Genomic DNA, 72,089 nt, shown 5'->3' with positions numbered 1-72,089 from the left:
TCCAATGTGCATCTGTGCATTGTGAAGCTTAAAAGAGTGTCAAATCCAGCGAGAATTTAATTGAGACATTTATACAGACTAATTTGAATCTACATGATCATTTCAACTCAAATTTTTCTTTTTTCTTTATTTTCAAAAATGTCAATTACTTCTATACACAAGGTATTAAACATATGCTTCGTCTCCGACAAGTTCCAAGTTATACTATCATTGCTTAGCAAAAATACAAAACCAAAAATGTCTAAATGCAAAACCAAAAATGTCCTATTGCACCCCCAAACTTGAATGTCACATTGTCCTCAATGTGTGAAGACAAGTTAAACAAAATAAGAGCAAAGAAGGTAAAAGAACAATATTACCAAGTGGAGTGACGAATGCAAAAATATCCATCGATGTGAATGCGCAAACGCGTCCCCCAAACTTGGACAGGAAGACCTGTCAAAACAGCACTAATAGACACAGGTAAAAGCATAGGACTCTTAAGAAAAATCAAAACAGAAATGAAAACACTAAGACGAATGTTATTGCAAGGTAAAAATCCGTACAAAATACAAATTGGCACACATGAGTCATAAGTTTAAAATGGAAAACAAAAAAAGTGCCAAAAGCCGTGCATTTAGAGAGATGAAGTTGGCTTAGGCAATTCGTCAAACACGTGGTGTGCAAGACAAAAAGGAAGAGGGCCAAAGGTTGATTAGAGATGAGAAAATCCAAAAATTTGGCCCTGCAAATGCAATACACAACTCCCAAACAATCACAAATCCGTCACACAAACAATCCCATCCTCCATTGATCAAAAATGTGAAAGAGAAAAAGAAGGAGAAACTTACCCCACAATGGAGAACCAAAGGCCCTGTGTGCGTGGGATAAATGGTGGGGATGGGTGGGAGGTTGAGGATGGTGCTTGGGTTAGAGGAGAGTGGGGAAAAAGGTGGAGGAGGTGAAGGTAGGTTTGCATGGGGTGGTGAGGTTGAGGGTGGTTGGGTTGTGGAGTTGGTGGAGGAGAGGGGTTGGCAGCCGAGGAGAGGAGATGAGGTTGAGTGAGAGTGGTGGGCTATGGTTTTAGAAGGGAGAGAGAGAGAGAGGCTTGGTTCGAGCACTCGAAGGGTGCTTTCGAGTGCTCGAAATGGGGGCAGTGGCCTCGGTTGGTTTGCATGAGAGAGCCCGGGCAATGGCGAGCACTCGAAACTTGGGTTCGAGTGCTCTAGAAATCGGCAGAGAGGGGTGGGTTTGGGTTGGTGTGGTGGGTTTGTTGTGGAGATGGTTGGCATGGTGTGGGGGGGGGGGCATGGTTGTGACATGCATGGCTGCATGGTGGCTGAGAGTGGAGGTGGCTTGAGGGGGTGAGGTTGGGAGGTTGGTTAGTTGGTTTGTGGGTGGTGTGCATGCATGGTGTGGGTTGAGGAGAGAAAGAGAGAAGGTGGTGGTTGGGTGAAGGGGTGGGAATGGGTGAAGCCAAGATGGTGGGGGTGTGTGGGGTTGGTGGGTGGCATGGTGAGGTGGTTGGAGGTTGAGGAGATGGGTTGTAAGAAATTCGAGCACTCGAAATGGGTTCTTCGAGTGCTCGAAGGACATGCAGTGAGTGAGGGAGGGAAGCTGCATGGTGGAAACTTGGTTTGAGAGAGAGAGAAGGTTTAAGGTTGAGGGGTGGTGGTTTGGTGGAGGGATGCCGAGAGAGAGAAGTGTTCAGTGGTGAGGTTGGAGTTGGGTGGTGTGTTACATGGGGCTGATGGTGGAGGGTGAAGATGGAGGCGTGGTGGTTGCTGGGTTGCCGAGAATGGGAGAGGTGGTGAGGTGAAGGGGTTGTGGGTTGGTTGGAGGTTGGTGGAGAGGATGGGGTGAAGAGGTTGGTTGATGATTGGAAGGTTGCTTGGTTTGTTGCATGGTGGGCATGTTGGCTAGGCTCGAGCACTCCAAATGGGAGCTAGAGTGCTCGAGCTTGGGGCAGAGAGATTGGCAAGATGTGGAGGAGGTTCGAGCACTCAAAATTGGGATTCGAGGGCTCGAAATAGAGGCAGTAGCTGCGAATGATGGGCTGAAATTGGTGTGCAGCTGCGAGCACTCTAACTTGGATCTTGAATGCTCGAAATTAGGACAGTGGTGCATGCAAGATTGGAGGCAGCAACGAACACTTGACAGGGAAGGTAGATTGCTCGAAATTGGATCAGTAGGCTCGAAAATGAATTCATTACAATGGAATGTGCAATGTGAGCAACATGGAAATGAATTTTTCAGCCAACATGAATGCATGGATGAATGTAGAAAAATTTTTAAAACTTGCAATGTCAATCCAATGCATGGATTAATTTTTGAAAATTCTTCAAACTTTGCAATTGTACGCCAATGCTTGGATGAATTTAGAAAATTTTTAAACTTGGCAACTTTTCTCTAATGCATGGATAATTTTTCAAACTTGCAAATTCAGTCCGTTCCAATGCATGGGTGGAAAATTTTTGGAAAAATTGTCAAATTGCTCAACATTTCTAATGCCTGGATGAAAAATTTTCAAACTTTGCATTTCATCTCCAATGCATGGAAAATTTTGAGAAAATTTTCAAACCTTGCAGCTTCTCTCTAATGCATGGAGAATTTTGAGAAAATTTCCAACTTGTGCATTAAAAATGAGAAAATATGCACATGAGAAGCATTCTCAAGATCTGATGAAATTGCTAGGAAGCGATGGAAATTTTCGGGAATGAAAATTAGGGCTGAGAAGGTCTAAGAAGCCGGTCTAAAATTGCGGAACACAACTGAAGACCATTTCAGAAAAATCAAATTTTTGGCTTTTCGAAACCATTTCCCAGAAAATTTCAAGGCACGAGCAATTTGAGAAGGTAGGGAAGCTTGGAACATCGAAAGAATTTATTCCCTTGCTTTGCTAAATTTAATGTCGATAGCTAGACGAAGTTAGAGCAGGCACTAATCCTCAAAAATCTCGATAGCTAGACACACCGAGATCAAGTTAGTCCTCTTTACCCTATACCATGTCTCTCTAGAGATTCAAGCTTCCCTAAGTAAGAAAGTTCTTTTGGAAGCGGAAGGAAAAGAGCTTGAAGACAAAAGTTGGAAAGAGGTAATGGAAAAACCTCAATCCACTCTTCATCTTCAATGAAGAACTTTGGATTATTTAGGGGCTGATTTGGATAAGGGAAAGGTGGATCAAGTGAGGGCACACCTAGCAAAGGTTTTTGAAAAATCATATTTAGCACGGGAATGCCCGGAGAATTGTCCTTCAAACTTTCAACATCCTCCCCACACTTATCCGGTGGTTCGGGCTCAACAGCTTGAGATAACTCAGGAGAAGGAATGAGATGAGATGCAAGCTCCCAAGAAAGAGATACATTTGATGTTGACCAAGTAAGAGAATGAATAGGTGGATGAATATTAAGCAAAGAATTCACCTCTGAAATGGAATTGTCAACATTAAAATCCTCACAATTGAAATGAGCCAAACAAGCTTTTAGAGGATCCTCCATTGAAGGAGGTGCATCAAGCAAAGGATTATTTAGGGGTTGTTCTAGAGTTTTAAAGGATGCAATCTCATCATCTTTTTCCTCATTTTTAACCACAAATTCTTTCATTTTATGAGTGGCAACAATTTGATCTTCAACCACTATTTCATCATTTTCATATGTGATAACCACTTGATCATTCTCATGATGAAAGTTACTAGGAGTAATCTCATCATTCATAGAATTTTCTTTTGGATTGGCCATAAATTCAAATGAAAATGTTTCCTCCTCTTCATGATTTTTAGCATTAATCCTTTGTTGAATTTGAGATATTTGGTCATCTATCATTGCACTAACTTGGGACTGGTGATATGGTACCACTTGATTGATAGACTCTACTGTAGATTGCATGCTAGTAAGGGAAGCCAATAGTTGATTGTTGGAGTCCATCATTTGCGTGTGCATAGACTCCATCATTTGTTTGTTAGCAACAATTAGCTCATCCAATGGAGACGGTGGAAAAGGAGAAGAGGGCGGGAAAGAATGATCATTGGGTTGAAAAGGTTGCATATGAGATTGTGGGGTTGAATTTCCTATGTCATGCCACAAGAAGTTTTGTTGGTCTCCCCAACCCGAGTTGTAACCATTGAAGTATGGATTACTACCCGGTTCAAAGAAATTTTCATTTGGTTGCTCTAGATAAAAATCCGAGAATTGTCTCGTTGGAAGACAATCTCTTGTATGATGTGAATTACTAGAGCAAAAAGCACAAAACGCATGTGGTGTGTAGAATTGAGTTGGAAGATAACTACCCTCCATCTAGGACTTAAACATCAACAACACACAACATAATCAACACAACAATTCTTTATCATCAACTCCACATACAATGATCCCTTTCTCCTCAATTATCAACAAGATAGGAAATAAATGGCCATGACAAGGACCGATGCTTTGCAATATAGTAAAACAAAAATAGCCTCGACAAGGGCTTCACAAGCTAAATTAAACACATACACAATATTCACAATGCGAAACTAGAAGTCACGAGACTTACCTGGGGGCCTCTAGACTTACAATTTGCTAGCGTTCCCCACGGCGAGCTTCGAGTTCCTAGAATCTCACTTACAACACAAAAATGGTTAAACCACACAAGAAATATTCACAAAACACAGTATTCACAATCAAACTAAATTTAACCCTAGAACTTTGGTTGCTAAACCGTTTGCAGTCCCCGGCAACGGCGCCAAAAATTGATCGGTTGATCAACTATACATCAACCTTCGCAATAGCACGAATCATTGTAAAATAGGGCTATTGGTCGGGTAAGTCGAACCACTGGGACTGCGCTAGTCTAAGGCAACCTAAGTGTTTAGAGTCATTCTTAGGATGATGAAGGGGTGTTCATAGAGGTTGTATTTGTTGTCACTTAACTACAAATTCAGAATGCATACACAATAAATTGAAGGAGATTAAAAGAGAAGATTTAGAGAAGGAAGTCTAGGGAAGTGAATCCACTCCAAACCTCTACACAAGCTAATTATATGATTGATTTGGGGAATTAATGTAGAAATGACCTTGATGAATAGCAATTCATGACTACTATATCATCTTCAAGAAATTCAATTAATTAAAATGTAAGAACAACCTATCAAAGCTCCACATGCTTAAATTACCTAAACTATGGTGCAATCCTCAACATGCTCACTAAGCTAGAGATTGTCAAACAAGTAACCAATTGATGAGAGCACATGATAACAAGTCACAAGGTTAATTCATCAAAAGAAATTCTTAAGCAATGAATTAACAAGCTACTCAAAATCATGCCATTAAAACCATTCCATAGTCTTAGCTCCATTGTCACTATGAAACTACAAGCCATACAACCATGAGATTAAATCATCTAAGACAAGAGTATTTAATGCAACATGATCTTTAGAACATTAAAACATCCATTACATTATGTAACATGCTCTAGATTATGGAACTAGTCAAATACACATTTCATTCCCCAAAATAAATCAAAAACTAGACATGCTTACAAGGAGGAGTTTCATCACCTCCCTAGATGGAGGTTTAGTTATCCATGGATACAAAAATGGAAGAGGAAGAAGAAGACTCCATCTCCATTTTCGTGCTCCCTTCTTCAAGCTTGAAGAACTCTCCCTCCTTGCTCTCTTCTCTCTCCTCTAATCTTGTAGAATGAAGCTCCCTTCTTCAAGCTTGAAGAACTCTCCCTCCTTGCTCTCTTCTCTCTCCTCTAATCTTGTAGAATGAAGCTCCCTTCATTGTGTGGCTCTTATCCCTCTTATCTACCACCCAAAATGCCACCAACCAACATCTCCAACCACTTCATTAAAGAGGAAAGCAAAATGAAGAAACCAAGGTGCAAGTGGGCTGAAATGAGCCATTTTCGAAGGGCATTCTGCCCAAAATTCGAGCACTCTAAGCAAGGCCTCGAGCACTCGAATTTAGTGTAAAAATGCCCATGCTTCACTTGCTCTGCCCAGACCTACTTTGGTTAAACAGCCATAACTTTGCGCTCCAAACTCCGAATGATGAACCGTTTAAAGATTTAGAAAGATAATTCAGAGCTCTAAATATTTCATGTTTTAGTGGAGATCCAATTCTCAAGGATGGATGGTCGAAAATGAAGATCAAGGCAGAATTTCATTGCTGCCAGGCAGTTCTGCGCACCTCTGGTAACAAGGCCATAACTCTCTGCTCCGAGCTATGAATGACAAACCGTTTGAAGATTTAGAAAGCTAATTCATAGCTCTAAATCTTTCATGTTATGAGGGAAGTCCAGTTCTCGAGTTTGGAAGGTCAAAATGGCAAGCAAAGTCCAGGTTCTACTGCTGCCAGAATTCAGCATTGGCACCTTTTGTTGCTCAAGATTCCACAAGGCCTTATTCTTGTTCCATTTTGGCCAATGAACCTGAAAATGCATAAAAACATAGAAATGAAGATAATCTACATAAATTAACATACAACGGACTTTACTAATGCAATTTAGGGCGCTTGAATATATAATATTCGGCGCTTATCAACCGCCATGACACTTTTAATATATAGTTGGAGGTATATACAGGAGTGTCTCTGGTACAGAAAGGTAGCATCAATGCCTCAATGGGTAGCTGAAACTTGTCACCCCATGTAGGGTTGATGCCTCCTTGATCATCCACTCTTGTCTTGCACACGTGGCCATGCTTATCACCGTTGATGGGTCGTTGTGAAAACGGTGGGACAGTGCTCAGAGTGATGAAAGGTCGGAAACGGCTAGAGAAGAGCTTTGAGGAAGTGTTCTTGAGGCCTTCAGCTGATTTGACCGTGCTCTCCATCATCAACGGCTGGTGATTGTTCTTCAGCATGATGATCACTATGTGTCAGTCTAAGTTATGTATATAATATATTAGATATATACATAAGATATGTGTGTGTATATATTTATAGTGAAGGTATGTTTGGATTATTGGTTTGAGACAATATAAGTTAAAACTAACACAGTATTTCAATTGTAATAGACAATTTGCACTTGTAGGTATTTATTAAAAAAAAAAAAATTGACAAGTATTAATGAATTAAAAAATAAAATTTTTACAATAGTATATAACAAGATTAGAACAATAATATATGACAAGAATAAGATAATTAAAGAGACTTACAGAAAACTTTCTTTATTGAACTTCCAAACTGGTATAGAGAAATATTACAAAAGGAAGAAAAGGAAATTGAAAGATACATTGAAGGAAAACTTTGCCCTCTATTTATACATGAAATGGACTTGAAATTAACATTTTAAAGTCCGCATAGTGTATGGAATCGTGTGCTTGAATAATGCAGTTGGTCGGCCCACCACTAAGTATTGTCTTCTTATCTGATGGAAAGTAGACATCTGATTAAGGAAATACTGTAGAACCAAAGACTTTTGGGAAAAGTCCTTTGTCTTTTTCTGTCGGCAGGATAAGAGGAATCTTTACTTTTTGGGTGGATTCATCTTTTCCTTCAAGTGGCTGGTGAGAGAGTCCCAATAATCAGCTACTGTGGGTTCATCTTCAGAAATAAGATCTTCATTGGGATCTTGGGCATAACCAGCTAGACAGGAAAACTGATTACCATCTTGACTGGTCTGGCTAGAGACTGATATCATGGATGCATCATCTCTTACTGTCGATGTGGAGGAATCAAAAGTTGTAACAAATTTATTCCTCATAAAATCCATGCATTTAACCATTAAATCTGCTTCGGTAATTAATGGTTGTTGCTTTCTGATCATATCTTTAACAAGTTCAAATGGGTTAAAGATTTCTGGTTCTGGAATAGTTAACTTTGGAACTTTATCCATGTATTCCAATGTTTTCTTTCTGATAAGATGGAGGAGGGCTTGGATAGGGTCTTGAGTCATGCCTGACCACCATCGGTAATAAAAGATCCTTTGAAGGACTGGTAACTTGTCAGTGGTATAACCACATTGAAAATCCCATTTTCAAATCCAAGGGATTCCAAATTCAGTAAAGAACAATAGGGTGGATTTCCCTACAGGAATATTATCCTGTCCCCTTAATTGAAGATGAAATTGTTGCCATGGCAAGTATAACTGCCTAATTGATTCTGGCAAAATATCCAGATCAGGGCCAAATATAGCCCACCAGGGTATAACCCAATTTGGGAAATCAGCCTTAACTGATTGAGGGCATATCTTAAAGAACCAAGAATGCTTATGCTTCGGATTTTGATAAAAGAACGAATATGTCCAAGCTGAGATATAATCCCAATAATTGTAATTGTGACCATAGGATATTTTCCTTGGCAAATTAGGATTTAATCCCCAGTCACTAGGCCGTATAAGCCTCTTAAAGATAGCTTTACTATAAGTAAGAGGACTATCTTTGGAATTTGGAAATTGCTTCGTGTGGTTTATCTCCACAGAGGAAGTTTCAGTAAGAATGGCTTCATAGATATATCTATGGCGACCATCCGGTGCAGCATATTGTTGTGTTTGGAAATATCTGGATTTAACTTCCCAAGGATCTGGCATCCATTGCTCATCTTGAGAATCCAGTACCAATACTGTCTGAATATACCTTTGATTAGGTATCCATGGAGTTTCTTGTTCAAGAACCTCTTTCATGGTTAGTTTCTGTTGTTTCTGTGGTGAACTGCAGCTGCCTTTAGAAGGTGTACTGAGCAGATCAGCAACATGATCCAAATATGGAAATTGATCATCATTTAGTGGTATAACCACTTTGGCCTTAGCCTTGTTTTTGCCACGAGCCTTTGGAGTATTACCCCGGCCCTGCCCATGGGGGGTTGATTCATGAATCCTGCAAAAATTCACGAGTTAAAAAATCAGGTAAAGAATTAGAACTGCCTTTAATATATTCAATAGAAAAATCAAAAGCAGATAAATCAGCTTGCCAACCAACAAATATCTGTTTGGAAACTAAATTCTTTACATCTTTTTCCAGTACTTGTTTAGCAGCACTACAATCAATGCGTAACAAGAATTTCTGATTGATTAAATCATCTTGGAATTTATAAATGCATTTAACCAAAGAAAGAATTTCTTTTTTGATGGTTGAATAATTCAGTTGTGCATTTTTCCAAGTTCCTGAAGTGAAGCGAACAAGCTCCTCTGTTCCTGTATTTGGATTCTTCTGTTTAAGAATACCACCATATCCAATATTGGATGCATCTGTTTCCACAATTTTGAACCATGAAGAATTGGCCAGAGCTAAGCAAGGAATTTGTTTTGCTCTGAGTTTAATCTTCTGGACTGCCTTGGTGTGTTCCAAAGTCCATGGGGAAGGAGATTTCCTTAACCTGGTGTACAAAATTACTGTATCCTGTGCAAGATCTCTGTAGTGATTTCGAATATAATTCAAACTACCAAGAAATCTCTGAAGTTGAGTTTTATCCTTAATTTCATCTGGAAATTTAGAAGCAAACTCAATACTGCGATCAATAGGTCTAATTTTTCCATCACAAATTTCTTGACCAAGAAATCTGACCTGAGTTAAAAACAGTTTTAGTTTAGGAGCAGAAACTACTAAACCACTTTGGTAAATAACATCTTTGAAAATTTTCAAATGTTTATAATGTTGATCTATTGATTTTGAAAATATGAGAATATCATCAATGTAAACAATAGAATATTTAGTATAAGGATTAAATATGTCATTCAAAATATGTTGAAATTCTGAAGGGGCATTTTTTAATCCAAATGGCATTACTGTCCATTCATACTGTCCAAAAGGTACACAAAAGGCTGTTTTGTACCTGTCCTCTTCTGCAATTTGTACCTGGTAATATCCAGACTTAAGATCAAATTTAGAAAATATTACAGCAGATTGTAACCTATCTAAAAGATCTTTGATGTTGGGAATTGGATATCTGATCCAGCTCAAAGCAAGATTGAGTGGTCGATAATCAATAACCAATCGAGGAATTCCTCTTTCTTTTTCAGTATTTTTATTGACATAAAAAACTCTGCAACTCCATGAGGAGTGGCTGTCAGTGACAAGCTTCTTTGCCATTAAAGAGCTGATTTCAGTTTTGCATAATTCCAAGTAGTTAGCTTTCATGTGGCTGGGACTAGCTTTAGAAGGAATCATGAGATCGGTAAATCCCTTTTCATAGGGTAAAGAAACAATATGCTTCTTTCTGGCCCAAAAAGCATTAGGAATCTCACTACAGATTTCCTTTAGAAAGTTTTGTCGTATTGACTCAATTTTCTGTTACTCAGTGGGTTGTACCAATCTTTGATTAATTGCTAAGGAGGATACCTCCTTTTACAAATAGTTCAGTTGCTTTTCCTTAAAGATAATGTTATCTTTAAGAGCATTGATATGCTTATTTACTGGTGGGGTCAAAAACTGAAAAGTGATTGATTGACCATGTAAAATAGAGCATATTCCATGAGAATCAATTTTCGCAATTGGCATGATCAAAGCTAAAAAGGGGGTGCCCAAAATAACTTGTTGTGCCATATTCCTGATGAGTAAGAAAGTAGATGGTAAACAAATACCTTCTTTACAAATGAAAACATGATTAAGTTTATACTTAATCTGCATCTTTCCACCACTAGCACTGGTAAGACCTTAAGTGGTTTTCTCAAAATATTGAGTAGGAACCAATCCTTCCTGTATACAGTTCATATCTGCACCACTATCAACTAAGGCAATAGCATTAGTGATGGTGTACTCTTGATTAATTACCAAATTGATAGATATATACCATTTTTGGTAAGTAACTTGATTCAAGAGTTGAAGATAATTCGTGCTTTCGGATTGAGGGACTTCAGTCTGGGATGATGAAGTTTCAGTTACAGATGTTGCTTTTAAAAGAGTAATGTCCAGTTCTATCTTATTTTGGCGAGACTTTAACTGGCGAATTTCTTCTTTTAAAAGATTAATCTCCATTCTGAGATCAGGGAGATTAGTAGGACGAGAGTTTTGTCCTTGGTGTTCTAACCTGCTTAGAACTTCTTTCATGCTGGAATGATTTTCTGCTCTCCGAAAATCTGGATTATCCGTATCCTCATTTGGAGCAGGTTGTGCCAGCGCAGAACCTATTTCAAAAACTTTCATCTTGATTTGAGAATCCTGGATATGATCTATAAGATCCAATAAATATTGTTGAGTCGAGGTTAAAACATTTAAGCTTAACCCATTCATTTCAACAATTGCTTTATAATAATCATCATGAGAGGGATTACAGGAACATCTCGGATTTCCATCTTCTGCTTCAGAGGAATAAGAAGATTGTAACTCCATAACAACATCCCCATAATCAGCTGATGACTCGGATTCAGAAGAACTAGTATTAAGTAACAATTTACTTAATTGAAGTCTTAGTTCATCTTCTATGTGAAGACTACTAAGTTTCTCCTTAGTTCTGCACTTGTTTGCATAGTGGCCTATGCGTCCACATTTGAAACATTTAGCCTCAGCTTTGGGCTTTCCTTTACCCTTTGCTTTAGGAATATATTTCCTTTTAGGCTTAGTATACTGTCGAGAATTATTCTTTTCCTTTGAATAATTCTTTCTTTTGGAATACTTCCTTTTATAAGGCTTTTCAGCCTTATTTCTTTTCCTAAGTTTAGGATAAGATAAGGGAGTCTGGTAGGCAAATTGATCACAAAATTCACCTATTTCCTTTTTACCAGTTAATCTTTGTGCTTTTAACTGGGATTGTAGCTTCAGATCATTACAGAGAGCTAGACCTTCCTGGATTACAATATTAACTAATCCACCATAGGTATAGTTTCTGTTAGGGATATAGATACCATTATTCATATCTCTAAGCTTTTTCCTGATTCTTTCAGCAAAAAAGGTTGGTAAACCATCCACAAATTTTGCTTTCCAATGCTCATGATTTGCATCATTGAGTTGGAGAACCTTTGCCAAGAATACATCTTTATACTACCTAAAATGAGTTAAAGATGGACATCTTAAATTCTGTAGAAGTTCACGACTCCGTTCACTATTAGCTCCTTCTGGACCAACAAAATGTTGGATGATAGTGGTGATGAGGGTGTAAACCGCATCTGGAGCAGGTCCTGGTTGTTGAGTAGCTTCATCTTTAACGATCTTGGTAGCAGAAAAGATTTCAGCTTTCTGAATATTAGTGAGAACATTATCCCACCATCCTTTAAGGATTCCTGTAAAACCAGCAACGACAAATTTAGCAATGGTTGGGTCAGTGTTGTGGTTTAATTTACAGACTTGGCTATACATCAACATTTGATGAATAACCTCGTAAATTGATAATCAGATTTCCCATCGATGTTCCATTCATAAATGGTTTTACCATGAAAAGATTTCTGTGTATGAAAATAATCTTCTTCATACAAGATATCTTGAGGTGTGGGTCTGGGATAATAATATCTACTCGGAGCAGGTGTTGTATTGGAGTGGATATTCTTATCATAGACAATTCTGTTTAACTCAGGCATTTGAGTAAAATCAGTTTGAAACGCCTCAATATGAGGGAACACCTCATAATCAGAACCTATTTCAGATTCATCATGGGATAAAGTCTGAATTTTAAGTCCTTGAATTTTCTGAGTAAGAAGAGTAAGAAATTCTTCATTCTTCTTAGGATGTGTCAGATTGAAGCCTTTAACTTCAATTGCAGGTTTGACTAATGCTTTGGATAAGGAAGCTTATGGAGGAGAAGACTTATCAGTAATGCACTTAGTATTAATTGTATTTAATACCGTGTCTATTCCTGTTTCAATTCTCCCAAGCTGGACCCTATCGTTTGCATACAAACATTAGTATAATTGTTCTGTCTGTAAACATGAGAAATGTCCTTTTTAGTAGCATTACAGGACTGATCAATTATTTTAGGTTGGCTATAAGCCTTGGTTTCCACTTTTGCACCACTGTCAGGGTCAATTTTTTTCAGAATGAGATGTTCAGTGGGAGGATGGACAGAGTGATAAACCTTATCTTCAGATGTAGTCCATGGTTTGAGAAAATAATCCAATATGTTTATATTAACAAGAGAATGATTTGTCATAAAAAACCAAGAAACAAAAGGTATAACCATTTTGCGTTCTTGTAAAAAATCATAAAATTGAGTTTTAAAAAGCTGTAATTGATTTTGATCAAAAGCTTTAAAATACCAATTTCTGAATTCTTTATCTCTATCCTGTTGAAATTCAGTATTAATGGCAATTCTATCTGGGACAAAATCCATTAAAACTAATATTCATGAGGGTCATTTATATCTGTAGGATCATCAAATTGATCCTTGACAAATTTATTTCCGATTCCCATTTCTGATGGAGTTGGGCTGAACTCAATTCCAAATAGGCGACGAGACATACCTGTTGGTGCTTTCTCGTAGACTCCTCTTGGAATTTGATTCTGAGATTGCTGTATTCCTTTCAGCTTGAGGTGATTTGAACCGACTGCTTCAGGGAGATCGTCCTTTCTGTAATCCGACGAGATCGAATGGCGAGAAGGAGGACAAGAAACATGATAAGGAAGATGACTTCCTTTAGATGATGTAGATCTGGGTAGATCTAATGATTTTCTGAAATTCAGAAAACATCACCATCTTGGTCTTGAATAACGCAGTCCAAGCTATGATTAGCAATGGGCTTTGCCGGTACTGCATTAGAAATTGTCCAATGTTCAGGAAATGTTATTTCACTCCAAGGAATCATCCTTTTTGTGGCAACATTTGATGCGAACATATTGGTATCCCATAACGCTGTTACTCCTTTAGAGTCTTTGCGTATGGCATTTGGACACAAAGTATCAAGTACTTTGTAATGGATGCGATAAATAACACTTATCACTTCCGATCCAGGTAAATAATCATACCCATAGGTCTGAACACAAAGACTAACTGCCTCATGGATATTTTTATCTGTTAAAGATAAATTCAGACTAGGATAGACATTAAAATAAACCGGTCCATGGCATAGACTGGTTTCCAATGCACCCATTAAAGAAGGGTGAAATTTCAGACATCTAGCATCCCGAAGGGTTGCTTAGATACAAGCATCCATACCTAACAAGGTCAAATGTTTAAAAGCAATTTGAATTAAACCTATATGGATGTACTTATATTTGTGCAGGTGCCTCTGAAGGTCACGGGAAGATAATAATTTAATTATTGTGTCTTGAGTGCTTAATTGAATGGTCTGTTCCATGGTCTTGACAGCCCATAGATCAGTGACATTAAGCATTCGATTTTGTAAATGCTCTTAGCACTTACTGGAAGGATAGTCCATTTATTCAATTTATTTTGAACATTGGTCCATTCCACTAATTCAGTATTTTTTACCAATTCTCAATCCTGGTTTTCCTGTACTCTTGAAGAGGAGGAAGATGGTTTTAACAAGTCTGTTAAATATTGTTAATGCTTTGAGGTCTGCATAGTATAAATATTATAAAATTATATAATGAATAGTAAGTTACTATTCTGTCGTCATTCTGCTTAAGAGAGATTCTATTACTCGTCTGTCAACGATTTACTGGAAACAATACCCCGTGCAGCAATTTAATGCAAAAAGCGGGCTAAACATTCCAACGCGACTTTTCGACGACCCATAATTGAATCTGGTTTAAACATAAGTTAGACAGAAAATTAGTCTTATTGTTCATTACATAAGTACAATAATAATCATGTTACCAGGACCTAATAAGCATTAACAATAAAAAGTTAAGCCATCATGGCTCTGATACCAAATAGAGATAGAGAGAAAGGATCGATATATAATATAATATAATATACTAAGCAACCCCCAAGTCATAACGCAGTCCAAGGATCGATATAATATACTAAGCAACCCTTCGGGATGCTAGATGTCTGAAATTTCACCCTTCTTTAATGGGTGCATTGGAAACCAGTCTATGCCATGGACCGGTTTATTTTAATGTCTATCCTAGTCTGAATTTATCTTTAACAGATAAAAATATCCATGAGGCAGTTAGTCTTTGTGTTCAGACCTATGGGTATGATTATTTACCTGGATCGGAAGTGATAAGTGTTATTTATCGCATCCATTACAAAGTACTTGATACTTTGTGTCCAAATGCCATACGCAAAGACTCTAAAGGAGTAACAGCGTTATGGGATACCAATATGTTCGCATCAAATGTTGCCACAAAAAGGATGATTCCTTGGAGTGAAATAACATTTCCTGAACATTGGACAATTTCTAATGCAGTACCGGCAAAGCCCATTGCTAATCATAGCTTGGACTGCGTTATTCAAGACCAGGATGGTGATGTTTTTCTGAATTTCAGAAAATCATTAGATCTACCCAGATCTACATCATCTAAAGGAAGTTATCTTCCTTATCATGTTTCTTGTCCTCCTCCTTGCCATTCGATCTCGTCGGATTACAGAAAGGACGATCTCCCTGAAGCAGTCGGTTCAAATCACCTCAAGCTGAAAGGAATACAGCAATCTCAAAATCAAATTCCAAGAGGAGTCTACGAGAAAGCACCAATAGGTATGTCTCGTCGCCAATTTGGAATTGAGTTCAGCCCAACTCCATCAGAAATGGGAATCGGAAATGAATCTGTCAAGGATCAATTTGACGATCCTATAGATATAAATGACCCTCATGAATATTAGTTTTAATGGATTTTGTCCCAGATAGAATTGCCATTAATACTGAGTTTCAACAGGATAGAGATAAAGAATTCAGAAATTGGTATTTTAAAGCTTTTGATCAAAATCAATTACAGCTTTTTAAAACTCAATTTTATGATTTTTTACAAGAACGCAAAATGGTTATACCTTTTGTTTCTTGGTTTTTTATGACAAATCATTCTCTTGTTAACATAAACATATTGGATGATTTTCTCAAACCATGGACTACATCTGAAGATAATGTTTATCACTCTGTCCATCCTCCCACTGAACATCTCATTTTGAAAAAATTTGACCCTGACAGTGGTGCAAAAGTGGAAACCAAGGCTTATAGCCAACCTAAAATAATTGATCAGTCCTGTAATGCTACTAAAAAGGACATTTCTCATGTTTACAGACAGAACAATTATACTAATGTTTGTATGCAAACGATAGGGTCCAGCTTGGGAGAATTGAAACAGGAATAGACACGGTATTAAATACAATTAATACTAAGTGTATTACTGATAAGTCTTCTCCTTCAGAAGCTTCCTTATCCAAAGCATTTGTCAAACCTGCAATTGAAGTTAAAGGCTTCAATCTGACACATCCTAAGAAGAATGAATAATTTCTTACTCTTCTTATTCAGAAAATTCAAGGACTTAAAATTCAGACTTTATCCCATGATGAATCTGAAATAGGTTCTGATTCTGAGGTGTTCCCTCATATTGAGGCTTTTCAAACTGATTTTACTCAAATGCCTGAGTTAAACAGAATTGTCTATGATAAGAATATTCACTCCAATACAGCACCTGCTCCGAGTAGATTGGTGTATTTGTAAAAATAAAAATAAATAAATAAATAAATAGACCCTAAAACCTGTTCAACCAATTCAAAATATTCGGACTGGGTTTTGGACACAACTCATTTTGAGTAGAATTCAACCCAGCCAAACTCAATTCGATTTTGGATTGAGATTGGGTTGGAACTGGACTGAAATAGGCCAGGCGAACTTGCAGCCCAACGATATATTAGTGGCGTATTTTCACTCTAATTCACTTTATTTATTGATAATATAATACACTTCTACCCTCTTGCACTCTTGTTTGCTTTGCCCATTCATTCTCACGGTTAGAGTTTGCAAATGAGACCGTGGCCTATATATAGTTATTATCTTTCTAGACGGACTGCTTGGATGAACCTTTAAGATTTTATTTTATTTTTTTGAATTTTTTTTCCCCTACATATAAACTCTATATAATCACTAGAATATTCTACAATCTATAAAATTCTCACAAGCTTTATAATGTTTTAGAATGTTCCACCACTCCCAACATTTTATAATTTTTTTTACCATTAAAGACTCTAAACCGGACTCTTCTTATGCCATGCGCTCCTTAGTGCTAGCGGGTCCCGTGCAACTTCCATGCAAATTGGCAGTGACATAACATTGTTTTTGTGATATTAAGTTGAATTATACCCTGTGCAAACAATATATTACACACGCAGGCACATGAAAATTTCACCATTGTAAATAATTGAATAGTATGGTACTTTTTACATACTCCATTTTTTATTATTTTTAATTAATTTGTGAATCCAGTATTGACCTGTACTTAGATTTTAATTGTATCATCTACTAATATATATATATATATGACATCACCATCACTTCCAACTAATATGCATAATCAATTCAGTCGTGATTATTTCATATTATATTTTATTTATAATGAACACTGTATCATCACTCCGTAACAAAGATTATTTTGAGTGATTAGTCTGATTGATGAATCTAGATTAAATAGCATAATTCGATGGTACATGATCTTAGATGTTGTTTTGATACACTAGGTTTCAAGGATCTTCTGCCAAAAAACAAAAAAAACAAAAAGTAGAATGAAAATGTTAGAATGAAAATGTTCATCCGTGTCCCATCGCGATGCATGGCAACATTGGCACCTGTTACCACCCCATCACACTCTTCCTCAGCACCAGTTACCATATTAATCTTGTGTGTGTTTACTCTTCTTTTCTTTCTTGATTGAGTCTGCATGTATACATATAAATATATATCTCTATGATTGAATGGTACTTGAATATGATTGATATATATTTTTGGTAATTATCTTTTTTTACTCACTTTGCGTTTATTTTTTTACTCTACCTCAAATTCACAATGGATATGAGATTCTTCATCATTATAAATTTTTATTTGAATCTGGACTCCAACGTCCATATTTGTAAGACCATTCATGCAATATTGATCTATAAGAAAATAATGAGATAAAAGGGTAATTTGGTCTTAAAATTTAAATTTTAGAGTTCCATAAAAATAGTAAAAGATGTATTAATAATAAATTGAGAGATTAATGTTACTTGAACAAATTTTTTTATTGTTCTTTTTTATTAACTAATCAGTTAAGCTTACATATATATATATACACGGTTTGGTTTTTGTTTGTAAAATACACGGTTTGTTTGTTAACGGTAACATAATCTTTTACGTAGAATTCGGGTTGGTCCCATTTATCCCAATTTTGAGTTGAGATTGGGTTAGGATTGGGTGGACCCAATTTGCAACCCTTCAATATATTACTGGCGTAGCTTCCCTCTAGTTGACTTTATTTATTGATAATATCATACACTTTTACCCACTCTTGTTTGCTTTGCCCATTCATTCTCACGGTTAGAGTTTGCAAATGAGACCATGGCCTATATATAGTTATTATCTTTATTATCTTTCTCGATGGACTCCTTGGATAAACGATTAAGATTTTATTTTATTTTTTTGAATTTTTTCCCCTAAATATATACTCTATATAATCCCTAAAATATTCTACAATCTATAAAATTCTCATAAACTTTATAATGTTTTGGAATCTTCAACCGCTCCCTACATTTTATAATTTTTTTACTATTAAAGATTCTAAACCGCACTCTTCTTATGCCATGCACTCCTAGCGTGTTCCGTGCAACTTCCATGCAAATTCACATTGACATAATGTTGTTTTTGTGATATTAAGTTGAACTATATAAGTACATTTATGATATTTTAGATGACACTATATATATATATATACATTTATGATATTTTATGTGTATTCAAAATGAGCATTTAGGATTGCAAAAGCTGCGCATGTGCAAACAATATATTACACACGCAGGCACATGAAAATTACATCATTGTAAATAATTGAATAGTATGTTAGTTTTTACATACTCCATTCTTTATTATTTTTAATTAATTTGTGAATCCAGTATTGACTTGTACTTAGATTTTAGTTGTATTATCTACTAAATATATATATATATATATATATATATATATATATATATATATATATATATATATAACATCACCATCACTTCCAACTAATATGCGATTATTTCATATTATATTTTATTTATAATGAGCACTGTATCATCACTCCGTAACAAAGATTATTTTGAGTGATTAGTCTGATTGATGAATCTAGGTTAAATAGCATAATTCGATGGTACATGATCTTAGATGTTATTTTGATACACTAGGTTTCAAGGATCTTTTGCCAAAAAACAAAAGGTAGAATGAAAAATGGTCATCCGTGTCCCATCGCGATGCATGGCAACATTGGCACCTGTTACCACCCCCATCACACTCTTCCTCAGCACCAGTTACCATATTAATCTTGTGTATGTATTGTGGTTTGTGTCTCACTACCTACACATGTATATACATATGTAAATATCTTAAGGTGTCATGGACATTAATAATAGGCTGTTTACGTAACTAAAGCCAAATCCCTAACTTGGGCCGGCTTGGGTAACCCCAACCCTTTATAAACCTAAATTAGATTGGGCCTAAGCTGAACGTTGTCAACATGACATGGATATAGTTGGCCTGGGCAGACATGTCATGTACTGACCCAAGAGCCCCCATACATTTCGATCGGAATAGAATCAAGAGAAAAAGAAAGAACCCAAATTAATCCCATCATGATCTGAACGTCGCACATACACCCTAGCCCTGTCTTGCATTTCTAATAAGCTACTCCCTCACCCAATCCCAACCCAACCCAACCCAATATCATACGTAGTACCCTTTTGTCTTAGTTTTGGTCGATTGTTTCTGCATAATCTAAGCTGTTATGATCAAAGAGGTACGTGTATAACATGTGTCAAAAAAAGAGACATGCCATCTGACTTCTGTCTTTGGGTAAAGGGCCCGCCATCTAACCTAACAGCACATATCCAATTCAAATGTACTCTTCTATACGGAAAGGAAAGTGATTGTGTAAATGATCGGAATTTTGGAACCTTTTTTTTTTTTTTTTTTTTTTTTTTTTTTTTTTTTTTGAATTTTAAAAGGAAAAAAAGTTTTTGACTTTGATTCTTTAAACAGAGTTTATCTTTATCTTTACTTTTTTTTCCCCTATATATTGAAATTTGAAATTAACTTGTGTGGTTTGGATAGGTTAGTTTGACTGATCCAAAATGTTAACTACATTTAAACTTGATTTAATAGGTGTCATTACACACTGTAATGGGTAATAGATAATAGCTTAGGCTGATAAGTTTGAAACATAGATTTGAGCCTCAAAACACTCCTTTTGTACAATATAAAGTCAAAAGCTTAGCTTGTCTCTCATATTCATCTAGAATTTCAAAGTATTTACCGTGTCTGAAATAATGTCATATGTCACCTAATCTCCAACTTCAGTTCGCCTCATAATATTCAAACCCACGTGCATGTGTATCTCTATAAATAAAAGCTAGTTCTTGTTAATATTCATTAATACACATCAAACACAAATACTACCACAACAATGAAGACAACAATGCTATTGCTTTCTTTCCTTCTTTTTGCTCTCTCAACAAATCCATTGCTTGCTGCTGCACAAGACGCCGTGCTTGACAGCTCCGGTGAGCGGGTCCAGACAGGCGTCGACTATTACGTGTTGCCGGCTGTCAGTGGCAGTGGAGGTGGACTCACCCTAGGCCCCAATAGGAATGGCAGCAACTGCCCACTTGATGTTGTCCAAGAACAAAGCTACGGAAGCAATGGTCTCCCTTTGACATTTACATCGGTGAACCCGAATGAGGAGGTGGTTAATCTGATAACTGATCAGAACATCAAGTTCTCAGCTGCCACAACCTGTGTCCAATCAACCGTGTGGAAGCTCGCTGATTTTGATGAGTCCGTGAGACGAAGTTTCGTGACAACCGGGGGTGTTGAAGGAAACCCGGGTCGTGAAACATTGAGCAACTGGTTCAGGATTGAGAAGTATGATGATGACTACAAGCTTGTGTTTTGTCCAGGGGTGTGTGGTGTCGATGATTTTTGCAGTGTTCTTTGCGGAGACATTGGCATTTTTGTTGACAATGGAATAAGACGCTTGGCTTTGAGTGAACAACCACTCAAAGTGGTGTTTAAGAGGGCCTAAACCTTGTCTGCTCAAAACAGTTGTTACTGCTAAAATAAAGCTATATCTTTGTATTTAAACTATGTAATAAGTAACATTTAATATTTTTACACCCAATGTAACGTATATTATTGTATTTGAATTTGTAATGTTAATAAAGCAGTATTTAGATTTTATTTATTTTCTTTCTTTTGGAAGATCCATAATGCTACTATATTGAGTTTGGTTTTGATTTCTTAGCGATTCTCTCTCTTTTTTTTTTTTTCTTTTTTTTTTTTTCAAAATTGTTGACAACCACAAAATTCTTCAACAAGTTGTCAGACAAAATAAATTCTAAGTTATACAGCAAGTAATTACTTAAGCAGCTTTCATCTTCCATATACAATTTAACAAAAAAATTTTTGGAAGTTAATGAAGTAAATGTATAGACAAAAGAATTTACATACGAGGCATTGGTTAATGAACACAAAATCCAGAGAAAAATACAAACCCAATGGGGCTATATATATATACAGCTATATATACAACTATTATTAAAAAAAAACTCGGTTCATCAACCGTTGCTTGATCGGGCTAATCACTTATTAAGCTCTCATCTGTATCCAACTATCATCATCTATCTAGACTTGGAATGAATTTGCAAGGCAGTCAGTCATTTGGGACAGATTGTGAAGCCCTAGAGTCACTCACAGGGTTGTCCTAGCACAATAGGATTTGTCTAGTTTTAATTCAATTCATGAGAGCTCGATTGAAGCTTTGCCCTAATGGAGAAGATTCTCCGTTGAAGATCCTTAAATATAACATCTCATTTAGAAAATATTTAACTATTAAAAAAGAAAAAGAAAAAGGTGAGTATTGCACTTATTATTGTTTTAAATAATCAACTTAGTTTGATGAGTTGTAATACAGTTATATCATTAAAAATGGTAATATTATCGTAACATTATTATCCACTCGCATGACAAACCAACAAGAAAAAAAAAAAAGCAGTCAGATTTATCATTTTACTAATGAAAGTATTCACGGTTCAACATTGGCACCCACCACCAAAGGGTCTTTGGCTCAATGGTATGACCTGGAAGAGAGGAGGGGTTCGAACCTCGGCGTGAGCAAAAAAGTGTGTGTTTGTGTTTGCTTTACCATCAAAAAAAAAAAACATTGGCACCCACCTGTTACCAGCCCCATCGTGCTCTTCCTCAGCACTATCAAATATAGGTACACAAATACTCACACACAGAGACTAAATTGATTTGGATCATCTTCAACCTGATATCTCTCCTGAACTCCGCAAATTTCATGTAGTTTAATTTTAGACATGTCATTATTTGGTCAAAGTTTATAATTAGTAATTACAAATTCAATTGTAACACAATTTTTAATGTAGACTTTGACTAAATAATGACGTGGTGAAATATGAAGCACTGATTGAAGTATACAAAGTTCAGAAGAAACATTTATAAATATATTAATAAATCTTTAAGTGGAAGGTGACAGTGGATGGGAACATAATGACCAATTTTTTTTTTTTTTTTTTTTTTCTCCTCGCAGAATGACGATGTTAGGTAGGAAAAAGATACTGGGTGAGTCGGCACTTGACATATATATATATTTTTTCAAGTTAAATGAGATGCAAGTTGGGTGCTTATGTAATTTTTTTTTTTTTTTTTTTTTTCATGGTATATGTTGGCATGTTGCTTATCTAAAATTTATTAATGAAATTATGTTAAAAAAATATGAAACATTTTTTTGATTTGTGCGTGTCATTTTTGCGAACGTCCCCAAAGGAATTTTTTTATAATTTTTTTTTAAAGGGTTGCAACATAAGTACTATTATCGCCCAAGCATACTTAATTGCAATTCTGATAGGATCTAGTGCATATTACATTGAATTTGGAGGAATCCGCATATTACATTGTTGATATGCACGTCGACCAATCAAAATATATTATTCAATCAAATTGGTTCCACTCAAACATAAAATAAAAAAAAATAACAAATATTAGGCTGTTGATCACCAAACTAAAGCCAAACCCATAACTTGGCCGGCTTGGCTTTACCCAACATGACTTGGATATAGTTGGGCTTAGCCTGAGATGACAAGCATCTCACCCAATCCCAACATAGTATCACGTATATGTTATTATTTCTGTTTCATATTAATAATTTATTATTTTATTTTTAAATATTTCAAATTAATTCTCCACTCTGAAAAGTCAAAGCAAATAAATTTTATCGTTAAATCATTATCTTTTATATTTTTTAAAAATTTTAAATTTGGTAACTATACATATCTAAACTACAAAGGACAAGTTGATAATTTTAAAAGAAAATAATGCATTAATTGCTTGTTCCTTTAAAAACTCTAATTTATAAACACAGACATTTAATATAGGATGGAGGAAATATAATTATGACATTTTTTTGCCAAAAAAATATATATATATATATTATTATGACGTATGTATCCGTTTATGTTCTGGTTTAGTTTTGCTTGATCGCATGCATGGCTTATCCATGAATCTGACCTGATCCAAAGGCTATGAATAACATATGTGAACAATATACGCTCCAATGCGTAAAGGGCACGTCATCTGAACTTATTGTTTAATTCAAATGTACTCTCCAATGCGTAAGGGGAAGATATAGTAGAAATGATGAGAGTTTTTAACTTTGCTAGCTTTTTTGGGCAAATATGTTTTTTTGACTTTTATTCTGCATCACAAGGTTTACTTTATCTATATCTTCACAAAAAATTTCCCCAAACCCTGTGAAATTAAAGGCATGCTTCAGACACTAAACATAGCATGTCCTAACTTATCGGGTTTGGATAGGCTAATTTTAGTTTAAGCTGATCCAAAAGATATGAAGGTTAACCACATTAATTTAAACTGTTCCATTACACATTGTAATGACAAAAAAGTCGGGCTGAAGAAGTTTGGGACATAGATTTGAGTAGCAAAGCACTCTTTCTCTACAAAATTTAGTCAAAAACTTAGATCGGTCTTTCATATTCATGTTGAGTCTCAAAAAAATAAATAAATAAATAAATAAATAAATAAATAAATAAATAATTGTCAAATGATAAGGCTATCACCACCTTCCTTATGCCAACACGTCGGTTAGGCCAGACATGTACTATTCTTGACATGGTTATCCGATTCCAAGCCTATTCAGAATGGTACTCTGCCAAACAGTGTGAACCCTATGATTTAGGGCAGTCACCCCAACGTCATTTAGCTTCATAAGTTCATACTATTCAAAACCACGTGTGAATGTGTATCTCTATAAATACAAGCTAACGTTCAACATTCATGCATACAAAATTACAAATCAAACACAAACACTTATTGCAACAATCATGAAGACAACAATGTTATTGCTTTCTTTCCTTCTTTTTGCTTTCTCAACAAATCCATTGCTTGCTGCTGCACAAGAGGCCGTGCTTGACAGCTCCGGTGAGCCGCTCCAGACAGGCGTCGACTATTACGTATTGCCGGCTGTCAGTGGCAGCGGAGGTGGACTCACCCTAGGCCCCAATAGGAATGGCAGCAACTGCCCACTTGATGTTGTCCAAGAACAAAACAACGATAGCAATGGTCTCCCTTTGACATTTACTTCGGTGAACCCGAATGAGAAGGTGGTTAACCTCATAACTGATCAGAACATCAAGTTCTCAGCTGGCACAATCTGTGTCCAATCAACCGTGTGGCAGCTCGCTTCTGACGAGTCGGTAGGACGATCTTTCGTGTCAACCGGTGGTGTTGAAGGAAACCCGGGTCGTGCAACATTGAGCAACTGGTTCAGGATTGAGAAGTATGATGAAGACTACAAGCTTGTCTTTTGTCCTTCTGTGTGCGGTGTCAACGAGGGTTGCAGAGTTCTTTGTGGTGACCTTGGCATTTTTGTTGACAATGGAACAAGACGTTTGGCTGTGAACGAACAACCCCTCAAAGTGATCTTTAAGAAGGCCTAAACACTTTCTGCTCATAACAGTTACTTTTAATTATTAAAACAGAGATATATCTTTGTATTATAACTATGTATTAAGAAAGCTTGTGCTTTCAGATTATATTTATTGCAATAAAGTCAGTAATATTTAATATTCTTATAACTTATACCATTGTATTTGCATTTACAGTGTTAATGAAGCCGTATCAAGATTTATTTATTTTCTTTCTTTTGGTAAACCTTTCTTTACTACTCCGTAGTATATTAAAATTAACTAGGTTTGGTTCATGGTTCCTTTCTTGGAATTTTTTTTTTATATATAAAAAAATTTAATAAATTTTCAACTAAATATTATACAAAACAAATTTAAGTTATACTTCAAGTAATTTTACATTTTTCATATACAAATGTAACGATTTCGAGAAAATTATTATTTTTAGTTGAATGGGTAAGCTTGTATAAATAAAAGAAAAATATATAAATACAACAAAGGTTACCAGGACTATTACAAGATAGGCATGGACCATTAGTTTTTTACACCTGCAACCCTAGATCAATTTATTTTTTTCATAATATAATACACTTATCACTCACTAAGCTCTTCTTAACCATATCCATTAATTCTCATGGATAGAGGTTGCAAATGGGATCTCAGCAATTTATAGACATCTCTTCTTTAAAAGATACTGTATCCACCTAATATATCTACAACTTTATATAGTAACATTCTACACTTTCAGAACATTCTTGGTCTAATGTATAAATTCTTACAAACTTTCTAATGTTATTGAATCCTTCACCACTCTCTAGCACTCCACAATTCTTTACACAAATGCATGTTAATGACTATAGAACCAAACTCTCATATGTCATGCAGATTCCTCTTCAATACTGGCGTGTTTTTTTTTATTTTTATTTTTATTTTTTGGAAGTTAAACTTCAATATATAAGTGGAGAAAGTACACAGGCCCAGAATGAATGTTAGCCAAAAGTTAACAAATAGACCCAACATAGCAGAGGCCCAAAAAGACCAAACAAGGGCCCAAAAACCCAACAAAACATTGAAACAATGACGGTAAGCATGGAGCTCTCTGCCTCCAACTTCATTGTCATCGTGCTGTATGGTTAGGTGGTTCGGGTGGAGGACGAAAAATCGCCTCAGGCAAATCCCATTTAGCAGCAGTTCTTCGAGCATCCTTTATGTCAGAGATTTTTGTTGTGAGAAGCTTAGTTCTTACAGAGTCCAATGTGATTTTTGCCTATACGGTGCACGTAAAAAAAAAAAAAAATGATTAATAGATAAAGTGTAAAATATTTTGTTGTTTTTCTCATACAGATTCGCCAATTAGTGACTTTGCCTACTTTTTCCAATGAACAAAATCCAACCAAAAAGATAAATGGTTCCATCACAAAATAAATAAAAAAATTAAAAATTAAAAACAAAAAACTATAATCATAAAATGAAACTCAAGAAGTATATTTCTATTAAAAGTATAATCGATATTCTTGAAACATACTCCTATTAAAGAATTATTCTCTGATCTCTTAATTTCGTTACTTTAAATTTTGTTTCTCAAAACACTTCAATAAAAAAATAAAGAAAAAATAAAATCAAATTATCACTTTTCTGTATTTAAATACAATGATTATGGGAGTAAGAATCATCTCTTCTGGGAATAAAAAACTAAAATACTCCATAAACTGGAAATGGGGTTGTAATGTTGAAAATTACAAAAAGAGCTCATCAATTTCAACTTTAATGAAACATGTCAAGCACCTGACTCACACATGCTAAGATTATGACATGCCCGGCCACCCTTTATGTTCTGCTTTGTCTTAGTTTTGTTTGTTGGCATGCATGGTTTGTCCAATTATCCATGAATCAGATCTGTTCAAAAATTTTAACGAATAATATATGGGTCAAAAATAGTGGCAGCTATCTGAACATTTTTATTTTTATTTTTTTTTGGTAAAGGTGACGCCGGCGGCCATCTGACCTTATTCTTCAATATGTTAGCAGTTCATGTTCAATTCATGTGTACCCTTCCATGCGTAAATTAAGGGAAGTGATTGTGGAAGAGATGAGAGCTTTTGACTTTGCTTTTTCTTGGGTAAGTAAGTTTGACTTTTATTCTAAAATACAAGGTTTACTTTACCATTTATTCTTTTCTAGATATAAAGGTTAACTATACTCCAAATTAATGTTTTTGTATTTTATCCCTTCATGTCATAAATTCTCAAAAAAATGCATCGGGTTGGGCTGACGCGCATTCTGAAGATGGACAAATTGTTCTTGATATGAGTATCCAATTCCAAGCCCTATCCAGTATCCAGAATGGGTCTTTGTCAAACGGTGTCAACCATTTGGTTTAGGGCTGCCCACATCTCCAACATCATTAGCCTCGTTCAATTCAAACCCGCGTGCATGTGTAGCTCTATAAATACAAGCTCTCGTTAAAACATTCATGCATACAAATCGAACACAAATATTTATACTAGCTAGCTACAGTCATGAAGACAACAATGTTATTGCTTTCTTTCCTTCTTTTTGCTTTCTCTACAAATCCATTGGTTGGTGCTGCACAAGACGCGGTGCTTGACAGCTCAGGTGAGAAGCTACAGACAGGCGTCAACTATTACATATTGCCGGCCGTCAGTGGCAGCGGAGGTGGACTCACCCTAGGCCGCAATAGTAATGGCAGTAACTGCCCACTTGATGTTGTCCAAGAACAATGCAACGGTAGCAATGGTCTCCCTTTGATGTTCTCGTCGGTGAACCCGAATGAGGGCGTAATTCGTCTGCTAACTGATCAAAACGTCAAGTTCTCAGCTGCAACAACCTGTGTCCAATCAACCGTGTGGAAGCTCGCTCCTTCTGATGTGTTGGAGGGACGATTCGTGACAACCGGCGAACCGGCGGTGTTGAAGGAAACCCGGGTCGTGCAACATTGAGCAACTGGTTCAGGATTGAGAAATATGATGATGACTACAGGATGATGTTTTGTCCACATGTTTGTGGTGTCAATGAAGGTTGCAAAGTTCTTTGTGGAGACCTTGGCATTTTTGTTGACAATGATGGAACAAGACGTTTGGCTTTGAGCGAACAACCACTCAAAGTGGTTTTTAACAAGGCCTAAACCTTTTATGCTCATAACATGCAGTTGCTGCTGCTCAAACAAATATATTTCTTTGTATTATAACTAGGAGAATAAAGGCAGTAATGAATCACGATAGTAATGTTTAATATTCTTACAGGCAATGAAACTTATATCATTGTATTTGGATTTTATAATGTCAATGAAGCAATATTAATTGAATCTTATGTATTTTTATTTCTTTTTGGAAAATCCAAAAAAAAAATATAAATTACTACTATATTAAAATAAATAGGTTTGGTTCATGTTGGTTCGATTTCTTAAGAGATTTTTTCTTTCTAAATTTTAATTGTTGAAAACCACAAAATTCTTCAACAAAATGTCATCTAAAGCAAATTCTATGTTATACTTCGTGTAATAGCAATGCAACACCGCTCTGGATTAGAATTTGAGATATGTATCTTGAATGCGATGTGATGCAAATAAAAAGATAAATATGTCTTCAATTTTAATAAATAAGGTTAAATAATCTGAGACCCCTGAGGTTTCAATTTATTATCCTCATATTAAACCTAAGTCAATATTGCTCTCACACCCCCTTCCTAAAGTACAAAAAGAATAAGTTTACTAATATACCCTTGATTTTATTTAACTATCAAAATTATATATTACTAATATGGGTAAGCAAACTGTGAAATGACTATATTGCCACCCTCACGGTTCTGAAATTTCACCTTCCTCCAATTCCTTTAATTTTCCGGGCACTCTTTCTCTCTCTAAAATGGCTCCCAAGGCGGAGAAGAAGCTGCCAAATGAGGTGGACGGCGGCGGACAAATCAGCATCTGAATTTTAAACCAAGATTGAAGAAACTGCTACAATCCTAATTGAACCATGTTTTTTGGATTCTTTCTGCATCAAATGAAATGGGTATTTTAGGGAAATTCTTCCTGGCAGCAGAGGTAGTGGGGCTCTAGAATTGGGGCCATCATTGACGTACCCATTTACCCTCTTGCAATGCTTCGCGTAGAGAAGTAACAAAAACATGACTGAGAACATGGAAGTTAGAACTCCGACGATTACAGCTATGCTGGGTTTAAACAGCGAAGACGAATTCAAATGCAAAAGAGGTGGTGGTGGTATTGGTGAAGGAGGATTAGAAAACGTTTGAACATCGCCACCATAATCACCTCCATTTGTGGGAGCCATCAGAGGTATAATCGAACACGTTCTTGTTATAATGAAGAATAAAACAGAGAGCCTCTGGAGCACGAAAATGCCCATTTTCAAGCCCTAATTAGAAAGGAGTATGTATTTTCGAAGCAGAAAAAAGGATTGTGGGGGAGGATAAGAGATTCTACGAGATGGGTCTACAATAAAGATAGAATAAAAAAGATAGAAAAACAGCAACAACGACCCAAAACAAAGAGCTCCATGAACGGCTTACCACACTGGTGTTTAATCAAGCACTGTCCGGTATTTAACCAAGGATTCAACAAGAGCTCTGTAATGGAAGCTAGCTCGATCCAACAAGCTTGCTTCCACTAGATGTATAGGCACACCTTTTTCTATTGTAATAAACAGACTAATGGATTTGACGTTAAGTAACTACATCACAGCCAACGTCGCAAAGGCGGCTAAGTAACTTAAAGGTACTTTAAGATTGTGCATGTCTTTCACTCCTACACTAACCATATTGGTGACGAAAACCTTTCTGCCTTTAACAATTGCATTCACAGTCACCATAACCATGTCGCCATTACCAGAGATGGCGCAGCCGATCAACTCAAATCCGTTGCCAAAGTTGGCAAAGGTAGGAGGGTCAGTGCACGTCACAGACTTATAGAGAGCGGTCGGCTCAGTTTGACTTTAAGAAGCCAAGCAGACGAAGCTAGGTGGAGCGAAGGTCTTCGTGGAAGGAAATTTGGGTGGAAAAGAAAGAAAGCTTACTTTAAAGTTCGGAATAAAGAGGTGGCGTTTGAATAGTGCCAGAGAATTTTCGATTTTGGACAGGTCGATGGAAGGTTGTCATCGTAGAGACATTAGCATAAAGAGAAATCTCCATTACAGAATGGAGTTGTAGAGAGATTGAGATTGTAGCGAAAGGAAGTGGAATGAAGAGATGTGGTCTACTAATGTGTCTCAAGTAAGGATCGATGCACACCCAATAATTATTCGTACGGTTAAAGGTCGTGGGCTTTGCAAAGCACCCGCTGTAATAAGACATTATAGCGCACCCACTGTAATAATTCAATTCAAAGATGTAAAATATATAAGACATTATACCTGTCAAACATTAGGAGGATCAGTATTGACAACCACAGTTCCAATTTGTTTCAATCTTTGAACCTCCATATACGTGACCTTGGTTCCTTACTTCTCACATTTTTTCGACATTTTCTCATCGATCAGTTCGCCCTAAGCGAAACAGTCGTGGACAGCCACCACCGATAGTCCCATAGTTGCTATTCTGCAGTTGTAAGCTCCCACTTCCATCGCCACCATCCTAATCGATTTCCAACCTGGGATTACAGAAACCATCATCAAACCATCATACGATATAGCTTTACTAAACCCACCAGATCACTTGCCAAGATTGAAGACACACAAGATGAAATTGTAACTTCTTCACCAAATATTTTGAAATCCAAATACTCAGACAAACTCTCAATAATTTCTATCCCATAGACGTCAAATTCCAAACAGAGAATCATAAAATACAGATAATTTTTTGGTGGGTATTTTAACAGCTTATATACCAATGGATTACCTTTAACAATAACAAATTCACCCGAAATAGTTGCTTCAACGTTATAGCTGTAATATGAAACTTTAGTCTCCGAATCGATTATTAGAGGCACTAGGTCACTCCTTGGTAGTACGGCGCCGAATAACTCATTAACAGCAACACTAGCAGCAATGACCATTGCTGTTGTCGACCCCAGATCGGCTCTTGTCGGTACACCTTTTTCTATTGTAATAGAAAGACCAATGGACTTGATGTTAAGTAACTGCATCACAACCAACGCAGTAATGACGACAGAGTAACTCAAATGCCCTTTAAGTTTATGCAAGTATTTCACTCCCATACTAACCATATTGGTGACGAAAACCTTTTCGCCTTTAACAACTGGATTCACAGTCACCGTAACCATGTCGACGCTGCCAGAGATGGCGCAGCCAATCGACTTAAATTTGCTACCTAAGTTGGCAAGGGTGGGAAGGGCAGTACGCGTCACAGACTTATAGAAAGGTACATGCTCAGTTTGGTATTTAGAAGCTAAACAGACGAAGCTAGGTGGAACGAAAGTTTGCATGGAAGGAAATTTGGGAGGAGAAAAAGGAAAGTTTACTTTAAAGTTTAGAATAAAGAGGCGGCGTTTGAATTGCGCCGGAGAATTTTTTATTTTTCATGGTACAGACATTAGTATGGGAGTAAAGAAATTAGAGTAAAGATAATTCGCCATTAAAGACCGGAGGGGCAGAGAGATCGAGATTACAGTGAGAGAAAGTGGAATGAAGAGACATGGTCTGCTAATGTGTCTCTAGGAGGGATCGATGCGCACCCAATAACTGTTCGTGCAGTTGAAGGTCGCAGGCTCTGCAAACCACCCACTATAATAAGACATTACAGCAGGCCCCGCAAACCACCCGCTGTAGTAATTCAATTCAAAGATATAAGATATATAAGATATTATACCCGTCAAATGCTAGAAGGATCAGTATTGACAAGCATAGTTCCACTTTGTTTCAATCTTCGAACCTTTATAAACATGACCTTGGTTCCTTGCTTCTTACACACTTTCGACATCTTCTCACTATCAATTCGCCCTAAGCGAATCAGTTGGTGACAGCCACCACCGTAAGTCCTATAGCAGTTGTACTGCAGCCGTAAGCTCCCGCTTCCATCGCCATATTCTTAATCGATTTCCAACCCGGGATTACAGAAACCTTTATTGGACCATCATACGATATAGCTTTACCAAACCCCACAGGATCACTCGCAAAGATTAAAGACACACAAGATGAAATTGTAATTTCTTCACCAAGCATTTTGTAGTCCGAATACTCCGACAAACTCTCAGTAATTTCCGTCCCAAAGACGTCAAATTCCAAACAAGAAATCACAAAATATAGATGATTTTTCGGTGGGTATTTTAACGGCTTATATACCAACGAATTACCTCCAACAATAACAAATACAGTCATTTATGTTATAACTGTAATTTGAAACTTTGGTCTCCGAATCGATTATCAGATGCGTTAAGTCACTCCTTAGTAGTGGGGAGCCGAACAACTCATTAATAGCCATATCGACGGCAGTGGCCATGGTTGTTGTCTACCCTATATCGGCTCCTGTCGGCACACCTTTTTCTATTGTAATAAACAAACCAATGAACTTGACTTTAAGTAATTACATCACAACCAATGTCGCAAAATCAGCTGAGTAACTTAAAGGCTTTTGAGCTTATGCAGGTCTTATACTCCCATATCAGCCATATTGATGACAAAAACCTTTCCGCCTTTGACAACTAGATTCACAGTCATCGTAACCATGTCGCCACTGCCAGAGATAGCGCAGCCGATCAACTCAAATCGATAACCAAAGTTGACAAGGGTGGGAGGGGCAGTATACGTCACAGATTTATAGAGAAGTGCCGGCTTAGTTTAGTCTTTTGAAGCCAAGTAGACGAAGTTAGGTGGATCGAGGGTTTTCATGGAAGGAAATTTCGGTGGAGAATAAGGAAAGCTTACTTTAAAGTTCAGAATAAAGAAGTGGGGTTTGAATGACGCCAGAGAATTTTCAATTTTGGACAGGTCGGTAGAAGGAACTGTCATGGTAGAGACATTAGCGTAAAGAGAAATCGCCATTACAGACTAGAGTTGCAGAGAGATCGAGAATACATGGAGAGGAAGTGGAATGAAGAGACATGGTCTGCAAATGTGTCTCAAGGATGGAGCAATGCATACCCAATAACTGTTTATACGATTGAAGTTCGCAGGCTCTGCAAAGCACCCACTGTAATAAGACATTATAGCGGGCTCTGCAAAACACCCGTTGTAATAATTTAATTCAAAGATGTAAGATGTATAGGACATTATACCTGTCAAAAGATAGGAATATCAGTATTGACAACCACAGTTCCACTTTGTATTAATCTTCGAACCTCTATAAACATAACCTTGGTTCCTTGCTTCTCATACTCTTTCAACATCTTCTTACCGATCAGTTCGCTTTTAGCGAAATAGTCGATGACAACCACCACTTTAAGTCCCATAGCAGTTATACTACAGCCGTAAGCTCCCGCTTCCATCGCCACTTTCTTAATCGATTTCCAACCCGGGAATACAGAAACCTTTATCGAACCATCATACGATATAGCTTTATCAAACACCACAGGATCACTCGCCAAGATTGAAGACACACAAAATGAAATTGCAACTTCTTCACAAAGTATTTTATAGTCCGAATACTCCGACAAACTCTCAGAAATTTTCGTCCAATAGACTTCAAATTCCAAACAAAGAATCACAAAGTACAGATGATTTTCTGGTGGATATTTTAACGGCTTATATACCAATTGATTACCTCCAACAATAATAAATCTACCCAAAATGGCTGCTGCAATGTTATAACTGTAATTTAAAATTTTGGTTTCTGAATCGATTATTAGTGGCACTAGGTCACTCTTTGGTAGTGGGGCGCCGAACAACTTATTAACAGCCACACAGGCAGCAGCCATGGCTGCTGTCGACCCCAGATTGGTTCCTATCGCCACACATTTTTTCTATTGTAATAGACAGACCAATGGACTTGACGTTGAGTAACTACATCACAGCCAACACCGTAAAGGCGGTTGAGCAGCTCAAAGGCTCTTCGAGCTTGTGCAGGTCTTTCTTTCCCATACTAACCATATTAGTGATGTAAACCTTTCAGCTTTTGACAACTGGAATCACAGTCACCGTAACTATGTCACCGCTGCCAGAAATGGAGCAACTGATCAACTCAAATCAGCTACTAAAGTTAGCAAAGGTAGGAGGGGCAGTGCATGTCACAAACTTATAGAGAGGTGCCGGCTCAGTTTGGCTTTTAGAAGCCAAGCAGACAAAGCTAGGTGGAGCAAAGGTCTTCATGGAAGGAAATTTGGGTGGAAAGAAGGAAAACTTTCTTTAAAGTTCAGAATAAAAAAGTGGTGTTTGAATGCTGGAGAATTTCTGATTTTGGACAGGTCGGTAGAAGGTAGTGTCACGGTAGCGACATTAGCATAAAGAGACATCGCCATTACAGACCAGAGTTGCAGAGAGATCGAGATTGCAGCGAGAGAAAGTGGAATGATGAGACATGGTCTGCTAATGTGTCTCAAGGAGGGATCGATGTGCACCCAATAATAGTTCGTACGGTTGAAGGCCGCGAGCTCCGCATAGCACCCGCTGTAATAATTCAATTTAAAGATGTAAGATATATAAGACATTATACCTGTTAAACGCTAGGAGGATCAGTATTAACAACCACAGTTTCACTTTGTTTCAATCATCGAACCTCTATAAACGTGACCTTGGTTCCTTACTTCTCAAACTCTTTCGACATCTTCTCATCGATCAATTCGCCCTTAGCGAAACAATCAGTAACAGCCACCACCGTAAGTCCTATAGCTGTTGTACTGTAGTTGTAAGCTCCCACTTCCATCACCACCTTCTTAATCAATTTTCATCCCGGGATTACAGAAACCTTTATCGGACCATCATACGATATAACTTTACTAAACCCTACAAGATCACTAGCCAAGATTGAAGAAACACAAGATAAAATCGTAATTTCTCCACCAAGCATTTTGTAGTCCGAATACTCCGACAAACTCTCAGTAATTTCCGTCCCATAGACGTCAAATTCCAAACAGAGAATCACAAAGTATAGATGATTTTTCGGTGGGTATTTTAACAGCTTATATACCAACGGATTACCTCCAACAAAAATAAATCTAACCAAAATGACTGCTGCAACGTTATAACTGGAATTTGAAACTTTGGTCTTCGAATTGATTATCGGAGGCACTAGGTCACTAGCTTCTTAGTAGTGGGGCGCCAAACAACTCATTAATAGCCACACCTGCGGCGGCAGTCATTGCTGTTGTCGATCTCAGATTGGCTCCTGTTTGCACACCTTTTTCTATTGTAATAGATAGACCAATGGACTGGACGAACTGCATCACAGCCAACGCGCAAAGGCGACTGAGTAGCTTAAAGGCACTTTGAGATTGTGCAGGTCTTTCACTCCCTTACTAACCATATTGGTGACGAAAACCTTTCCGCATTTGAAAACTAGATTCACCGTCACCGTAACCATGTCACCCCTGCTAGAGATGGCTTAGCTGATTAACTCAAATCTGTTACCAAAGTTGGCAAAAGTGGGAGGAGTAGTGCATGTCGCAGATTTATAGAGAAGTATCGGCTTAGTTTGTTTTTTAGAAGCCAAACAGACGAAGTTTGGTGGAGCGAAGGTTTTTATGGAAGGAAATTTGGGTGGAGAAGAAGGGAAGCTTACTTTAAAGTTTGGAATAAAGAGGCGGTGTTTGAATGGTGCAGGGGAATTTTCGATTTCAGATAGGTCGGTGGAAGGTACTGTCATGGTAGAGACATTAGCGTAAAGAAAAATCGCCATTACCAACCGGAGTTGCAGAAAGATCGAGATTGCAACAAGAGGAAGTGGAATGAAAGACGTGGTCTGCTAATGTGTCTCAAGGAGGGATCGATGCGCACCCAATAACTGTTCATACAGTTGAAGGTCGTGGGCTCTATAAAACACCCACTGTAATAAGACATTACAGCGGGCTCTGCAAAGCACTAGCTGTAATAATTTAATTCAAAGATGTAAGATATATAAGACATTATACCTGTCAAACACTAAGAGGATCAGTATTGACAACCATAATTCTACTTTATTTCAATCTTCAAACCTCCATAAACGTGACCTTGGTTCCTTGCTTCTCACACTCTTTTGACATCTTCTCAACGATCAGTTTGCCCTTAGCAAAATAATTGGTGACAACCACCACCTTATGTCACATAGCTGATGTACTGTAGCTGTAAGCTCCCGCTTCCATTGCCACTTTCTTAATCGATTTCCAACCCGAGATTACCGAAACCTTCGTCGGACCGTTATACAATATAGCTTTACCAAACCTCACAAGATCACTCGCCAAGATTGAAGACACACAAGATGAAATTACAACTTCTTCACGATGCATTTTGTAGTCCAAAAACTCCGATAAACACTCAGTAATTTCCGTCCTATAGACGTCAAATTCCAAACAAAGAATCCCAAAATACAGATGATTTTTCGGTGGGTATTTTAACGGCTTATATATCAACGGATTACCTCCAACAATAATAAATCCACCTAAAATGGTTACTGCAATGTTATAACTGTAATTTGAAACTCTGATCTCCGAATCGATTATCAGAGGCACTTGGTCACTTCTTAGTAGTGGGGCGCCGAACAACTCATTAACAGCCACACCGGCAGCAGCGGCTATTGCTGCTGTCGACCCCAGATTGGCTCATTCGGCACACCTTTTTCTATTGTAATAGAAAGACCAATGGACTTAACGTTAAGTAACTGCATCACAGCCAACGCAGCAATGGCGACTTAGTAACTCAAAGGCCCTTTAGGCTTATGTGGGTATTTCACTCCCATACTAATCATATTGGTGACGAAAACCTTTCCGCCTTTGACAACTGGATTCACAGTCACTATAACCATGTCGCAGCTATAAGAGATGGCGCAGCCAATCGACTCAAATTCGCGGCCAAAATTGACAAGGGTGGGAGGGGTAGTACACGTCACAGACTTATAGAAAGGCACAGGCTCAGTTTGGCTTTTAGAAGCCAAGCAGACAAAGCTAGGTGGAGCGAAGGTTTGCATGGAAGGAAATTTGGGAGGAAAAGAAGGAAATCTTACTTTAAAGTTTGGAATAAAGAGGCGGCGTTTGAATGGCGCTGGAGAATTTTTTATTTTGGACAGGTCAGAGGATGGTACTGTCATGATAGAGACGTTAGTGTAAAGAAAATTCGCCATTAAAGACCGGAAGGGCAGAGAGATCGAGATTGCAGCGAGAGGAAATGGAATGAAGAGACGTGGTCTACTAAAGTGTCTCTAGGAGGGATCGATGCGCACCCAATAACTGTTCGTATGGTTGAAGGTTGCAGGCTCTGCAAACCACCCGCTGTAATAAGACATTACAACAGGCTCCGCAAACCACCCGCTGTAATAATTCAATTCAAAAATGTAAGATATATAAAACACCATACCTGTCAAATGCTAGAAGGATCAGTATTGACAAGCACAGTTCCACTTTGTTTCAATCTTCAAACCTCCAAAAACGTGACCTTGGTTCCTTGCTTCTTACACACTTTCGACATCCTCACACCGATCAGTTCGCCCTTAGCGAAACAGTTGGTGACAGCGACCACCGTAAGTCCCATAGTAGTTGTACTGTAGCTGTAAGCTCCCACTTCCATCGCCATATTCTTAATCGATTTCCAACCCGGGATTATAGAAATCTTCATCGGACCCATACGATATAGCTTTACCAAACCCCACAGGATCACTCGCAAAGATTGAAGATACACAAGATGAAATTGCAACTTCTTCACCAAATATTTTGTAGTCCGAATACTCCGACAAACTCTCAGTAATTTCCGTCCTAAAGACATCAAATTCCAAACAGAGAATCACAAAATACAGATGATTTTTCGGTGGGTATTTTAACGGCTTATATACCAACGGATTACCTCCAATAATAACAAATACACCCAAAATGGCTGCGGCAATGTTATAACTGTAATTTGAAACTTTGGTCTCCGAATTGATTATCAGAGACGTTAGGTCACTCCTTGGTAGTTGGAAGCTGAGCAACTTATTTACAGCCATATCGATGGCAGCGGCCATAGTTGTTGTCTACCCTAGATCGGCTCCTATCGGCACACTTTTTTCTATTGTAATAGACAGACTAATGAACTTGACTTTAAGTAACTGCATCATAACAGACGTCGCAAAAACGGCTGAGTAACTTAAAGGCTCTTTGAGCTTGTGCAGGTCTTTTATTCCTATATTAACCATATTGGTGACAAAAACCTTTCCGCCTTTGACAACTGGATTCACAGTCATCGTAACCATGTCGCCGTTACCAGAGATGGCGCAGCCGATCTACTCAAATTGGCAGCCAAAGTTAACGAGGGTGGGAGGGGTAGTATATGTCACAGATTTATAGAGAGGTGCCGGCTCAGTTTGGCCTTTAGAAGCTAAGCAGAAGAAGTTAGGTGGAGCAAAGGTTTTCATGGAATGAAATTTAGGTGGAGAAAAAGGAAAGCTTACAGTGGGGTTTGAATGGCGCCGAAGAATTTTTAATTTTAGACAGGTCGGTAGAAGGAACTGTCATGGTAGAGACATTAGCGTAAAGAAAAATCGCCATTACAGATTGGAGTTGCAGAGAGATCGAGAATACAAGGAGAGGAAGTGGAATGAAGAGACATGGTCTGCAAATGTGTCTTAAGGAGGGGATCGATACGCACCCAATAACTATTTGTACGATTGAAGTTCGCGGGCTCTGCAAAGCACCCGCTGTAATAAAACATTATAGCAGGCTCTGCAAAGCACCCACTGTAATAATTCAATTCGAAGATGTAAGATATATAGGACATTATACCTGTCGAACGATAGGAGGATCAGTATTGACAACTACTGTTCCATTTTGTATCAATCTTCGAACCTCCATAAACGTGACCTTGGTTCCTTGCTTCTCACACTCTTTCGACATCTTCTTACCGATCAATTCACTTTTAGCGAAATAGTCGATGACAGCCACCATTGTAAGTCTCATAGCTGTTGTACTACAGCCGTAAGCTCCCGCTTCCATCACCACTTTCTTTATCGATTTCCAACCCGAGAATACAGAAACCTTCATTGAACCATCATACGATATAGCTTTACCAAACCCCATAGGATCACTCGCCAAGATTGAAGATACACAAGATGAAATTGCAACTTCTTCACAAAGCATTTTGTAGTCCGAATACTCCGACAAACTCTCAATAATTTTCGTCCAATAGACGTTAAATTCCAAACAGAGAATCACAAAATACAGATGATTTTCTGGTGGGTATCTTAACGGCTTATATACCAATGGATTAACTCCAACAATAATAAATCTACCCAAAATGGTTGCTGCAACGTTATAACTGTAATTTGAAATTTTGGTCTCCGAATCGATTATTAGTGGCACTAGGTCACTCCTTGGTAGTGGGGCGCCGAACAACTTATTAACAGCCACACAGGCGGCAGCGGCCATGGCTGCTGTGGACCCCAGATTGGCTCCTATCGGCACACCTTTTTTCTATTGTAATAAGAAAAACATTTAGTATTGCAATAAAGGCAGTAACATTTAATATTTTTACGTCCAATGTAACTTATACAATTGTATTTGCATTTATAATGTTAATGAAGCAGTATTTAGATTTTAGTTATTTACTTTCTTTTGGAAAATCCATAATACTAATATATATATATATATATATATTGAAATTAACTTGGTTGGTTTTGATTTCTTGAGCCATTTTTTTTTTTTTTTTTCAAAATTGTTGACAACTACAAAATTCTTCAACAAGATGTCATACAAAAGAAATTCTAAGTTATACCACAAGTAATTACTTAAGCAGCTTTGATCTTTCATATACATTTATTTTTTAAAAAAAAATTGTTTTGAACGGTAATAAGCGAGCCCTAACCTCCTCTTTAAATAAAGAGAGGGGTTTGCACCAGGGCTATTGCCCATTTGATAAAAGTGTTTTTTTTTTTTTTGGTGGGGGGAGGGAAGTTAAGCAAACTCACACACTTCTTTCTTCTTCTTTTTTTATTTATTATTATTATTTTTTTAACAAGACATTGTGCTAGTGGACACAAAATCCAGACAAAAATACAAAGCCAATGGGCTAAGCCCATTATAGGCTATAAAACTGCAATTCAAAAAAAAAAGTGTTAGTTCATAAACCGTTGCTTGAACGAGACACAAAATCGAGACAAAAATACACAGCCAATGGGCTAAGCCCACTATAGGCTATACAACTGAAATTCAAAAAAAAGTTAGTTCATAAACCGTTGCTTGATCGAGCTAATCACTTGTTAAGGTCTCATCTGTATCCAACCACAACATACGATCATCATCTAGACTTGGAATGAATTTGCCAGGCAGTCAGTGATTTAGGACAGATTGTGAAGTCCTAGAGTCACACACATGGGTTGTCCTAGCACATTAGGATTTGTCTAGTTTTAATTCAAATCCTGAGAGCTCGATTGAAGCTTTGCCCTAATGGAGAAGATTCTCCGTTGAAGATCCTTAAATATAACATCTCATTTAGAAAAACATTTAACTATTAAAAAAGAAAAGAAAAAGGTCGCTATTACAGTTATTATTATTGTTTTAAATAATCAATTTAGTTTGATGAGACTTATCAAAAAAAAAAAATTTAGTTTGATGAGTTGTAATACATAGTCGAATATATTCGATTATATTTATATAAAAATGAAATGGCATCATCGTTATATCATTTAATATAATAATATTATCATATCAATTTTCGCTCGCATAACAAAGAAAAAGTCAGATTTATCATTTTAATAATAAAAGTATTCACTGTGCAGCATTGGCACGCACCTGTTACTAGTCCCATCGCGCTCTTCCTCAGCACTATCAAATTTAACGTACACAAATTACTCACGCGCACACACTAAACGGATTGGCAAAAAAATAAAAAAAATAAAACACACTAAACAGATTTGGATCATCTTCAACCAAGTATCTCTCATAAACTTTGCAAACTCCAATTATGTAGTTCAATTTTTGACACATAATCATTTGGTCAAAGTCTACAATTACAAAATCAATTGTAACACAATTTTTAATGTGGACTTTAAATAGATGATGGCATGGTGAAATCTGAAGCAAATGATTGAAGTATACAAAGTTCAGAAGATACATATAAATATATTAATAAATCTTTAAGTGGAAGGTGACAGTGGATAGGAACAGAATGACCATGTTTTATTTATTTTTATTCTTTTTCTTTTTCGAAATTTAACAGAATGACCATGTTGGGTAGGGACAAGATATTGGATGAGTCGGCACTTCGCATATTATGGTTTATTTATTTATTTTCAAGTTAAATGAGATGTATGTTGGGTTGCTTATGTAATCTTTTTCTTGTTCCTTTTTTTTTTTTTTTTTAATTTTTTTTTTTTTTATGGTACATGTTGCTTATCTAAAATTCATTAATAGAATTATGTCCAAAAATTTGGAACATTTTTTATTTGTGAGTTTCATTTTTGCGAATGTCCCCCAAGGAAATTTTTATTATTTTTATTTTTAAAGGAGTGCAACATGAGGACTAGGCATACTTAATTGCAGAATTCTGATGGAATCCAGTGGATTAAAGTTGATATGCTCGCACCCAAAAATTATATAATAAAAGTTAACATAGGATAGATAAAGAAATATATATATATATATATATATATATATAGCTACATTAAATTTTGAGGAATCCGCATATTACATTATTGATATGTTTACCAATCAAAATATATTTATTCAATCAAATTGATTCCACTCAAACATAAAAGAAAAAAATTAACAAATATTAGGCTGTTAATTACCTAACTAAAGCCGAACCCATAACTTGGGCCGGCTTGGCTTTACCCAACATGACTTGGATATAGTTGGGCTTAGGCTGACATGACAAGCACCTGACCCATTCCCAACATAGTATCACATATATGTTATAATTATGACAATTTTTTTTAAAAAAATATTATTATGACGTACGTACCTGTTTATGTTCTGGTTTGTCTTAGTTTTGCTTGATCGCATGCATCGCTTATCCATGAATCTGATCTGATCCAAAAGTCTATGTATAACATATGTGAACAATATAGGGTAGCCATCTGAATATATATATATATATATATATATATATATATATATGTATTGGGTAAAGGGCACGTCATCTGAGCTTATTCTTCAATATGTTAACAGCAGCACATTGTCTAATTCAAATGTACCCTCCAATGCGTAAGGGGAAGATATTGTGGAAATGATGGGAGTTTTTGACTTTGCTAGCTTTTTTGGGCAAATATGTTTTTTTTTTTACTTTTATTCTGCATCACAAGGTTTACTTTATCTATATTTTCAAAAAAAAAAATTCCCCAAAGTCCCAAACCCTGTGAAATTAAAGGCATGCTTCAGAAACTGAACATAATAACATGTCCTAACTTGTCGGGTTTGGATAGGTTAGTTTAAGCTGATCCAAAAGATATGAAGGTTAACCAACCACATTTAAACTGTTCCATTACACATTGTAATGACAGTAACTCGGGCTGAAGTTTGGGACATACATTTGAGTATCAAAACAGTACTCTTTCTCTACAAAATTTAGTCAAAAATTTAGGTGGGTGGACTGTCATATTCTTGTTGAGTCTCAAAAAAAAATGTCAAATATTGATAAGGCTGTCACCACCTTCCTTCTGCCAACACGTCCGTTAGGCAAGACACGTACTGTTCTTGACATGGTTATCCGATTCCAAGCCTATTCAGAATGGTACGTACTCTGCCAAACAGTGTGAACCCTATGATTTAGGGCAGTCACCCCAACGTCATTTAGCCTCATACTATTCATAACCACGTGTGCATGTGTATGTCTATAAATACAAGCTAATGTTCAACATTCATACATACAAATCAAACACAAACACTTATTGCAACAATCATGAAGACAATAATGTTATTGCTTTCTTTCCTTCTTTTTGCTTTCTCAACAAATCCATTGCTTGCTGCTGCACAAGAGGCTGTGCTTGACAGCTCCGGTGAGCCGCTCCAGACAGGCGTCGACTATTACGTATTGCCGGCTGTCAGTGGCAGCGGAGGTGGACTCACCCTAGGCCCCAATAGGAATGGCAGCAACTGCCCACTTGATGTTGTCCAAGAACAAAACAACGATAGCAATGGTCTCCCTTTGACATTTACTTCGGTGAACCCGAATGAGGAGGTGGTTAACCTCATAACTGATCAGAACATCAAGTTCTCAGCTGCCACAATCTGTGTCCAATCAACCGTGTGGCAGCTGGGTGCTTTTGACGAGTCTGCGGGACGATCTTTCGTGACAACCGGCGGTGTTGTAGGAAACCCGGGTCGTGCAACATTGAGCAACTGGTTCAGGATTGAGAAGTATGATGAAGACTACAAGCTTGTCTTTTGTCCTTCTGTGTGCGGTGTCAACGAGGGTTGCAGAGTTCTTTGTGGTGAACTTGGCATTTTTGTTGACAATGGAACAAGACGTTTGGCTGTGAACGAACAACCCCTCAAAGTGATCTTTAAGAAGGCCTAAACACTTTCTGCTTTACTGTTAATTATTAAAACAGAGATATATCTTTGTATTATAACTATGTAATAAGAAAGCTTGTGCTTTCAGGTCATATTTATTGCAATAAAGGCAATAATATTTAATATTCTTACATTCAATGTAACTTATACCATTGTATTTGCATTTATAATGTTAATGAAGCGCCCACTATTTAGATTTTATTTATTTTCTTTCTTTTACTAAACCTTTCTTTACTACTATATATATTAAAATTAACTAGGTTTGTTCTTCTTCTTTTTTTATATAATAAAGTTGTGCAGAGTGACCGACCCACAAGTAACAAATCCAGTAAATGTTCCAGTATGAAATACAGAGGCAATACTAGTAACCATCTTTAGACTATTCTTGTCTTAAGGCATATTCACAATCGGTGCGAAACCCTAATATGTGCGATCTGGTGTCTCCGATGGAGGTTTGATGAACGCCAACAAATTCCATTTAAACTGTCTTTAACAGATTGCACAATAGTTACAACCACATAAATCTTCAACTAAATTTATTTTTCATATATAAGAATTAATAGTTACTGCAACGCTTGGTAAATTTATTTTTTCATAATATGATACACTTATCACTCACTAAACTCTTCTCGACTATATCCATTCATTCTCATCCATGCAAATAGGATCTCACCTATTTAAGCTTTATCCACCTAAATATATCTACAACTTTATATAATAACTTTCTAGACTTTCAGAACATTCTTGATCTAATCTATAAATTCTTACAAGCTCTCGTTATTGAATTTTTCACCACTCTATACTTCTCTAGCACTCCATAATTCTTTACACAAATGTTAAATAGTATAGAACCAATTACTCTTGATAAAAATATATATATATATGATTAATAGATAAAGTGTAAAAAAAATGTTTTAGTTGCTGTTTTCCTCATACAAATTCGCCAATTAGTGACTTTGCCTACTTTTTCCAATGAACAAAATCCAACACGTACAAAAGATAAACGGTTCCGTCACAAAATAATAAAAAAAATATTAAAAACAAAAAACAATAATAATAAAATGAAACTCAAGAAGTATCTTTCTATTAAAAGTATTATAGATATTCTTGAAACATACTTCTATTAAAGAATTACTGTCTGGTCTCTTAATTTCGTTACTTTAAATTTTGTTTCTCAAAACACTTCAAAAAAATAATAATAATAAAAAAAAATCCAAATTATCACTTTTCTGTATTTAAATACAATGATTATGAGAGTAAGAATCATCTCTTCTGGGAATAAAAAAACTAAAATACTACTCCAGAAACTGGAAATGGGGTTGTAATGTTGAAAATTGCAGAAAGAGCTGATCAATTTTAACTTTAATGTAACATGTCAAGCACCTGACTCACATATGCTAAGATTATGACATACCCATCCTTTATGTTCTGATTTGTCTTAGCTTTATTTGATGGCATGCACGATTTATCCAATTATCCATGAATCTGATCTGTTCAAAAGGGTACGTATAATATTTAGGTCAAAAATAGTGGCAGCTATCTGAAATTTTTTTTTTTTGGTAAAGGGCTCGCCGGCGGCCATCTGACCTTATTCTTCAACATGTTAGCAGTTCATGTTCAATTCAAGTGTACTCTTCATGCGTAAATTAAGGGAAGTAATTGTGGAAAAGATGAGAGCTTTTGACTTTTTTTTTTGGTAAGTAAGTTTGACTTTTATTCGAAAATACTTTACTTTATCTTTTATTCTTTTCTTGATATAAAGGTTACTATACTCATATTTTTATATTTTATCCCTTCATGTTATAAATTCTCAAAAAAATACATCGGGTTGGGCTGACGCGCATTATGAAGATGGACAAATTGTTCTTGATATGAGTATCCAATTCCAAGCATATCCAGTATCCAGAATGGGTCTTTGCCAAGCAGTGTTTAGGGCTAGCTGCCCACATCTCCAACATGATTTAGCCTCGTTCAATTCAAACCCGCGGGCATGTGTAGCCCTATAAATACAAGCTCTCCTTAAAACATTCATACAAATCAAACACAAATATTTATACTAGCTAACTACAATCATGAAGAGAACAATGTTATTGCTTTCTTTCCTTCTTTTTGCTTTGTCAACAAATCCATTGCTTGGTGCTGCACAAGACGCCGTGCTTTGACAGCTCCGGTGAGAAGCTGCAGACAGGCGTCGACTATTACATATTACAGGCCGTCAGTGGCAGCGGAGGTGGACTCACCCTAGGCCGCAATAGTAATGGCAGTAACTGCCCACTTGATGTTGTCCAAGAACAAAGCAACGGTAGCAATGGTCTCCCTTTGATGTTCTCGTCGGTGAACCCGAATGAGGGCGTGGTTCGTCTGCTAACTGATCAAAACGTCAAGTTCTCTGCTGCAACAATCTGTGTCCAATCAACAGTGTGGAAGCTCGCTCCTTCTGATGTGTTGGAGGGACGATTCGTGACAACCGGCGGTGTTGAAGGAAACCCGGGTCGTGCAACATTGAGCAACTGGTTCAGGATTGAGAAATATGATGATGACTACAAGATGATGTTTTGTGCACATGTGTGTGGTGTCAATGAAGGTTGCAAAGTTCTTTGTGGAGATCTTGGCATTTTTGTTGACAATGATGGAACAAGACGTTTGGCTTTGAGCGAGCAACCACTCAAAGTGGTTTTTAACAAGGCCTAAACCTTTTATGCTCATAACATGCAGTTGCTGCAAATGTATTTCTTTGAATTATATAACTAGGAGAATAAAGGCAATAATGAAGCATGATAGTAATCTTTAATATTCTTACAGACAATGTAACTTATATCATTGTATTTGGATTTTATAATGTCAATGAAGCAATATTAATTGAATCTTATGTATTTTATTTCTTTTGGAAAATCCAAAAAAAAAAATACTACTATATTAAAATAAATAGTTTTGGTTCAGGTTGGTTCGATTTCTTAATAAATTTTTTCTTTCTAATTTTTAATTGTTGAAAACCACAAAATTCTTCAACAAAATGTCCTATATATATATAAAACAAATTCTATGTTATAGTTCAAGTAATTACTTACGAGCAATGCAACAATGCTCGAATAAAATTTGAGATGTGTACCTTGAATATGATGTGATGCTAATAAAAAGATAAATATCTCCTCAATTTTAATAAATATTACACTTTCTTTTTCTTCTTGTTGAAATATTAACATATTAAATTATAGTTAAATTAAAAAAGCAAACAAATTCAAAGATGAGCGGATGATTCCGATTATATATATATATATATATATATATATATATATATATATATATATAATTTTTTGCACTCTTGACTTTATACTTATGATAAACATGAAATTGATTATCTATTTATCAAATTATTTACATATGTAGATGGTTTAGAAAATTACGGTTCTTATCCAAGAGAAAGAGGACTCAAAATATAATTTTTAAAAGTTTTAAGCGAATTATGTATTTATCTAATTATTTACACAAAAAAATTAGTTGAGAAAATTAGGGTTCTTATTGAAGAGAAAGAATTAACCCTAAACGTCTCTAAAGAGTTATTTTTGGTTCATTTTCGGTTTAGATTTTATCATAAACAATATTTCTTATTTTTTTCTCTCATCCTATCATGTATTCTCTCGACAAAATCTCTTTGAAAATATACATAATTAATTTAAGTTGACATATCATCCGTCACAAAGTTATCATACTACCATCTGTCATGTAATTCAAATTCAAATTATTTTTGTGATACAATAATTTGTGACATTTAGTATTTTTTATTACTTAAGTTATCTTATATATGCAAATTCAACTTGATTTCAATGGACGGAGAGTTTGCCTTGAAAAAAAAAAAAAATACCCGCTTGTTTGAAAAATCTTTTATTCATTTTCATCCGATATAGAATACTTCTGTATTTCATTGACAATTAAATAAGAAACCTTGTGCTTTATTGCAATTGAGTTGAAGGCAGATTTTAGCAAAATGGATTGAGCTGTAAATCTCAATCAAATCTAATACTGAGGTGCAAGTTCATGTGAATTCGTCAATTTTCATGACATCATTCTGGTAGGAAGAATTAAAGGATGACAAATATAACGTGAAAGTGGTTCGAGCCTTGTGCTATGGTCAAACAATTGTTTGACGATTATGCATGTGTATATTATATATATATATATATATATATATATATACTACTATTTGAATTCAAATGGGAATTTATTGATGTCTGCGGAGGATTTTGACTTTATTATCATTAAGTGATAAACACGAAGAATTATACTCTATCAGCTTTGTACTATGACGATCTACCATAAGTAGTACGTACATGAGACAAAAATCGAGGCAGCCCATGTGACTTTTGTTTTTGGGTAAAGGGCATGCCATCTGACCTAACAGTAAATATCCAAATTCAATTGTAGACAGAGTTTTTGACCTTTTCTTTTAATGAAAATGATAAGAGTTTTTGACTCTTTTTTTTTTTCAAAGCAGAGTTTATCTTTACCTTTTTTTAACCCTACATATTGAAATTAACTTGTGGGGATTTGGATGGGTTGGTTTTGGCTGGTCCAAAAGAGATAAAGGTTAATTATACATTTAAACTTGAATTAATCGGGGTCAATGTAATGGTAATAACACGGGCTTACAAGATTAAGACATAGATTTGATTCTGAGATCACTCAGTTGTATACCGAAGTAAATCAAAAATCTAAGTTCTATTTCTGTAACTATTCATCCTAATGTTTTAAATTATTACTTTTTTATAAAATAATGTCAAATATTAAGTCAGTCACCGAACTCCTTATGCCAATAAGTCGTGTAAGGAATACAACTATTATAAAAATGGACAATTGTTCTAGATAATTGATATGTTATCCTATCCAAGCATATTTATGATAATATAATTATTTCATTGAATTTTACCACGTCAGTATTTAATTACTTCGTGAAACCGTATCATCAAATAAAAAAAAAACATTCAAGTTTTTCTCCTCCGTCAACTATTTGATTAAGGCCAGCCCACATTTCAAACGGTGTGAACCCTTGATTTAGGCAGCCCACCTCTCCAACGTCATTTAGCCTCAATACTATTCAAGCCCACCTGCTTATGTACGTAGCTCCATAAATACAATCTCTTGTTCAACATTCATTCATACAAACAAATCAAACACAAATACTAGCTACAATCATGAAGACTACAATGCTATTGTTTTCTTTCCTTCTTCTTGCTTTCTCAACAAATCCATTGCTTGCTGCTGCGCAAGAGGCCGTGCTTGACAGCTCCGGTGAGCCGCTCCAGACAGGCGTCGACTATTACGTATTGCCGGCTGTCAGTGGCAGCGGAGGTGGACTCACCCTAGGCCCCAAGAGGAATGGCAGCAACAGCCCCCTTGATGTTGTCCAAAAGAACAAAACAACGATAGCAATGGTCTCCCTTTGACATTTACGTCGGTGAACCCAATTGAGGAGGTGGTTAACCTCATAACTGATCAGAACATCAAGTTCTCAGCTGCCACAATCTGTGTCCAATCAACCGTGTGGCAGCTGGGTGCTTTTGACAAGTCGGTGGGACAATATTTCGTGACAACCGATGGTGTTGAAGGAAACCCTGGTCGCGAAACACTGAGCAACTGGTTCAGGATTGAGAAATTTGATGATGACTACAAGCTTGTCTTTTGTCCATCTGTGTGTGGTGTCAATGAAGGTTGCAAAGTTCTTTGTGGAGACCTTGGCATTTTTGTTGACAATGGAACAAGATGTTTGGCTTTGAGCGAACAACCACTCAAAGTCATCTTTAAGAAGGTCTAAACCTTTTCTGCTCATAACTATTGCTGCTAAAACAACATATTTCTTTGTTTTATAACTATGTAATAAGAAAGTTGTATGCTTGATCAGGTTATATATAATGTAATAAAGGCAGTAATATTTAATTTTCTTACAAGCAGTACTGTTACTCATACCGTTGTATTTGCATTTATAGTTGAGGAGGCCCGAGATGACATGGGCCAGATATGACTTGCAAACGCGACATTCGGTCCGTACAGATGGGTCAGGCCCATAGAAAGACACTGCCATATGAGCCGAACGCGAATAAGCCCATCAAAGATGACCAGGACTTATGAAGGAACGGGCCTAGATCCAGCAGTCCATCAACATTTGTAAATATCTATAAATAAGAGAAGTAATGGAAAGAAAAGGGGAGATATTTTTTTGGTTGAAATACAAGAATTCTAGAGAGAGAAAGAGGGAAGGAATTTCTTGTATCTTCAATTGGCGCCGTCTGTGGGAAGCATGGAAGATTGGTTGATCAAAGATTAATATCGCGTGGATTCAGACCAATTCGGGTGATCGAGACTCGATCTTTGGGAGTTGAATCCAGATCTGAGCGATTGTGACCTACTCTGGAGGAATTTTAGTTCCTGTAGCTTTGGCAGAAGTGGCTTCAGATCTACGCAACAACGAGTTGTTCGATTGTGGCAGGATCTGACGGATTTAGAATTCGGACAATTCAGATCTCGTCAACCGTGAGCATAATTCGGAGAATTCGAAACCAGATCTGAAAAATTCCCACTCACGAAGCTCGGATTTACTCGCGAACTTGAGATTAATGCCTTTACTCCGTTCAGGAATAATGATAGGTGAAAGCTCCAATCCGATGGAGGCTGTCCAGCAAACAAAGCTTGAGGAGTTGATGAACTTGATCGAGGCTCTCAAAAAAGAGAATGCAGAATTGAAAGCTAGAATGCAACATCAGCAAATGCCCGCGGTTTCGCGTCCACCTCCGGCCGGAGAAGGAGGTGTTCAATCTAATATCGCGCATCAAGGCGAGCAGGACGAGAACAGTCAGTCTGCTCTCCACCGTGATGAAAGAAGGATGGATGATTTGCCGCCAAATGTTCGTTGAGTTGAGGATCACGAAGGATCGACTCACGTCGATCCGCGACATGAGCAGATCAGACAGAACGAAGCCATGACCTTCGATCCGCATCGGGAAAGGTTCAACCGAGAGGAGGTGATAGAGGTTGATCGCCGCCAAGTTGCGTCGCCTAGGCAAAGAGAACTCATAGAGGAACGGTCGTTCGATCTGTCCTACCGGCCCTCCATGGCTACAATCACTCATCGCGGTTCGGAGAGCAGAACCGTAGCTCACAGAGCTACCACTGGGCGCCAAAGAGAGAATGAAGCACTCCGATCCGCGGCTCGAACGGTTGATTCACCATTCACTGACGAGATCCTGAATGCCCCGCATCCAAGGAAGTTTGCTATGCCAGTATTTATTCTGTTTGATGGAACAACCGATCCGATCGATCATGTATACCATATCCAGTTGAAGATGGCCCTGAATACGGAAAACGATGCTTTAATGTGCAAATGTTTCCCTACAAGCCTAGCTGGACCGGCGCTCAGCTGGTTCAAGAACTTGCCTAGGAGTTCCATTGGTAGCTTCCGAGACCTATTCACAATGAGACAGCACAAAGATGAACGTCTCCAGGCTTTTCTCACCAGGTTTAATCTCACTAAGAGTATGGTGATCAAATGCCACCCTTCTACAGTGGTTCAAGCCTTCAAGTTAGCCATGACACGTGGCACTCCGTTCCATACCAGTCTGGTAGTGAATACGCCGACGACTATGGATGAACTCGATGAAAGAGCCGACGGCTTTGTGCGCCTAGAAGAAGAGGAGGCAGCCAATGCTCGGACAGCGTCGCTCGTGTCGACCGAGGAAAAGTCCAAGGCAAAGATTAGGCAGAAGCAGGCTCAGCCGCAGCGTCAGACCTCCTGGAAGGCAGAAAAGAGGTCCAGGGAGGAAGAGCTGATCACTCCGCTGAAGGTCACTCTGGCGAGGCTATATCAGGAGAATAAAGATAAGTTTCATCCACCACTGCCAATTAGTCAACCCCTCAAACAGAGGGATCAGACTAAACATTGTGCTTTCCATTCCGATTTCGGTCATCAGACTAATGAATGCAGGAATTTGAGAAGGCAAGTGGAGATGTTGATAGCTAGAGGGGAGTTCGCGAGTTATGTTCAAGGCTCGGCGACAGAGCAGAATCAACCGATGGAACAAGTAAAAAGGAGCCATAAACAAAGCTCCCACAATTCACAACCAGTTCGTATAATCAATGCTATCCACGGTCGACCCGAGCCCAGCGAAGATTCAGATGAGCTGCTCCGAGCACGCCTACGGCAGGCGCAGATGAAAAAAAGGGTCAGCAGTGTGAATACTCTACACCAGCAGATCACATCGATACAGATAAAGTTCGACAGGACGGACCTGCAGCGTGTTCAAATCCCCCATGAAGACTCGTTGGTAGTCAATTTGACAGTGGCGGACTGCCTGGTGCGCAGAGTTCTGATCGATCCCGGGAGCAGTGCGAATGTCATGCCGAGGGACACATTTGATCGGCTCGAGATTAAACCAGAGAGGCTCAAGCCCACTGGGAATCCCCTGTTAGGATTCGATGGCAAGAGGGTGGAGCCCGTCGGAATGGTGGAAGTAGAAGTTCAAGCTGCAGAACGAGTTCTTATGGAAACTTTTGTGGTTGTAGAGATTCACCCCTCATACAATCTCCTGATGGGAAGAGGATGGATTCACAGAGTCCAAGGAGTACCCTCAACTTTGCATCAGGTCATGAGGTGCCTCGGACCCGATGAAAATAAGGTGATAGACATTCGTGGGGATCAGGTTGCAGCCAAAGAGTGTTATTCCGTCACACTAAAGTATGCTGGGAAAGGGAAGGCGCCCGTCCGACCGGCAAGCCCCAGATAGCAATTACAGGAACCTCCGCCCAAGCAGAACAGGGTGGAGGAGTCAGTTGACTTGACCGAAGAGCCCCTTCTGGATGTGCAGATCGATCAGTCCAGGCCAGAACGAACTACCAGAGTAGGAATAAGACTGACCAGCGAAGAGCGGCAAGAGCTAGCTGACTTCTTGTCTCACAATGCCGATGTATTTGCATGGAGTCACCTAGACATGCCTGGAATTAATCCCTCCGTATCCTATCATTCCTTGAATGTCAATCCAAATTTCAAACCAGTAAAACAAAAGCAACGAAGATTTGCTCCAGAACGCAACCAAATCATAGCCGAGGAAGTTGACAGGCTGCTTGATGCGGGATTTATCAGAGAAGTGCACTCCCCTGATTGGTTGTCCAACGTCGTTGTCGTGCAGAAGAAGAATGGGAAATGGCGAGTATGCATTGATTTCACCAATTTGAACAAAGCCTGTCCGAATGATAGCTTCCTGCTGCCAAAGATTGATCAAATGGTGGATGCTACCACCGGGTATGAACGCTTAACCTTTCTGGACGCTTATTCAGGTTATAATCAGATCCCTATGGACCCGGCAGATGAAGAAAAAACTTCTTTTGTAACCGAGCGAGGGACATACTGTTACAAAGTTATGCCTTTCGGACTAAAGAACGCGAGAGCAACTTATCAAAGACTTGTTAGCAAAATTTTCAAGGATCAAATAGGAAAGATTGTGGAAGCCTATATTGATGATATGGTGGTAAAGAGTAGGAAGAAGAATGATCATCTAAAACATCTGTAAGATATATTTGATGTGCTGAGGCGATATGGGATGAGGCTCAATCCAACCAAGTGTTCGTTTGGTGTGAGTTCCGGTCAGTTCTTGGGACACGTGGTCAACCGCAGAGGCATCGAAGTTAGCCCCGCTCAAGCAGAGGCTTTGATTAAGAATGCCGAGCCAAAGACGATCAGAGAGGTGCAAGCCCTCACAGGATGAATAGCTGCATTAAGTCGATTCATTTCAAAATTGTCAGACCGCTGCAAGCCGTTCTTTGACACGATTCGGAGTCATAGAAGACAGGTCTGGGGAGATGAGCAACGACAAGCATTGACCCATTTGAAGGAATATATGCAGAACCCACCAGTCCTGTCAGCCCCGGATCCAGAAGAAAAGTTATTTTTGTATCTTGGAGTATCTAGTGTTGCGACAAGTGCCGTTCTAATTCGTTGCAAGGAAAGCGTGCAACACCCGGTATTTTAAGTCAGTAAAACAATGACCGAGGCAGAACGAAAATACTCGAAGGCCGAACGGGTGATACTTGCATTTGTAAACGCACAAAGAAAGTTGAGGCATTATTTCGAATCCCACCCTATAGCTGTTCTAACAACTTTTCCAATCAGAATGCTTATGCACAAGCCAGAACTCTCGGGCAGAATGACAAAGTGGGCCATAGAGTTAAGTTCATTTGACATAACATATGAGCCGAGAACAGCTGTCAAAGGACAAGCGGTAGCCGATTTCCTGCTAGAATGTGACTCTGAAGATACGGAAGAAGACCTTAGGTGCGGCTCTTGGAAACTTTATGTGGATGGCTCCTCCAACCAGATGGGGGCTGGAATTGGGGTTAAACTGCAAACCCCAGAGGGTACTTCTTTGAGTCAAGCACTCAGACTGGAGTTCCGAGCCACCAATAACGAAGCGGAATACGAGGCGTTGCTGAATGGGTTAAAGTTGGCCAAAGAGCTACAGGTCAGAAGTTTGACTGTTTATAGTGACTCACAGTTGATTGTTCGGCAGGTAAATAGTGAGTACGCGACCAAGGATGACACGATGGGGGCATATCGTTCTGCCGTTCTGCATAAAGCCAAGGACTTTGCAAAGATTGAATTCATACAGTTACCGAGGGAACAGAACGTAGATGCGGACCGGTTAGCATGTAGTGCTTCGAGTTCTGGTGAAACATTGGCGAGGGTGATTCCAATAGGAATATTGACCCAGCCATTTATTTTCGAAGAACCTTTGGACTCTGACCCTTGGCAAGTCAACGTCATACCGTATGAACCGAGTTGGATTGACCCCATCATTACTTATATTCGAGATGGCGTTTTGCCTATGCAAAGGGATGAAGCTAAGAAACTCAAAAAGAATGCTGCAAAATACGCCATCGTGCATAACCAGCTGTACAGAAGATCCTACTCTGGCCCATACTTGAAGTGTGTCACCCCCGCAGAGTCACAGCAGATATTGCGAGCTATTCATGAAGGTGTGTGTGGCAATCATTCTGGGGGAAGGTCGTTAGCGCATAAAGCAATGACACAAGGTATTTCTGGCCGAACATGTCAAGAGATGTGGAGGAGTTCTCTCGAAGGTGCGATAAATGCCAATGATATGGACCATTGATCCACCAACCACCTGAGGAATTGCACGTAATGGCCTCGCCGTGGCCTTTCGCGCAATGGGGGATGGATGTGGTCGGTCCTCTGCCAACGGCAAGAGCTCAGAACAAGTATGTGTTACTGGCCACGGATTACTTCACTAAGTGGGTGGAAGCAGAACCATATCCTAGCGTGACTCAGACTCATGTGAGACGATTTATTTGGAACAATATTATCTGCCGTTTCGGCGTTCCAAGGTCAATAGTCATGGATAATGGCACGAACCTCGACAGCAAGCAAGTAAAAGAGCTGCTGGAGGAGTATGGAATTAATCAGAAGTTGGCTGCAGTAAGTCATCCTCAGGCCAATGGACAAGCAGAAATTACAAACAGAACAATTTTCGCCTGCATTAAGAAGAAGCTGGAGGACCATAAAGGGAAGTGGTTGGATGAGCTCCCGAACGTCCTATGGGCTTACAGAACCACCCCAAGGCGGCCGACTGGGGAGAGCCCGTTTGCAATGGCATATGGTACCGAGGCGGTTATACCAGTTAAGCACTTGGTCCCAACTATCAGAAGCTTAGCATGGAGTCGAGATCAGAACGACAAGATGTTAAGATTGAACCTCGATATGATAGACGAAAGGAGGGACGCTGCAGCAATAAGGTTAGCATCATACCAGCAAGTATTGGCGAATAGTCACAACAAAAGAGTGAAACACAGAGATTTTGCCCCTGGCGATCTGGTTCTGAAAAGAAAGGTGGGGATAGTAAAAAAAATGATGCCACCCTGGGAAGGCCCATACAGAATTGCAGAAGTCATAGGCAAGGGAGCATATACGTTAGAAACCATGGCGGGAAGGTTGGTCAGCAAGCCCTGGAATGCCACGTCTCTGAAGAGGTACTACCAATAAAAGCTAAGTTTCGGCTTTATTGGGTGTTGTTTGTTGTCAATCAAGTACGTATGAATGTGCAAATTCCTAAAATTTATAAAAATAACTTTCCTCTTCAATGGGTTGCTAAAAATAAAAAAAAAAATGAAAAGTCAAGTGGCAAGTGGCATTCTAGCCGAGCGCCAGACACTTAAGCAAGATAAGTGGCAACTGGCACCATAAGCCGAACGCCAGACACTTGCTAAAAAATGAAAAGCCAAGTGGCAAGTGGCATTCTAGCCGAGCGCCAGGCACTTAAGCAAGATAAGTGGTAGCTGGCACCATAAGCCGAACGCCAGACACTTGCTAAAAAATGAAAAGCCAAGTGGCAAGTGGCATTCTAGTCGAGCGCCAGGCACTTAAGCAAGAAGGCACTTAAGCAAGATAAATGGCAGCTGGCACCATAAGCCGAACGCCAGACACTTGCTAAAAAATGAAAAGCCAAGTGGCAAGTGGCATTCTAGCCGAGCGCCAGACACTTAAGCAAGATGAGTGGCAGCTGGCACCATAAGCCGAACGCCAGACACTTGCTAAAAAATAAAAAGCCAAGTGGCAAGTGGCATTCTAGCCGAGCACCAGGCACTTGAGCACGATGAGTGGCAGCTGGCACCATAAGCCGAACGCCAAGCACTTGCCATAAACAAGCACACGACAAAGTTAATATAAAAAAAAAAAAAAAAAAAAAAAAAAAAAGAGAAAATGTATATATATATTGAAAATGGGTTTGAACAGAGCGCAACACAAAGGAAAAAGACAAAAAGAGTTCTGTCATCTCATTCATAATAAGCATTGGGTTTACAAAAAATGAAATATTCAAGTCACATTGTTACAAAAAAGTATGGAATCGAAGAGTCCGGAGGAGTCCTAGCTAGCTGCCTCAGTACCGACAGCCTCCTGGTTGTGCCGACCCGCCTCCTCGGTCCCATCAGCCATCTCACCCTCACGAGGTGGGGAATCAAGATGAATAACAGAGTCATTCTGCTGGGGGCCAACGTCAACAGTGGCTATGGGAGGTACCACAGTTGACGATTGAGGAGCGGTTAGAGGCAGAGCGGTAGGAGGAGCTGTAGTGATCCTAGAGGAAGCAATGTCCTGGCACTCATCAAATATGTGCTCCGCTTCGGTGGGTTCTGGGTCAATATAGACCCCCAGAGGGTCAATCCCTAAATCCTTATCGACCTCATCTGGAGTTGAGTTGGTCTGTCCCTCATCCGGAACTCGGTCGGAGAAACCTTCTCGGAATCCTTGAGCATATCTAAGAGCGCCGACCCTTGAGAACCGAGCATGAAGAGCCAGCATCCCACCGTTCACTCTGCTGATGGTATCAATCAGAGCAGTACGCTCGTCCAGAGCTCTCTTCTCAAAAGCCATCCGAGCAAACTGTTCATCAGCCAGAAGGCGCTGGAGCTCTGCCTTTTCGTCTCTGATTGAATCACGCTCAGTCTGCCAGACACTCTTTTCAAGCTAGAGGGCATCCTTCTCATCCTGAAGAGAGTCGTTTTCTTTCTTCAAGACATCTCTTTCTTGTTCGGTTTTTTCAAGCCGAGCCAATACCTCGGTATTTTTGCTGGCGAGAAGGTCGTTTTCCTTATTGGCCACCTCCAGGCTATCAGAAAACTTACGAGCCCTGGCGTTCCCCATTTCAACCTGCTTCTGCATAGCCATCATTCCGAACAAAGTCTGCATAGATATACATTAATAATGGTTAAACCGATAGTCTGGTCGGACGAAGGCAAGACCAAATAATATGAGAGGATTCATGAGTTGGAAAATAAAAGTCACCTCCATGGCAGATTGGGGAAAACGGCTGAACACATCCTTCTGGGATAGACCTTTCGCCGCCTCAAGGTCTTTCGGAGTCCACATGCTCCTATAATACGCCATGGCGGTCTGGCCATCCTTTAGCATGGTCTCGTTCGGCTTCACGAACGTCCCATCCGTTCGGGTGTACTGAGGAACCCATGGTGGTAAAGTGGGAACAGAAGGGGAGGCTGAAGCAGAAGCAGAGGCACCAGTTGCAACAGGCCCGGAGGGGGCAGGAGCTCTGACTGGGCGGTGCAAGAGAGCACCCGGCCCAGAGACCCGGGTCCTTCTTATAAGAGGTTCCTCCTCAGGGTCGACTCCACTGTCAGGATGAGGCCTTTTGCCTCGTTCTTTGTCCCGAGTGCCCCCAGCGGCAGCAGGGGCTGTAGTGATTTGTGGAGATGCGCTCGGGTTGGTAGCAGGGGTGCTGACAACAGAATCAATAGCCACCGTGCTCGGGACGGTGTCAGAGATGGTGGCTGAGGAAGAGGCTGATGCAGGAGAGGAGGTTGCCCCAGCAGCAGAAGTGGCTGGGGGAGTATTTTTCTTCCTGCCAAAGGATGGAATCTGAAGCCTGCTCATGGTATAGCCGAGGGATAAGAGCGCTAGAAGGTTGTCTGAAGTGAGGAGGTCTGAGCAGGAAGGAATATCGTTCAGAACGTATTTCTTCAAGTAATTACTCCTATCCCTGCAAACACTGTAACTCAAGTCATCACAAGGTATTCCTAAGGAGCGGCATAAGAAAGTACAAAAGCGAGGAACACATGTTTCGCAGGGACAATCGTTTTTGTGAGATTTGAATTTCTTATATAAGGAAACAGAACAGACGCCAAAGGCGCTCGGGATTGGGTAATCCTCTGCAGCCGGCGAAGACCAAGCCCCACTGATGCCTACGATGTTATCCCTCCAACCCTTTTCAGATTTGATTGTGTCCGTACATATGGACATCTTGTCGATCGGGTAGAGGTGGTAGAAGGGCTCGTTAGTTCGGATCTTACTGACCTTATAACACAGAAGAAGATCTATGAGGTCAAGGTCCAGGCTTCTGTCACGAATCAACAGTAACATAACGGATATGATTCTAAAGAAATTGGGGTTTACCTGCAGGGGGGATATCCCCAGTCTATTGAAGACATAATTAAAGAAGGGATGCAGAGGGAACCTAACGACATTCAGTTGAAGGTTTGAAAATAAAACTTCGCCGGGAAGGAGGCCGGCACCGGTCATAATATTAACATCCTTAGGGCAAACCCTAACTTGGATGTTGTCAGGATGTCTAAGTCTCATACGAAGAACATCTAGATCTACAACCATGGTGGAAGTGATTGAAGGATCTAAAAGGGTAAAAAGAAGCCTGCCGAAAGTAAAAAGGAACAAAACTAACCTCTGAGGTAGAAAGCAACAAAGAGCACTGCAAAACCACTGGAAGAATGACTCTTGAAGGATTTCACCGGAAAAAGCTTAGCACTGTTCTAAAAAGAGAAAGATTTGACTGATGATGGAGACGGTAAAAAGGCATGAAGTGGTATTCTAGAGCCTTATAAAGGCGAGGGGGACCCGAGGGCCGAAGCGTCAGGAAGGCGAGAAATTCATCGAGCCCCGGAACATTGATTCTGGATCTGACCGTCCGTTCCCCCATGTGGGTTTCTCGAGCCGTCAACGTTATGATGAGACGCCTTCAATAATTACCCCCTTATTAAACAAGGGGTAATTATGGGGGCAGTTGTGGAGGCCCGAGATGACATGGGCCGGATATGACTTGCAAACGCGACATCCGGTCAGTACAGATGGGTCAGGCCCATAGAAAGACACTGCCATATGGGCCGAACGCGAATAAGCCCATCAAAGATGACCAGGACTTATGGAGGAACGGGCCTAGATCCAGCAGTCCATTAACATTTGTAAATATCTATAAATAAGAGAAGTAATGGAAAGAAAAGGGGAGATATTTTTTTTGGTTGAAATACAAGAATTCTAGAGAGAGAAAGAGGGAAGGAATTTCTTGTATCTTCAATAATGTTAATGAAGCAGTATTTAGATTATATATATATATTTTTTCTTTCTTGTGCTATTTAAACCTTTCTTTTGAAAACCCCAAAATACTACTATATTAAAATTAACTAGGTTTTGGTTTAGTTCGTTTGATTCTCGAGGTTTTTTTTTTTTCCCCCTAATTTTCAATTCTTGAATATTTTGGAGATTAAGAATATTGATATCTTTGTATTAATACTTTTCATCCAATATAATACAGTTGGAAATAGTGGGCTATACAAGCAAATGCAACGATCTATATAATTTGAAAGAGAAATGGAGGAAGAAATATATGGCCATGATTGGAATGGATTTATAAAAACAGTTCTCAAGAACAGTTCTCTGAACTGTTTTTAGTTTTTTTAGATTTAAGAGAATTTACAAAACAGTTTCCAGAAAACAAAAACTCATAAAACTACTTGGTTATTGGTTATATGAGTTTTTGAAACTAATTTTCTGAACTAAGAAAATAAAAAAAAATATTATACATCACTCTTTTATTTCTTTAAATGAAGATATTAACTATATAAATATATATATATATATATATATATATATATTAAATAAGTGTTGGGTGTGAATTCATTTTAGTAAGTATACTTAATAAAAGTTACACAAATACAATATATCAAATTTAATTAAAATTTGACTAAATTGAAGTACAATAAAAGAGTTACATTAATTGCTTCAAGTGTCATATGCACTTTTAATTGTTACCATTCATTTCACCAACAAAATCACCATCTTATGACATTTTTATTTATACAATATTAGTGATATATAATTAATTTTTTTAAGTAATTAAATTTTTAATTACATATATATATATATATATATATATATATATGTGTGTGTGTAATTAAAAATTTAATTACTTAAAAAAATTAATTAAAGACATTTATAGACTAATAGAGAATATGAATTTAAATCTATTCCTGAGGAAGTAGAAAAATCTCCATAACTCAATAATAATAATAATAAAGGAAAAAAATAATAATAATAACAAAAAGCTCCATAATATCTTCTTTTATTAAGAAAAAAAAACAATTAGATATCAAACTTGTGTATATAATTCAGAAACACCTGTTTTAATATATTCAATAATTTTAAGCAACATTAAATAATATATGACATTAAATATGTACATAAATGGATCCCTAAATACTGTAATTAAAAGGCCTAGCATTAAAAAAGATAAATTAGCAATCATTGATATCCTAAACCTAACCCTAATCCCAACTCGATGCGTTGGCAAAAGCGAAGTTGGGCTTTCAGGAGATGGTATGATCATTGAAGAGTTGAAGCCGACAACAAATCTAAAGCAGAAGCAAATTGGGTCTTGAAGATTTTCTTGGCTTGAGATGAAATTCAGAAGCAGATTTGATCTTAAAGATGTTTTTGGCTTATTCGCCTCTCATATCACTACCTTTCTAGCGTTTTTCGCCACTCAGATCACTATGGAAAAGATGATTGCTACAAAGATGGAGTAATTTCAGGGTGGTTGCTTTGACTGAATCTTCTCTATCTGCAGAAATTGAAAAATTTGGCGACTTGACAAAAGGGAAGAGTTTAGCTATAAATAGAGAGAGAAAAAGGGGGAAAGGAGAGAGATATAAACGAGGAAGAGGAACGCCTTTTTTTATTTAGTGAATCTGTTCTCCGTGTTTTCAACAAATGAGTTTGGTTTTGTGAGAATTCTGAGAACATCTTTTTTTTGTTCTCTAAAAACCGTAACTTTGTTAACTCTGTTTTTGAAAAACTATTCTTGAAAAACAGTTCCAAGCAGTGTGTAAATTGATTTTCTGAATTTTGGAAACTCGTAGAATAGAAAACTGTTCTGGAAAAATAGTTCCAAGCAGAGCCTATTATTTCACTTATATCCAATTTATTCTTATTCTAAAATGACTAGAGTGCATGATTATATAAGCCTCACATATGTATGTGTAACCATTACATTTAAATGTTCCTAATTCTTATTTCTCCCATTAACATAATCTTCAATAGGCATAACTCCTACTAACCTACTAAAATGACTATTACTAGTTGTAACTCTCATGACTCTTGATTTTACAATACTTTAACTCCCACTAAGACAATTTACTACTCACTAACATATATACTAAATTCACACATGCATCATGGATATAAAAATACTTGAAAATACTAAATACTAAAATCAAGTTTATTTTTCTAACACCCCCCTTTAAACTTGATTTCATAATTTGAAAATAAATTTCTTATTAATCTTGGGGGCTTGATCAAAAGTTCGATAGTTGATCTTCAATTCCACTTCCTTCAATAGCTTCAATCTTCTTAGCCATTTCCATTGATGTGTAGGGCTTGTGAAACTTCTTCAAATGCTTGAATCATTCATTCTCATTATCGATCTTTATCTTCTTCACACAAGCACACCAATCTTCTTTCTTCTTGAAATTTCGATACTTCTTGAACTTTACATGTGCTACTATTTTGGAATTAAAAAATAACTCCATATTCACCCAACCTGTGTCAATTACAAAATTCTCCAAACCATTTTTCAAAAAATAATTTGAGAAATTATTATCATCTTGAGCTTCAATCTCATACTTCGTTGGAACAACTTTCTCCAAGAAAAGCTCATCATTCTCCACAACATGAACACAATTACCATAATATTTGATTTCTTTTTTCAATTGGGATGAATATGAAGAAATCAAAATTTTATCAAATAAGTTATATCTAACTTCTTAGAAATTGAAATTTGGAACCATACCTGAAATTGTTAACTTACCAATTTCATCAACTTTTGCCTTTTCTTTAGCACCTTCTTCTTCTTTAATTTCTCTTTTCACTTCAATCTCCTCCACTTTTTTAATCTTTTCTTCAACATCTTTCTTTATCTCTTCCTTATTCACCATTACACTTTGGCCTTCAACTTTTGAATCTTCAATTTCTTCAACTTCATTTGTGTTGTACGCATTTTCATTCTGCACAAATTTGTCCTCTAAACTTTCATAATTAGCCTTCGTAAACTTATCATCCTCAAAGCATTGTACCCAATACTCCATGGGTAGTGATTTATTTCTATGATTGGAAACGATGGTCGCGAGAATCTTCCAAACACAACTTGGAGTTTTTGACTCTCCAAAATACTCCCAAATTTCTTGATGTATTGCTTTCTGCAACACTACCAATACATTTTCTTCTTTCTTTTCTCGAAACTTGTTGGACTTGCCATTCTTTGGCTCTAATCCAACAACATCCCACAAATTACATGCTTTGAGGTATGAAGTCATGATAATTCTCATTCTCCTGTAATTAGAGAACATCATCTTCTCACTAAGAAAATACATTTTCTTCCTTTCATCATCATCAAAGAGAAACATGTTTTTTTCAAATGTTGAACCTTCTAAGATCAACTTCATCAGGCCTTCAGGATCATCTAGGCTCTGAACATGAAATCTAACTATGATATTACTTTGTTGGCTTTTTCTCTGATACCACTTTCTGACTTTGCTCTGATACCACTTTGTTGGAAATAATGGGCTATACAAGCAAATACAACGATCTAAATAATTTGAAAGAGAAATGGAGGAAGAAATATATTATTTCACTTATATCTAACTTATTCTTATTCTAAAATGACTAGAGTATATGATTATATAGGCCTCACATATGTGTGTGTAACCGTTACATTTAAATGTCCCTAATTCTTATTTCTCCCACTAACATAATTTTCAATGGGCATAACTCCTACTAACCTACTGAAATGACCATTACTAGTTGTATCTCTCATGACTCTTGATTTTACAATACTTAAACTCCCACTAAGACAATTTACTACCCACTAACATATATACTAAATTCACACATGCATCATGAATATAAAAATACTTAAAAATACTAAATACTAAAATCAAGTTTATTTTTCTAACATACCAACTACAAGATAAATATATACATATGTTTGGAATAAACTTGCATGCCATCGCAGATGTACTCATTCATTTCGAAGCAAATGCTATGCAATTAAAATTGGATTTTGACTCGACCAGTTTAGAATAAATATTACTTTGTGTCAATGGAGGATTATTTTGGGAGATATTTAGGTTCAAAAAAGGTTTTAGAAACACGTCCAAAGATCAGACGGACACTTTGCTAGAGGTGTGTTTGACAAATATACTGCTAAACACCTGTCTGACATATTTTAAAAGTATTTCCTAAAATAATTATTTTTTTGAGATGAACATGACAGATATGTGCATGGCTCCGATTCGCCAAGACACAAGGTCACAGTTGCAAATATTTTCTAACAAATAAAATAAAAATAAAAAAAATTGAATTTTATAAATGACTAGAGATTAAAATGTAAAATAAAAAAATTAGTAGCCTTTGACAACATTTGCACTTTTTATGTCTTATATCAAGTAGTGAAGTACTCTCTCTATTCTAAAAAAAAAAAATGTCAACAGTTTTATTTTTGTAAATGTCTAGCTCTTTTAAAAAGTCAAAGTACTATTTTTTGTTATATTAATAATTTAACCTTTTTATATTGAGCATATAAAAGTAAACAATCATAACTATGTAGACTCGCTATGGATATTATGATAATTCATTTGCTACCATTATAATAAAAAAATACAAAAACTAGAGAAAAGTAAAATAAATAGATAATAAATTAATAAATAAAGTAAATAGTCACGGATAAAGGGATGGATGTTTATGTAGTAAACTAACAATGTTTGATTGCCTAAATGATATAATTAATGAACTTTTTATATCTTGGATTTTGTATTGTTGAAGAATTTAACACAATTGGACAAATAATTTGTTTTTGTTAGTGATATAAGTTTAGTAATATTGAAAAATTAAAAGTATATACAGTAGTATACACAATTAAATGTGCATAAAAGTTAATTTTTATGTACAATATTATGTTTTATTTATTTATTCTTTGGATTGTGTTCGTGTCTTTTTTTTGTTTTTTTTTTTGAGATTTTCCGTGTCCAATGTCGTACCCTTTCTTTAATTGACAAAAATTTACTTTCAATGTCATTGCAAAAATGAGATACCTTACTTTCACAATGTAAAAGGGATGGTATATTAAAAAATGAGAGTAATAATAGTCTTGTTGTATTTAGTCATTACTTTTTCATGAAGTTATAGTTAGTGCATGTAAATATTGTTTGTCAAATTAAGGAAAGTATATACAATACTGCAATAGAAAACTCAAAAAAAAAAACTTGGCAACGGACAACGCAACTGTACTAGCCATCATTTGTCTGATCAAAAAATGCATTAGAGAAAGGTTTGCCTCGATCAGCCTTAGAAGAGCACATGACTTAGGGAGAATTGATAAGGTGGAGGACTTACGGAGGCTATTCACTGAAGGTTGCTGCTTTGCTAATGCTCATTCTCTAGCCTATGACTAGGTGTTATTGTTATAGCACTTGTCACAGCTTAAGAGACTGATTGGCTAATCCTCATTTCTCTATCACTATTGTGTGTTATGCTATTTGTGAGCTTGCTTGTATTAAGCCCCTGGGCTTGCTTCCTGCCTTTGGCAATTGCTGTTGTCCTGCTGGGACGGACTTGTATATTCTTTCCATATTAATACAAATGCTTACCCTTTAACTAAAAAAAATAAATAAAAACTGTACTAGCCGCTAGCACTTCTCTCCATTGAAAGGAATTCTTCAAAGGATTCAAATGGAAAGAATTTTTTAATAAAAAAATATTGCAAATAGAGTAAAAATTATATAATAACTTGAGGTATTTTGACAAGTGATGAAGGGTTGTTATTGCATCCGTTGAGCAAAAAAGATATGCATAAATTATAGCACAGGTCTAAATTAGAGCAGCCCATGTGACTTTTTTTTTTTTTTTTTTTTTTTTTTTTTTTTGGATAAATGGCATGCCATCTGACATAAATACCACTTGTTTCAATATATCCCTCTAACCTTCATCAAACAAAACCCACAAACTACCAAAATGAAGCTCATTATGGCACTTCCACCACTCTCATTCCTCGTCGTTGCCTTACTCACCGGAGCCGACTCCGCCTCCGCTCCGTCTCCGGTGCTCGACATCACCGGCAAGATCCTCCGGACCGGCGTCAACTACTACATATTGCCAGTTTTCCGTGGAAGGGGCGGCGGACTAACCCTAGCCAGCACTGGAAACGAGACGTGCCCACTTGACGTGGTCCAGGAACAGCATGAAATGGACAATGGCCTCCCATTGACCTTCACGCCGGTGAACCCCAAGAAAGGCGTTGTGCGTGTGTCCACCGACCTCAACATCAAGTTCTCTGCATCCTCAATCTGTGTCCAAACCACTGTGGACGCTCGACAGCTACGACGAATCTACAGGGCAGTATTTCGTGACCACTGGTGGGGTTGAAGGCAACCCCGGTCGCAAAACGTTGAGCAACTGGTTCAAGATTGAGGTGTATGAGGATGATTACAAGCTTGTTTTCTGTCCCACTGTGTGCAATTACTGCAAAGTTATATGCAGAGACGTGGGTATTTTTATTGAGAATGGAATCAGGCGTTTGGCTCTCAGTGATGTGCCGTTCAAGGTTATATTCAAGAAGGCCTAAAATATTTGATAATGATAATAGGTAAAATGTTAATATATCAGTATAATATCAGCCAAATTTAACTGTTATTCAATTCGCATTTCCTTATTTTACTTTGTTAGATTGATGTGGGTTGCTTCATTTACATGTTGTAAAAATGTATATTGCTTTCAAAGTCAAAATCTCTACTTATATTGGTTAAAAGATAAAAATAAATTAAACCAGGGTCTTAGGATCTTTAAATTAATTAAGTAGTTGATTCAACAATAATATTTCAAAATTCTTGGGCCGTTAAATTGATTCAGTATCATGCTTTTGTTGGCCTTTTTTTCTTTTTTCCTTTTTTGGTCTTTTAGCTATGGTGTGACAAGGTGTAAAGGGACCAGTTTGGTTCAATTTTATTGAAAATAATTTTCTGCTTTAAAAAAAAAAAACAGTCTTAAAATAAATTTTCAAAATTAGTCTCAGGAAAAAGTGAAACTATAACTAAATAAATTTCCAATTTTAGAGAATTGTTTTTCGTAAATCTCTTAACTTATTTTCTATCTTAATTTTTTTTTTAAATGTATAAACTCAGCTGGGGGATAAAAATAAATTCTGGGTGTAAAATAAAAATTTTTAAAAAAAAATCTGGTTTTCATGTATTTGTATAATTGTGCAATAGTTATTTTCCAACGGACTGAATTTACATTCAATGTCATTGCAAAAATGAGATACATCAACCTTACTTTCACAATGTAAAAGGGATGGTATATTAAAAAATGAGAGTAATAATAGTCTTGTTGTATTTAGTCATTACTTTTGCAAGAAATTATAGTTAGTGCATGTAAATGTTTGTCAAATTAAGGAAAGTATATACAACACTACAATAGAAAGCTCAAAAAAAAATTTAAAAAAAAAAAACTTGGCAACTGACAACGCAACTGTACTAGGCGCTAGCACTTCTCTGCATTGAAAGGTCTTCAAAGGATTTAAACGGAAATAATTTTGGAATAAAAAAACTATTGCAAATAGACTAAAAATTATATAATAACTTGAGGTATTTTGAATAAGTGATATTTCTATCAATGAAAGGTTGTTATTGCATCCATTGAGCAAAAGGAAATTATAACACGTGTCAAAATTTTACCAGCCCATGTGACTTTTGTTTTTGGATAAGGGCATGCCATCTGACGTAACAGTACCTATCCAATTCAAATATACTCCATGCAGATAGGAGAGTGATTGTGAAAATGATAAGAGCTTTTGACTTCTTTTTTTTTGGTAAGTAAATTTCTTTGACTTTTATTCTTCAAAACAGAGTTTATCTTTTTTATTATTATTTTTTTTTCCCTACATATGGAAATTAACTTGTGGGGGGTTTGGATAGGTTGGTTTTGGCTCGTTCAAAAGATATAAAGGTTATGCTTGGATAGGTTGTGGGGTTTGGATAGGATTGGAAGGCAATCGTATTATAACATTGGACAATTCTTCTTGATATAGATATTTCATTCCAAACTTTTTCTTAGAATGAGTCTATGTGACATAAGTAATAATATAACTATTAACTATGGTAATATTTAATTATTTAGCGTGCATATCAAACATTTAAGTTGTCCTTTGATTTACGCCAGCACACATCTCAAACAATATGTGTGCATGCCCACCTCTCCAACGTCATTTACATGTCATACTATTCAAACCCGCGTGCATGTGGTAGCTCTATAAATACAAGCTACCTCTTGTTCAACATTCATGCATACAAAACAAAACTCAAGTACAATGAAGACAACAATGATATTGCTTTCTTTCCTTCTTTTTGCTTTCTCAACAAATCCATTCCTCAGTGCAGCACAAGATGCCGTTCTTGACAGCTCCGGTGAGAGGCTCCAAACAGGCGTCGACTATTACATATTGCCGGCTGTCAGTGGCAGCGGAGGTGGACTCACCCTAGGCCCCAATAGTAATGGCACCAACTGCCCACTTGATGTTGTCCAAGAACAAAGCTACGGTAGCAATGGTCTCCCTTTGACATTTACATCGGTGAACCCGAATGAGGAGGTGGTTAACCTCGTAACTGACCAAAACATCAAGTTCTCAGCTGCCACAATCTGTGTCCAATCAACCGTGTGGAAGCTCGCTCCTTCTGACGTGTTGGAGGGACGATTCGTGACAACCGGTGGTGTTGAAGGAAACCCGGGTCGTGCAACATTGAGCAACTGGTTCAGGATTGAGAAGTATGATGATGACTACAAGCTTGTCTTTTGTCCATCTGTGTGTGGTGTCAATGAGGGTTGCAGAGTTCTTTGTGGTGACCTTGGCATTTTTGTTGACAACAGAGTCAGACGTTTGGCTTTGAGCGAACAACCACTCAAAGTGACCTTTAAGAAGGCCTAAAAACGTTTTCTGCTCATAAAAGTTACTGCTAAGACAAAGATATATCTCCGTTTTATAACTGTATGTAATAAGAAAGCTTGTGCTTTCAGGTCGTATATATTAATGCAATAAAGGCAGTGACATTTATTTTTCTTATACCCAATGTAACTTATACAATTGCATTTGCATTTATAATGTTAATGAAGTAATACTGTATTTAGATTTTATTTTTTTTCTTTCTTGTGGTAAACCTTTCTTTTGAAAACCCCAAAATACTACTGTATTAAAATTAAATAGGTTTGGTTCAGTTAGTTTGATTCTTGAGGTTTTTTTTTTTTTTTTCTATTTTTTTCCTAATTTTCAGTTGTTGACAATCACAAATTTCTTCGACAAAATATCATACTTAAGTAGTACTTTTCATCTTTTATATGTACGTAGGTTATGTCACGGCATCAAAAGTCAAATAAAGCTGACGTCACCTTAGTGTTAGCTTCAAAAAGAATGGCAAACACTTAGTTGATATTAGAACTCTAACCAGCTCAACAGAGATAGCCAGTCGACGAGCCCACAAAGCATGGGACCGCAAGCCTCCATTAATCAATCGATGGACTTTGAACCTCGATCCGATTAACCTATAAATTGTCAATCGATGGGCCTTGAAATTCAATCCAACCAAGCCAAATTGTCGATCGATGGGACTTGAACCTCAATCCGACCAAACTACTATAAATCGACAGGCTCTGATCCTTGATACGATCAGGCCATATCCAATCAAGGCAATGAACAACAAAGAGTGATGGTAGAACTCTTTGAGGCCATTAGAGAATGTTGAAGGGATTTGGACGGGAGGATGGAGGATAAGCTTCAAGTCCTATGAACAACAGACCCAATTTGGGAAAAAATCAGAAAGGAAGGATGTTCAATATTATAAATAATATATTATATTATAAATAACGTCTTAAATTCAAGTTATTGACCAGAAACAAAATTCAGGTTATTGAAATTGGGTTGTGTTTGGATAGTTAAATCTAAATTGAAATTTTTTAACTTAAACACAACTGATTTTTATGGAAAATAAGATCGGGTGGTGTAGTGTTACTCCATTTCTAATTACGCCTGTTGATGCCACATAAAAGAACCGTGTGGCTTAGGATCGATGAATCCGCTTAAACCGAGAAGGTACAACAATTCTGTCAGCTTAATCAATTCGCCCCCAACACAAATATTTAGCCCAATGTTTTAAAAAAAAAAAAATTAGTAATAATATTAACCTCTAATTTTAACCCATTCAAACAAACCCAATATCTAAGTCATAATTTTAAAACAAAGGCTGAACCAAATAGGCCCAAGCTAAACAAGCCCTAAACAAGCCCTAAACAATCACTTAGCCAAAACACAGAGAATTCCTAAATTCCTAATCTTGCACAAATCAGAGAGTTCACTTCTTCTCTCCCTTTAAAGTCTAACTCTATTTTCTCTAAAAAAAATTCAACTCTTTAATCTTTCAATCCCCAATTCCCCCTTATTTAATATTAGCCCCCCCATTAACAATTCCTGGATTCGCCCTTGCCCTTATGTAGATGCTAGCCACGTATCCAACCTTATTTTTATTACATTTAAAGATAATGTTTTTATTGGACTATTAAGCATAAAAAATTATCTAAAATGTAAAAAATAAAATATATATATATATATACAATGTAGATATATATACAAATATATTATATAGTATACATATAATTTTTTTTTATTTTTTAATTTTTAAAGTAGGTATTTCAAGAGAACTCATGCAATTAAAAATATATACATTTATATATCCTTATCTATACTATTAATGAAGTATAAAATATAATTTTTAATGAGTTTTTTTATGTGAAAAAAAAAATGTTAAGAAATTTCTTACACGTATGTGTTACAATGCATATCACACCTCTCACGTGTAAAAAAACACTCCTAAAGTTTTAATTTGGTGCAAATATGTCACTTTGACAAATTTAAATCCTAAGTTGCAAATATGTCACTTTGACAAATTTAAACCCTAAGTTGATTAAATTACCTTACTGAACCATGTTATAAAATATATAAAAATAAATAATTTTGTAAAATGATTGAAAATGACAGTATTGGAGGATACTCCTCACGTACAAAAAAATATACTCCTAAAGTTTCAATCCGATACAAATTGGATGAATATATCAAATAGGTATATTTTTAATTTTTTTTGTTTGAATAGTTTTATATTCTCTCAATGTATGTGTGTTCAAAATGAGCATTTAGGATTGCAAAAGCTGCCCATGTGCTGGCAAAATATTACACACGAAAATTACATCATCGTAAATAATTCAGTGGTATGTTAGTTTTTACATAATCCTTTCCATATTATTTCCATTTAATTTGTTAATCCAGTAGGTTTTAATAGTAACATCTATTATATATAACGCCACCACTTCCAAGTTCTAACTAAGTTCTACTAATATTGGAAAATTTTGTGAATTCCTCAATCACCACCAAACACATATACCAACAAAAGTGTACTTTGCACAATTTGTGTTCTTTGAAACAATGCACCAGAATCCCATGATCATTTGCTTTCAAATGCCCATTCGTTAAATCCTTGTGGACATTTATACAAATGCATCGTGGGTTTCACATATTACCACTAAATTGGGGTAGGTTAATAACATGAATGGCTCACCACTGGAGAGGGAATTCAACCACAGACAACAATGCAGTTTCTAAAATGGCTGTATCTTCCCTCCTCTACAACATTTGGACAGAACGGAAAAGGAGGATTTTTCAGAAGAAAAGATTATCAGCAAATGCAGTTCTTCACCAAACACTTGATGCAGTCCGTTCTAAACTCCTATCCTCATCCTTCAAGAACTCAGACAATGCAAGAAGAATCGTTAGTGAATGGGAATTGCCTTCTATCATTCGACCACCTTCGGAACCAACAGACCATTGATCAGCGACACACCAGTGGCGGATTTTCAGCATGTTGATACCGGATTTGTTGAAGCCATTGACGGTTTCCTTTTCTGTTAGCTTCTTGGGGTCGGATCTTTGGGCTTGGCTACTTTATTCTCTCATGGCCTGGCTTACTTCAAGCCTGGGCTTACTTCAAGCCTGGGCTTACTTATGTAATATTGCTATGGGCTGTTTAGGCTTCCTCTTTATAATATTTAAATTTACTTTTCAAAAAAGCAAAAAAAAAAAAAAAAAAACAACACAAAAGTGCATCCAAACACACACACCAACAAAAGCCCAATCAGAACTTAGTGCTAGCGTGGTACACCTTGAAAACATATAATGGTATATGGGCTTAATGTTAGCATTGTCAACATGACCCCCAAAAAAAATTTAAAAATTGTTCTTGTTCTTATTATTATTTGGAACTATATTATTATATTACTCAAAATCTATTTAGGAATTTGTCATAGTTTGTTCGATCGTATGCATATGAATTGAACAGGAAAATAGAGGCACACACTCTCTCACCTTATCCTTAAATATGTCAACAGTAATATTACGCACAATTCGATCAGATGTGCTCTTCCACACGAAAATAATATATAGTGATGCGAATTGTAGGTGCAGAAGATAATGGATTTTGATTATTCACTCTTCAAAATAGATTTCTTTTCTTCCTCCTTTCTTTCTGGCCAAACACTGACGCTAACTTCTTGTGTTTGGATCGGTTTTGATTGATGAAGTAGGCATGAAAATAAAATACGTGTTGTTTGGAATGAATCAGCTTCAACCGGACAAGTTACGTACAACAATTTAGTCAGCTTAATCAATTCGCCCCCAACAACCAACTTGGTCTACTTTATCAATTCCCCGCACCAAGCAATT

At 37.2% G+C, this 72,089-nt stretch overlaps 7 protein-coding genes and 3 pseudogenes across 7 annotated transcripts; 8 read left to right on the top strand and 2 right to left on the bottom strand.

Moving 5' to 3' along the window:
- Positions 1-20,333: 20,333 nt before the first annotated feature.
- Positions 20,334-21,136, top strand: LOC132285460 (kunitz trypsin inhibitor 5-like). The gene has a single exon (XM_059787657.1). The coding sequence runs from the start codon at positions 20,360-20,362 to the stop codon at positions 20,975-20,977; it is 618 nt and encodes a 205-aa protein (XP_059643640.1). The 5' UTR covers positions 20,334-20,359; the 3' UTR covers positions 20,978-21,136.
- Positions 21,137-24,277: 3,141 nt separating this feature from the next.
- On the top strand, positions 24,278-25,071 carry LOC132285451 (kunitz trypsin inhibitor 5-like). Its single transcript, XM_059787649.1, has one exon. It carries the CDS (start codon positions 24,315-24,317, stop codon positions 24,927-24,929), a length of 615 nt encoding a protein of 204 aa, XP_059643632.1. The 5' UTR covers positions 24,278-24,314; the 3' UTR covers positions 24,930-25,071.
- A 2,308-nt stretch (positions 25,072-27,379) lies between these two features.
- On the top strand, positions 27,380-28,224 carry LOC132285445 (miraculin-like; annotated as a pseudogene).
- A 2,238-nt stretch (positions 28,225-30,462) lies between these two features.
- Positions 30,463-31,314, bottom strand: LOC132295653 (homoserine kinase-like). Its single transcript, XM_059793956.1, has 3 exons — positions 30,768-31,314; positions 30,577-30,674; positions 30,463-30,519 (listed from the first exon to the last, which is right to left on the bottom strand). The coding sequence occupies exons 1-3, from the start codon at positions 31,312-31,314 to the stop codon at positions 30,463-30,465; spliced, it is 702 nt and encodes a 233-aa protein (XP_059649939.1).
- A 1,791-nt stretch (positions 31,315-33,105) lies between these two features.
- Positions 33,106-33,741, bottom strand: LOC132295652 (homoserine kinase-like). The gene has a single exon (XM_059793955.1). The coding sequence runs from the start codon at positions 33,739-33,741 to the stop codon at positions 33,106-33,108; it is 636 nt and encodes a 211-aa protein (XP_059649938.1).
- Positions 33,742-42,783: 9,042 nt separating this feature from the next.
- LOC132285436 (kunitz trypsin inhibitor 5-like) lies at positions 42,784-43,629 on the top strand. Its single transcript, XM_059787632.1, has one exon. The coding sequence runs from the start codon at positions 42,815-42,817 to the stop codon at positions 43,430-43,432; it is 618 nt and encodes a 205-aa protein (XP_059643615.1). The 5' UTR covers positions 42,784-42,814; the 3' UTR covers positions 43,433-43,629.
- Positions 43,630-44,907: 1,278 nt separating this feature from the next.
- LOC132295651 (kunitz trypsin inhibitor 5-like) lies at positions 44,908-46,185 on the top strand. The gene is made up of 2 exons (XM_059793954.1): positions 44,908-44,930; positions 45,507-46,185. The coding sequence occupies exons 1-2, from the start codon at positions 44,908-44,910 to the stop codon at positions 46,117-46,119; spliced, it is 636 nt and encodes a 211-aa protein (XP_059649937.1). The 3' UTR covers positions 46,120-46,185.
- Positions 46,186-48,617: 2,432 nt separating this feature from the next.
- LOC132285428 (miraculin-like) lies at positions 48,618-49,239 on the top strand (annotated as a pseudogene).
- A 15,890-nt stretch (positions 49,240-65,129) lies between these two features.
- Positions 65,130-65,975, top strand: LOC132285422 (kunitz trypsin inhibitor 5-like; annotated as a pseudogene).
- A 1,644-nt stretch (positions 65,976-67,619) lies between these two features.
- On the top strand, positions 67,620-68,390 carry LOC132285414 (miraculin-like). Its single transcript, XM_059787600.1, has one exon. The coding sequence runs from the start codon at positions 67,641-67,643 to the stop codon at positions 68,253-68,255; it is 615 nt and encodes a 204-aa protein (XP_059643583.1). The 5' UTR covers positions 67,620-67,640; the 3' UTR covers positions 68,256-68,390.
- The last annotated feature ends 3,699 nt before the right edge of the window (positions 68,391-72,089 follow it).

The sequence above is a fragment of the Cornus florida genome, unplaced genomic scaffold (genome assembly GCF_030987335.1).
Source record: "Cornus florida cultivar Cherokee Brave unplaced genomic scaffold, ASM3098733v1 CherokeeBrave_3.0.0_Hap2_Chr02, whole genome shotgun sequence".
Classification (NCBI taxonomy): Eukaryota; Viridiplantae; Streptophyta; class Magnoliopsida; order Cornales; family Cornaceae; genus Cornus; species Cornus florida.
This window is presented reverse-complemented; position numbering and strand designations above follow the sequence as displayed.

Bases quoted from the DNA above. Each gene is read 5' to 3' on its own strand.
- LOC132285460 (XM_059787657.1), top strand. From the start codon at position 20,360: ATGAAGACAACAATGCTATTGCTTTCTTTCCTTCTTTTTGCTCTCTCA.
- LOC132285451 (XM_059787649.1), top strand. From the start codon at position 24,315: ATGAAGACAACAATGTTATTGCTTTCTTTCCTTCTTTTTGCTTTCTCA.
- LOC132295653 (XM_059793956.1), bottom strand. From the start codon at position 31,314: ATGCAAACTTTCGTTCCACCTAGCTTCGTCTGTTTAGCTTCTAAATAC. The intron at 30,675-30,767 runs GTAATCCATTGG...TCTATGGGATAG, and splicing joins TGAATTTGTTATTGTTAAAG to AAATTATTGAGAGTTTGTCT. The intron at 30,520-30,576 runs GTGGGTTTAGTA...CTGTAATCCCAG, and splicing joins CAATCTTGGCAAGTGATCTG to GTTGGAAATCGATTAGGATG.
- LOC132295652 (XM_059793955.1), bottom strand. From the start codon at position 33,741: ATGGCTGCTGCCTGTGTGGCTGTTAATAAGTTGTTCGGCGCCCCACTA.
- LOC132285436 (XM_059787632.1), top strand. From the start codon at position 42,815: ATGAAGACAATAATGTTATTGCTTTCTTTCCTTCTTTTTGCTTTCTCA.
- LOC132295651 (XM_059793954.1), top strand. From the start codon at position 44,908: ATGAATCTGATCTGTTCAAAAGG. The intron at 44,931-45,506 runs GTACGTATAATA...ACAATCATGAAG, and splicing joins AATCTGATCTGTTCAAAAGG to AGAACAATGTTATTGCTTTC.
- LOC132285414 (XM_059787600.1), top strand. From the start codon at position 67,641: ATGAAGACAACAATGATATTGCTTTCTTTCCTTCTTTTTGCTTTCTCA.